The sequence below is a fragment of the Elaeis guineensis genome, chromosome 1 (assembly GCF_000442705.2).
Source record: "Elaeis guineensis isolate ETL-2024a chromosome 1, EG11, whole genome shotgun sequence".
In the NCBI taxonomy this organism is placed as follows: Eukaryota; Viridiplantae; Streptophyta; class Magnoliopsida; order Arecales; family Arecaceae; genus Elaeis; species Elaeis guineensis.
This window is the reverse complement of record NC_025993.2, coordinates 134,049,346-134,121,434: the sequence shown is the minus strand read 5'-3', so window position 1 is coordinate 134,121,434 and position 72,089 is coordinate 134,049,346. Positions and strand designations below refer to the sequence as shown.

At 37.8% G+C, this 72,089-nt stretch overlaps 2 protein-coding genes across 2 annotated transcripts; one reads left to right on the top strand and one right to left on the bottom strand.

Moving 5' to 3' along the window:
• Nucleotides 1-34,839: 34,839 nt before the first annotated feature.
• LOC105060397 (serine carboxypeptidase-like 45) lies at nucleotides 34,840-38,171 on the top strand. The gene is made up of 10 exons (XM_010944078.4): nucleotides 34,840-35,294; nucleotides 35,527-35,628; nucleotides 35,714-35,809; nucleotides 36,224-36,316; nucleotides 36,398-36,477; nucleotides 36,605-36,886; nucleotides 37,006-37,130; nucleotides 37,327-37,419; nucleotides 37,556-37,673; nucleotides 37,772-38,171. Exons 1-10 carry the CDS (start codon nucleotides 35,042-35,044, stop codon nucleotides 37,919-37,921), a joined length of 1,392 nt encoding a protein of 463 aa, XP_010942380.1. The 5' UTR covers nucleotides 34,840-35,041; the 3' UTR covers nucleotides 37,922-38,171.
• A 640-nt stretch (nucleotides 38,172-38,811) lies between these two features.
• LOC105060398 (ATP-dependent Clp protease ATP-binding subunit ClpA homolog CD4B, chloroplastic) lies at nucleotides 38,812-58,750 on the bottom strand. Its single transcript, XM_010944079.2, has 10 exons — nucleotides 58,596-58,750; nucleotides 56,568-57,186; nucleotides 52,627-52,742; nucleotides 52,361-52,483; nucleotides 52,088-52,273; nucleotides 51,587-51,802; nucleotides 51,103-51,320; nucleotides 40,745-40,820; nucleotides 40,581-40,670; nucleotides 38,812-40,356 (listed from the first exon to the last, which is right to left on the bottom strand). The coding sequence occupies exons 2-10, from the start codon at nucleotides 57,130-57,132 to the stop codon at nucleotides 39,184-39,186; spliced, it is 2,763 nt and encodes a 920-aa protein (XP_010942381.1). The 5' UTR covers nucleotides 57,133-57,186; nucleotides 58,596-58,750; the 3' UTR covers nucleotides 38,812-39,183.
• Between the last annotated feature and the right edge of the window lie 13,339 nt (nucleotides 58,751-72,089).

Sequence of the window (72,089 nt, the reverse complement as noted above, 5' to 3'; positions counted from 1 at the left end):
AACCTAAAAGATGGTGAAATTTCCTGCATTGATTACCTCTCAGAAATTGGGAATCTTTGAAATGCTTTAGGATGTCTTTTGTCAGCTAAAACTTTGGATAACTTGGTACAATAACGGTGACAAATTTCAGCCAATGAGTTTTTACTTTTTCTTAAAAAATTGCTGTAACGGCTCAATCTCAGTGGAACTTAGAAACAAAATTTGATAAAAAATCCTCCCATACTCATATATATATATATATATATATATATATATATATATATATATATATATAGAGAGAGAGAGAGAGAGAGAGAGAGGAGAGAGGTGGGGATGAATATCTGCCTGATGGATATCTATCAATTAGGGATGGCAATGGATCGGATATTAATTAAATCGATCGATATCCATACCCATCCTATTAGAAAAAAATTCATATCCATATTCGCTCCATATCCATTGTGGGTCAGATCAGGTCAGGCTCCAAGGATGGATTGTGTCGGATCAAATATTTTTGAAATCCCTTGTCTCTCATTTTGTCCTCTCCATTTTTCATTTCCACCACCGCCCCACCACTCCAACTGCCCTATCTCCAAATCCTACAAAATATCATGTTTCCACTAAGATCAAGCTATCAAAACCTCAAGGACCAACTCACACCACCATAACTCGCAAAAAGCCCATATGCTTGAGACAAAACCCCAACTAGAACCTAAGAAACCCCTATGATCTCTCTTAAGTATCCTCCTTCCCCATGAATCTATGAAACCCCTCCTTCCGCACAAATCTACGGAACCTAAGAAACCCCTCAATTGGTGTAAGAATTCATCTGGCATTGGGATGCTGGAGTTGACAGTAAGACGGGCCTTCCGGGGGCATGACCTGCACAAAAATCTTAACCAAAGATGGCTCCGATGAGGATCCTCTGACGTTCAAATCAAAATTTTTGTTAAAAAGAAGGAGGAGCGTGAAAGGTAGAATAATGGCGTACATTTTTGAAGGTCCTCTTTGAGTCTCTCTTATAGTGGAGAGATAGAGCTTCAGTTGGCAAATAGTTGGTGCGATCCCGCATGATCAGGATGTGATTCGTAGGGCACGAGATTGTCGCTCGAGATATTCAGGATGCGGTGATCGTAATTACCTTATCAGTCCAGTGACAGCTATTATTTGGTGGATGTTGTGTTTTGAATAAAATTGCCAACCGAGTGTTATCGAGACAAAGATTGGTCGACGACGATCAGGGGTCGGTTGCCTCAAAGCGCTATCAGATAGGGATGTACTATGCCAAGATCTGTCTATTAGCATGAGGCTAGTCAGCCAGATATGATCAGCCAAGGAGGATATGTCGGCAATAGCACACCGTCGAGTAATCATCGGTCATGATCTATTTGCTCAGAATATAAGGTGTCGATCAAACGATTGTAGAGGACTAACTCGGTGGGAGCCGTGACTGACCATGAGTCGATGATGGGTTCCAGTAGGTGGATCTGTTGAGCACAATCATCTTGAGCTCTGGATCTTTTCATGTAATCGGCCCATGCAAAATTCTCCCCAACACATGCCTCTCTACTCTCGAGTCCATCTTTAGTTGACGAAGGGAGTACATCTATCTTCCTCTGATCGAGCATATGAAAAGATCCTTCAATTGATGGGATGTACACGATTTTTGGGGCAAAAGGGAGATAGCACAACTTAAGTCATCATGATGGAATTAAATAGACATCGTTTCAACATCTATTTTTTGAATTATGGCATCGATTTGCATAACTGACTTCAATAGTTGATTGAATGGAGAGACACCACGTGTGCCACATCTTGCGACTTGCTAAAGAAGAAATGATTCGATATCCTAGCATTATCTTCACTTGGCTATAAATAGGAGAGATGCCTGTCCTTGATTTTTTCGATTGCTGTCAGGCTTTTTGACTCTTCCTTTCTCTTACACTTTACTGTAACCTCTCAGAACATGGGGCCTTCCTTCTTCCTCCGTGGTGCACTCTTCAGAGAGATTTTTGAAGGTCCCGATGACTGCTTCACTTCTTTTGTCTCCTTCATTCTCAGGTGGATTTTCTTTCTCACCCATCTATTTTTCTGTTCTTCCTTCCTTTCTTTGGATATCCTTTTAATCCTTTCGTTTGAGAATGGCCAAGCAGAGTGAGTCAAGTCCTAGTGGTTATAGCTCTGTGTTGAATCTAGATGATTTGAACCGAATATGTGTTTGGTATAGGATCCCTTCCGATTTTGATATTGAGCTTCCTAAGGCAAACGAACGTATAAATAATCCACCCTTCGGTTGGCTTGTCGTGTATGAAGAGTTACTTCAAGTGGGCTTAAGATTTCTCATTCATCCCTTCATCCTTGACATCTTTCATTTTTATGGTTTGTCCTTTTGTGCCTTTGCTCCGAACTCTTTTAGGTTTGTAGTAGGTTTTTTGGTTCTTTGTGTCATAGCTAGTGTCCGACCATCTGTTGATTTCTTTCTCTCTCTTTTCACCATCAAGAGGTTTTCTTACTCCAAGGATTGGTGGTATTTTTCTTCTCAGAGAGGGGTTTCTCCTCTGATCAAGAGCAGTCCCTCCTCCATTCATAGGTGGAAAGAGCAATTCTTGCTTGTGTCTAGTCCTACAGTGGAGGATTGGGATTTGCCGAGTTGAGGTCAGTCAGATGCTTCAGTGTTCAAGATCCAAATTTGGGGGCTAAGGAAGAGGGTCACTTTAGAACCCTCAGAGACTTCAAGGATCCTTCGACCGATGAGTTGGTGTCTGATGAGGTCCTCTTTAATACTGGACTCAGCCAGACCGACCCCAGAGGTGAGTACTGCAATTATCCATCTTATCATCCTTTTCTTTAAGATTGCTGACCAAGTTCGACTGCTTGTAGAGATAAGGCTTAAAAACATTGCCAAAATGAAGTGAAATCTTCTGAAGAAGAGGAAAGCCATCATGCCCGAAAGTGCCTCGAAGAAGTCAGTGACCCATCGAGGAAAGGCTACGGATAAGGGTGGCTCAACGGCCAAGGTCACAGTTGTCTAGCGACTCCTACTCCTCCAAGTCCAACTCTATTGGCTCCAACTCCAGTTTCTATGGTCATACCAACACCGGCATCTCCACCACCCATGGTTTCCTTGCTTGCTACTCTGACACCTCCTTATGAGATTCCATCCTCTTTCGCTCAGCTTCGTACTACTGCAGATCCAAGCAGCAAGACTCCTCCTTTCAGTGAAACGGATCTTGATGCCCACCTTAACTCTAAAGGATGTAACGTTTGATGACTAGAGAGTTATCAAAGAGTTAACTTAGAGATTGGTGCTCGCCGTAGAACTAAAAGGCATCGCTGACATGGGCTTCGACAACCTATAGTGGTACTCTGTGACTGTCGTGCATCAGATGCCATCCTTATCTCTTATTTCATCATTTAGCTTCTCCTCTCATCTTTCTATTGATTATAACTTTTCTGTAGGTACTCAATTTTTTGGTTGACAGCTTGAACCATGCATGCAAGGTGGAGATCTACAAAGCTTTGTGCTGAAAGGCCGAATCCAATGCCATAAAGGTACATGAAGGGAAAAATGGCTTTTTCCTTGTAGGATCTTCCAGATCTAATGAGATCTGGGCCGAAATATTTTAAAAAAAATTATCCTACAATATTTCAAACCTAAGATCTATTAGATCTAATTTCTATTATCTAATATTAAATCTAAAATTAAATCTAAAAATATGAGGAATAAAAAAATACCTCTAGGATAACTAGATTACCCTGTAGATGATCGCAGCAATGCCCGAAGTTCCAAAATAGCCACGCAGTCGCCTAGCCTCTACTGGTATCCACTCGAGTAAGATTTGGATCATCTTCTCCTCATGAATCTTTGCTCTAAAAATTAGATCTGGATCTGATCTAAAAGATCCTCAAAAGATCTTCTAAAGCTGGAGCAGCTTCTCGACAAATCTCTGCAGCCTTCTAATCAAAGAGCTACCACGCCTTGGACAAGCACCAAATGGACGCCCAACCTCTTGGACGTGAAGAGGGGAGGGAGAGGAGCAGAGGGGGCATGAAGAAGTGGAGGGGTTTCAGACTTTTGCTGGGTATTGAGCAGAGTCTCTAAACCCTAGGTGCAAATAGGGTTTAAATAGACCCTGCTGCGCCATGCAGTGCCACATCATTCGATCAAACAGAAAATTCCAATTAATTCTAAAAAAATTTTGATTGATGGAGTGATATCATCTGATCATATCAGATAAAAATCTCCATAATTCCTCCTACTGTTGGTGCCAACACTGGATAAGCACAGTGAGATTGGCATCCCACAGTCCAAGTTGATCAAGGGATCAAAGTTCTCATCTCATGAGACTCTATCCTTATCCACTTGGGGTGCACGCCATATCTGAATATGGCACCCACTTTGAGGCCCAATTTAGCAGGTGGACACTACACAAAAAATCTCCAATGACCTCTTGCCAAGTGGTCTTCAGTCCAAGGTCCATGGGTCAATGTTTGACCAATGTCCTAAAACAGAAATGGCAGGTGATAGGAATTAACAGGTATTGTCTTAAATTCATCTCATGAATTAAGATAAGTCCTTTCTGAGCTGGACTGGCTCTAGTCAGACTGAGAGAAACCTTCTCAAGGTTCTCTGGGTGAGCCAAATCACATTTGGCTCTATCGAGATAGAAAAGATTATACGAGGAGAAAATTAGGCTCAATCATGTGCTAGCATGATTTTCTTGAACCTAATTGAATCTAATCCAAATCAATCGAACTGGGCTAGCTCAATTGATAATATCCAGACCCTAATTCTTATTTGTGTGATCCATTTAGGTTCATTTCTGTATGGTAATGAGACATGTCGTGATCTCATCATCGACATCATCGAAACTCCTTTCGATGGACCAGAACTCTTCTGATTCAGACAATCAAAATAATCGATCATCAAGATCATTCTAATTGCTTCTCAAAATCTATTAGTGATACCTAACAGTATATGGTGGCAACCTATCAGAAATGAAGACGAACCTCTTAGTGCAGCTACCTGTGTGATTGAATTCTTCTATCATGAGTCCCGACTGAATTAGGGTTAAGGTGAACTCATCAAATCCAACATCAATCATATGAATCAATCGATCGATCCAAATTCGATGTAAAACCTTAATGAAAAATTCTTTTTCATTATTTCACTCTGCCATGGCCATGGGCTTAAGGACTCAATCTTTCGATCATCATAGGATTACTCTTCTTATCTACCGAGATTGATAGATCCCATCTTGGTGCAATCTGGTTCCTACAATGAATATGCTACAACCAACATACACCTCAGGGTTTCGAATGGCTAGGAGATCGAGTTATGGTGTAGTCAAACTATAACACACTCAAGGTGAACTGTCGATGTACCTCAGGTCAAAGAACTAGACACACAGCTGCAGCATCGAGCTAGTCATCGACGAGAAGGTAGACTTCCTTATGACTGCTCGAGGTGGTCACGCTCGGTACTCTCATTCTCAATGAATATCTATACTCTCACTCCGATGTCTCCACACCGTAGACTCAAGACACATCTATCCTAAGGAAGCGATCATATACCAACCTTCCAGATCGATCACTATCCTCGTGATTATCCTATGGTCAGGAGCTGTTTATGAGTTAGTTATGTAAATTCATGTCTTAAATTTTTAACTCTTGAAAATATGAATTAACATTCCTACTAACTCAAAGGATGTATCACAGACATAATGTACATAATGTGATAGTAGAATAACCCTTTTATTCATTTATAATCAAAATTATAAATTTGCTCTTATATTTGTACAGGAATGTGTCAGCCAATCTGGTATTTAGGACACACATCTAACAAACTCCTACTTGACCTAATGCCAATTGGCTACATATCCAAATCCCATCTTCTCAAGGTGGGCTTCGATCTTCTGCTGGCCTAATGGCTTTGTCAGTGGGTCTGCCATATTGTCTGTGGAGTCGACTCTCTTAACCTCGATATAACCTTTTTTAAGGTAATCACGGATCAGATGGAATTATCACTCGATATGCTTGGACTTCTGGTGAGACCTTGGCTCCTTAGCTAGAGCTATGGTGCCATTATTGTCGTAGTAAAGAGGGACGGCATCTAATGACATCACTCCAAGTTCTGCGGCAAACTTCTTGTACCAGAATACCTCCTTCGCAACTTTCGATACAGCAATATACTCTGCCTCCATGGTGAAATCAGCAATTACCGTCTGCTTGAAACTCTTCCAGCTAACTGCACTACCATTGTAAATGAACAAACTCTCAGATGTCGACTTTCGATCATCTATATCGGACATAAAGTCTGAGTCTATAAATTTCTAAACCTGGAGTTCTCCATTTCCAAAGACTATAAACATATCCTTAGTCCTTCTCAAGTACTTAAGGATACATTTCATAGAAGTCCAGTGCTCTTCGTCTGGATTCGACTGATATCTGCTTGTGACACTCACAGCATGGGCTATATCAGGTCGTGTACATAGCATGGCATACATGACGCTCTCTATTGCCAAAGCATAAGGGATCTTGCTCATGCATTCAATCTCCTCAGGTGTGCTAGGGCACATCTTCTTGGAGAGATGATGAATGCCATGTCTAAAAGGTACTAAACCTCTTTTGGAGTTTTTCATGCTAAATCTTTTTAGCACCTCCACTATGTACATCTTCTGTGAAAGTCCCAGCATCCTATTTAGTCTATCTCTATAGACCTTAATAGCCAGTATAAAGGATGCCTCTCCTAGATCTTTTATAGAAAACTCCTTAGACAACCATATTTTGACTGAGGTCAACATGAAAATATCATTCCCAACAGAAGGATATCATCTACGTACAGTACGAGGAAGACAACTACGCTCCCACTGACCTTCTTGAACACACATGGTTCCTCCTCGTTCTTGATGAAACCAAATATTTTGATCACATCATTGAAACGAGTATTCCAGCTCCGAGATGCTTGCTTAAGTCCATAAATGGACCTTTGCAGCTTGCAGATCTTGTGATCATCATTACTGGATGTGAAACCAAGCGGCTGTTCCATATAGATATCCATTTAATAATACCATTTTCACATCCATCTGCCATATTTCATAATCGAAATAAGCTGTAACAGCAAATAATGTGTGGATGGATTTTAGCATGGCTACGGACGAAAAGGTATCCTGATAGTTAATGACTTCGTGCTGACTATAACCTTTCGCTACGAGCTTAGCCTTGAATATCTCCATATTTCCATCTGCACCTATCTTTCTCTTGAAGATTCATTTACACCTAATAGGTACAATACCTTCAGGTAGATCTACCAAGGTCCAGACTTGGTTTGAGTGCATCGAGTCAATTTCTGATCTCATTACCTCTAACCATTTCTTGAAGTCGATATCTGATATTGCCTCGTCATAGGTCTTGGGGTCATCACCATGAGCCCCATTTCCCGTGAGAAATATTTTCTCTACTTCCTCTTGTATAGTATCTAAGTACCTTTCAGGAGGACGAAAAATTCTAGTCGATCTACGAGGTGGAAGAGGTTGTGTTAGGACTGGTTCTAATTGATTGAGTTCCTCAGGTTCTTTAGCTCGTTGCTCTTGGGAGACATTCTCCTTGAGCTTAATTATTCTTCCGATGCCACTATCTTGAATAAACTATTTTTCAAAAAAAAATAGCATATCGATTCACAATCACATTGTGATCTTTCGGAACATAAAAATAGTATCCTAATGACTCTTTAGGATATCCTATGAACCGAGCTCTAAAAGACCTAAACTCTAACTTATCCGTCTGCTATCTCTTGACATGAGCCGGACAATCCCAAATTCTGAGATGACTCAGACTTGGCTTCTTACCATGCCATATCTCATACGGTGTGGTAGGAACGATTTTAGAGGAAACCCTATTCAATACATATATTGCTGTCATGAGACAATATCCCCAAAGAAACTCAAAGAGGTCCGTGAAGCTCATCATGGAACGGACCATATCTAATAAGGTCCGATTCCTTCGTTCTGAAACTCCGTTGAGTTTTGGCATTCCAGGTGGAGTCCATTGAGAGACTATGCCATTGTCCTTAGTCTAGAAACTTTCGACTAAGGTATTCATCTCTTCGATCTGATCGAAGAACTTTAATGGGCTTTTCTATTTATTTTTCTACCTCATGTCTGAATTCTTTGAACTTTTCAAAGGCTTCAGACTTGTATTTCATTAGAAACACATATCCGTACCTATACATATCATCGGTGAAGGTAATGAAGTAGACATAGTTGCCTCTAGCCGGCACATCAAATGGGTCACATACATCTATATGTACTAGGGCAAGTAGGTCTGTGGCCCTTTCCCCATGTCCTGTAAAAGGGAGCTTGATCATTTTGCCTTGAAGGCATGATTCACAAACTGGATATGACTCAAAAGTCAACAGACTCAATAGCTCGAATTTCTCCAATTTGTTAACCCCATCTTCCGCTATATGACCTAGCCTTAGGTGCCACAGATACCTATCATTTAGACTATCTCTAGGCCTTTTAATTCCTATGGCATTCACATTTTGCTCGACATGAAATACAGATACATCAATATATAGCTGATAGAGACCATTAATAAGAAAATTATTTATAAATTTATTATTTTCATAAAATATGTTACAATGATTCTTATGAAAGCTAATCACATAGCCTTCATCTGCTAAACATGAAACAGAAATCAAATTTTTGCTTGCTGCAGGCACATAATAACAATCTCTAAGAACTAAATCTAATCCTAACGGTAATCGCAGAGGGTAGGTTCCCACGGTCACAGCAACAACTCTTGCTCCATTCCCGATGCGTAGGATCATATCCCCATCCCTCAGCCTCCTGCTTTCCTCAAGACCCTGCATAGAAGTGCACAAATGAGCACTAGAACTAGAGTCAAGTACCCAACTGGATGTAGAGAAAACTGTAAGATTAGATTCTATAATGAGCATTCCTCCAGAAGGACCATCCTTCTTGTTCTTCAGGGTGGTCAGGTACTGAGGATAGTTCCACTTCCAATGGCCGTCTGAATTGCAGTGAAAATATTTTTTTTTCAACAGCCTTCTTCTTCGATTCTGTCTTCTTCTTCTTCCCATCCACCTTCTGCTTCTTTGCAGACTTCTTCTTTCCAAAAGATTTTCTCTTGGAAGAAGTCCGCTCTACAGTAAGGACTAAGCCTTTTGAACCCTTCAAAGAAAGCTCAGTCGTAACCAACATGTTCATTAACTCAGCCAAGGTACACTGCATCTTATGCATATGAAAGTTCATGATGAACTGACCATATGCATCAGATAAGGACTGAAGGATCCATCAATCTGAAAATCTTTGTCTAAGATAACACCGAGCTTCTCAAGCTCCTCAATGTTCTTGATCATTGTCAAACAATGATCTTGGATTGACTGCACATCACACATTTTAGCCTTAAAAAGTCTTTGGCAGACTTGATACTTGGCTGCGCGACTTTGTTAACCAAACAACTCTTATAGGTGAGCCAATATTTGACGGGTAGTCATAATATTCTCATGCTGGCGCTGCAAGTCATCAGACATGGCACCCAATATGTAGTACCTGATTTTGTTATCGTCATCCGTTCACTTTTCCAAAGATGCTCTCTGTTTAGTACTCAGACGTGCTGGTATGGCAGGTGGGTCCTGGTCCAAGACATGAGTCAATTTTTTGAAACCCAGAATAATTTTATAGTTCCTCAACTAGTCCTTAAAATTGGATCCAGTCAATCTGTGGGTGTCTAGTATTTTAATCAGGGGGTTGGATGCAGATATGTTTCCTATAGAGAGTCAAGAGTTTCTAGTTAGATTTTGTAATCAGACTTAACCAATTTATTTAGGGATTTTATTTTTAAACAAATTAGGCTCCCACTATTTTCTCAGATCCCTACACTCCCTAGGTAGAGATGTGAAAATCTCCATGATTAGTGATTTCTAGTGGGTGGTGCGGTCTCACCGACTGGCTCACCACCTCACCTAACAGTTATTGATGATGGATCAACCGATAAGTGGACAACTCTTGTCCAATGATTCTCTAATAATGATGTACCCAAAACTTGATCTCTAATTCATGAAGCTCACCATGCCTGGAATATTGCTCCAATCCTTAGTTAAGTCAGACCCACCATTTGCACGAATTAGATTCCTGATTGGATCCCTCACCGTATCCAGAATATTAAGCACAACCCATCCTCTAATTCGTAGCTCCAATGCCTAATAGACATGGTTGCGTCTTTCCGATGCAACTGAGCCACTGTAACCAGCCGAGAACAATCAACCCCGGGAAGGACCCGCACATCCACAATGGTGGAAGACCTTAGACTTAATATTTTCTTAGGGAGATTTGATTTAGGTCTCATTAAACTTGACTTGACATAATCATAACAATTATGACTAACCTAGTGACATGGGTTAGCTCGAATTGTTAGCCACCTCAAATCAGAACTGGATCGACACATATATCCAGATAAGTGAGATCGGTGGGAGGGATATGCCATTAACTTGACAAGAACGCATTCGAGTCGAGTAGCTCCCAATTAAAAATCAGTCGATCGCATCTGTCCAACATACCTTAGACACCAAATTATCGAACCAGAACCAATTGAGTTAGCCTATAATCCAGGCTCTAACCACTGAGCCAAATTAGGTCTTAACTTGATCAAGTCACATATGAATGTGATTCAACCTTGATCTAGACTTAATCCTATTAGGCTGGTCAATTATTAGCTTTCATGACCCCACCTAACCAACTTATTGATCAACCGTTAGACCTAATTGAGCTACTCAAGCCCGAACCCAATTTTATGAAAATAACTTAGATCTGAAATTCTCAATTTTAGATCTAATTTAATTTCATAAGCTTAATTTATTAATTAAGTCTTGGGTTCATAAACAAAATATGTAAATAAATCCTAGGATTTCAGGATCTAAGATTTTGCAAAAAAGTAAATTTTGATTTCTGATTAAAGATGAACGCGCAGTACCCCTACACTCCATAAGAACACTCTATTGAATGGGAGGAGAGGGTCTTAAACCCTACTTTGTTCTTATGACCGGACGGTCATGAAGAACATCTTAATCAGAAATATTAATTTAACTACAAAACTAGTTAGATCTAAGTTACATATCACATATATAATTTCAGATCTAACTTATACATGCTTTGCATACATCTCATATATTAAAATCTGATCTAATTAGCATGCTTTCAAATCTGATACATCATATATAACATCTAAAAAATATAATTTAAATTAAACTATTCAATATAAAATCTATTCTAGACAGTTACTAGAACAATTCTACAACTAGTCTAGACATGCAACAGATCAATCTTATGAATTAATTAAATTTTATTTTTTTATTTTTTGATCTGAATATAATATTTATAATATCAAAAAAATAAAAAATAAATTAGATCTAATTTATATTTTAATCATATTAAAATATAAAACTATAAGACTATTCATAGATTAAACTAATTCTAGTCTAGTCATGCATCTCATACATGTTAGATCTACTTAGATTTAATTTTAAATTTTTTTAATTTTAGATTCTATCACATCTGATGTGATATCTAAAATCTATCAATATTAGATAAATAAAAATAAAAATTAGATCTAAATTAGATCTGAAATAGAGCCATCAACCTGGCTCTGATACCAGTTGAAGAAAAAAACAGCTTTTTCCTTGTAGGATCTTCCAGATCTAATGAGATCTGGAGCAGAATATTTTAAAAAAAATTATCCTACGATATTTTAGATCTAAGATCTATTAGATCTAATTCCTATTATCTGATATTAAATCTAAAATTAAATCTAAAAATATGAGAAATAGAGAAATACCTCTAGGGTAACTAAATTATCCTGTAGATGATCGCAGCAGTGCCCCAGGTACTAAAATAGCCATACAGTCGTCTGGCCTCTACCGATATCCACTCGAGTAGGATCTGGATTATCTTCTCATCGTGAATCTTTGCTCCAAAATCAGATCTGGATCTAATCTGAAAGATCTTCTGAAGCTGGAGCAGCAGCTTCTCGATAAATCTCTGTAGCCTTCTAATCAAAGAGCCACCACGCCTTGGACAAGCACCAGATGGATGCCTAACCTCTTGGACGTGAAGAGGGGAGGGAGAGGAGCAGAGGGGGCATAGAGAAGTAGAGGGGTTTCAGGCTTTTGCTGGGTATTGAGCAGAGTCTCTAAACCCTAGGCGTAGACAGGGTTTAAATAGACCCTGCTGCGCCATGCAGTGCCACATCATTCGACCAATCAAAAAATTTTAATTAATTCTGAAAAAATTTTGATTGATGGAGTGATGTCATCTGATCATATCAGATAAGAATCTCCACAATTCCTCCTACTGTTGGTGCCAACACTGGATAAGCACAGTGAGATTGGTGCCCCACAATCCAAGTTGATCAAGGGATCAGAGTCCTCATCTCATGGGACTCTATCCTTATCCACTTGGGGCACACGCCATATCTGAATATGGCACCTACTTTGAGACCCAATTTAGCAGGTGGACACTCCATAAAAAATCTCCAATGACCTCTTGCCAAGTGGCCTTCAGTCCAAGGTCCATGGGTCAATGTTTGATCAATGTCCTAAAATAGAAATGACTGGTGACAGAAATTAACAGGTATTGTCTTAAATTCATCTCATGAATTAAGATAAATTTTTTTTGAGCTGGACTGGCTCCAGTCAGATTGAGAAAAATCTTCTCAAGGTTCTCTGGGTGAGCCAAATCACATTTGGCTCAGTCGAGATAGAAAAGATTACACGAAGAGAAAGTTAAGCTCAATCGTGTGCTAGCACGATTTTCTTGAACCTAATTGGATCTAATCCAAATCAATCAAACTGGACTAGCTCAATTGATGATATCCAGACCCTAACTCTTGTTTGTGTGACCCAGTTAGGTTCATTTCTGTATGGTAATGAGACATGTCGTGATCTCATCATCGACATCATCGAAACTCCTTTCGATGGATCAGAACTTTTCTGATTCAGACAATCAAAATGATCGATCATCAAGATCATTCTAATTATTTTTTAAAATCCACCAGTGACACCTAGCAGTATATAGTGGCAACCCATCAGAAATGAAGATGAACCTCTCAATGCAGCTACCTGTGTGATTGAGTCTTCTATCATGAGTCCCGACTGAATTAGGGTTAAGGTGAACTCATCAAATCCAACATTAGTTATATGAATCAATCGATTGATCCAAGTCCGATGTGAAATCTTAATGAAAAATTTTTTTCATTATTTTACTCTGCCATAGCCATGGGCTTAAGGACTCAATCTTTCGATCATCATAGGACTACTCCTCTTATCTACCGAGGTTGATAGATCCCATCTTGGTGCAATCTGGTTCTTACAATGAATATGCTACAGCCAACATACACCTCAGAATTTTGAATGGCTAGGAGATCGAGTTATGGTGTAGTCAAACTATAACACACTCAAGATGAACTGTCGATGTACCTCAGGTCAAAGAACTAGACATACAGCTGCAGCATCGAGCTAGTCATCGACGAGAAGGTAGACTTCCTTATGACTGCTCGAGGTGGTCACGCTCAGTACTCTCATTCTCAACGAATATCTGTACTCTCACTCCGGTGTCTCCACACCGTAGACTCAAGACACATCTATCCTAAGAAAGCGATCGTACACCAACTTTCCAGATCGATCACCATCCTCGTGATGATCCTATGGTCAGGAGCTGTTTATGAGTTAGTTATGTAAATTCATGCCTTAAATTTTTAACTTTTAAAAATATGAATTAACATTTTCACTAACTCAAAGGATGTATCACAGACATAATGTACACAATGTGATAGTAGAATAACCCTTTTATTCATTTATAGTCAAAATTATAAATTTGTCCTTACATTTATATAGGAATGTGTCAGCCAATCTGGCATCTAGGGCACACATCTAACAGTACACGCGCATGCTGACGCGGCCAATGCAGAGGCCGACAAGTTATGGGAATCTCTCAATAAAGTTTCTGTCGAGCTCATGCAAAAAGGGGAGGAGCTTCAGGTGGCCAAAATAAAATTTGCCAAGGTCGAGCAGAAGGCCAAGAAGCGAGTTGCCGGGGCCAAAGAGGGGGCTAAGGATCAGATTGCCAAGGCAGGTGGGAGACTAAGAAGAAAGTCGCTGAGGCCCATCGATTGACCATGGAATCCTTCAAAGCCTCAGAAGAATTCAAATAGGAAATGGTCAAGGCGGCTGACAGCTATAAGGCATTGAAGGCATACCACGATGCCATGGTCGTATACGATCAAGACTCCTTCAATGAGGGACATGGGATCGGATTCGATGATTGTCGTCATCTGGTTGCCACCCGACTTCCCAAGGCAGATCTATCCTTCTTGGACTAGGATGAGGACGAGGATGATAAGGAGGCTATAGATGAGCCAGCTCCTCCCAATTCTGAGGCCATCGAGGAGCAAGCGAGGAGTAAGGAGGCAACAATTGAGGTTTCTCTGCCACCCGCTACTAGTCCCTCTGAAGCTGCTGGTCTTTTAGTAGTTGCACCCGACTCTTACCATCTTCAAGATGAGGTCAAAAAATAAAATCGATACTTCTTTTTCTTTTTTTTTATAAGGAAGCAGTTATTCATGAGATAACATTTCATCTTCCTAAATTCATGTTGCTTTTCTTTCGCTTGTCCAGTTATGTCCATGTGCTCTTGTAGAGTGCACCCCTTCAGTTCCTTTTACTGAGGCTTTATCGATGGCATCTGTAGCAAGAATCAGATCCTGTATAGGTGACCTTGAAAGGAATGTTAAAAAACTAAATAAGAAGGCTGTTTCCTGGAAGAAGGAACTATCGAAGATCAGAAAAGCCCTAGATAAGGTCACCTAGGGTGTCGTGACATATTCTACTAAGAAAGCTCAGCTGGCGGTTGAGTCTGCAAGACTATCCAAGCTCGTAGAGGATGCCACCTAGGGTGCCACTGTTAGGCAGTTGAACTTCTAACTCCGACTTCACTGGTCTCGAGACAGGATCTCAAAACTGGAATCGTTAGAGGCTGCTGTAAAAGAGGCAAGAAGACATTTCGCTGATCATGTGGCACAGCTCCAGAAAGATCTCCATGCCGCCTAAGACAAGATCTCTAAGCATGGAACACTTCGACAATGTGGTCGTCGAATATAGGCTGAGGGAAAGTTGGTAGATAGGCATGAGAATCTGAGGCTTGGTCAAACATGGATCGGGCGATCTCGCATCTCCAGATGACATGGTCCAGTGCATGGTTGATGCAGTCTATATGGTTGAATTCTAGACATATCGGAACTAGATTAAAATGGCCTTCCCAAGGCTCGACCTCTCTAACTTTTCTTCCGACGATGATGATAAATCTTCCACTCCCTAGGGCAGGTCTAGGGGGTTGAGATGCGTGAGCTCAGTCTCGATGGCAAGGAGATCTGTGTGAAGGTATCCGATGAAGCTTCAGAGACTGGGGCTCATCATAGTTAAATATAGCGTTCTTTGATGTCGTCTTCTTGAGATGACATTATTCTTGTAATCATAATAAGCTATGTAAACATAATAGCAAATGTTCAACTTGTGTCATCTTTTCCTTTGTTACGCGATGTCATTTGTCATTGTCGATCTTTGGTCAGAAGATCTTTTGTTTCGGACGAGGACTCCTCAGTACCTTTTTCATCAAATCTCCCACACATTAATTATAGATGGTCCTCCAATGTTTCATGATTTCTATCATACTCAAGTCAGATTTGACCAGAGTGCATGAAGTGAAGTGAAAATTCAGTGCAGGGGCAAAATGGTAATTTTAAAACTTTTTCAAAATTACTATTTTACAGTAAAATTATTAATTAATCTCATTAATTAATACCAATTAACCGTATACTAGGATCTAAATATGATACAACAGCATGTATTTAAATTTAAAATTCAAATTTAAAATAGTAAACTTTTTACTGTACTGTGTTCAGAACACATCACCTTTTGCGGATAGTCGATCACCGCAATCTGATCATCGTCGAGGGGTTCTGATCGTCACGTCGCAGCCACACAAGTGTCTGGCCTCTGCGGATCATCCACACGAAGCTCCCGTCTGATCGACTCCTCACGAATGCTAGTTCGTGATTTCACCCTTTTGATGACTGATGTTGATCGAACTCCTTCGATCGATGTGTGCCGACTCCTCGGATGCTCTGGATCATCTGCACGGTTGGTTGAGAGGCTGATGGATCTCTCTCTAAAATTTGGTGGACTCACGACAATCGTGGCACATCAATCTCACATCCCAAACCCTAGGTGGAAACCATAGGGTACACACCAAAAATCCTGCGCCCACTTCTCTCTCCTTTTTCTCTCCTCTCGATAAATTTTGAACACTTCAAAACTTTTTCAAAACCTCCCCACGCCCCTTATCTCTTTTTTCTTTTTTATTTTATAAAACATCGCAAGAGATGTTGAAAGCGTGTGAGTGGATAAGAAGAGGTGGTTGCTCACTTGAATTCAAATCAAATTTGAATTCAAGGGACAAACAATCTTATCCTCATCCATTTGTGCGAGAAAGAAGAGATGGCGTGGCTTTTTTTTTTTTTTTTTATGCGTGGAGACTTTCACGAGAAATCATTTCTCGTGTGGAATATGGGGCGCACAAAAGAGGATAAGCTGGCGCATGGTTATTTGGTTACCCATTCAAATTCAAAACCCCTTTAAATTTGGATGGGTAACAAACCAAGTTAATCCAAATAATTGACGCACAGAAACATGGGCGTGAGAGAGCTTTGCGTGGGAGAAAATTCATGAAAAAATTTCTTCTCGTGAATTCAAATGGGCGCAAGGAAGTTGGGTGGCGCAGGAAATTTAAAACAAGGTGGTTTGATTCAAATTGAGCCAACCTAATTAAAATAGGTTAAGCACAATTATACCAGATTAAACCCAACATAATTAGACTTAATTAGGCTTAATAAAATCCTAATCAAATCAGGAATTAACTAAGCCTAACCCCTGATCAAATCAGGGACTAAACCACCTTAGCGATTAGATCAACACTTAACCTAATCGGGTCAATCCAAACTGAATCCAATTTAATTGGACTTGATCTAAAAATAATTACTCAATCAAATTGATTTAATTAGTGATCAAATCACTAATTAAATCTCTCATAAATATTGAGTCCAAATCCGATGGGCAATTAGGCATCAGAGACCATCGATATGAAACCCTGATCAAAGAATTCAAATTTCAAATTCAAAATTTGAAATTCAAAATTTTGACCCCGGTACCCAAAATGTGTGGAACTCATGATCAGAGAATCCTAATTCTCAATCATAGAGTCTCAGACACATAAGACTCATAATCAGCCATCAGATCAAAAAGGAACCTCTAATGTGTGTGACCCCGTAGGTTCGAACCTAAGCCGGTAGCATAGGAACCAATTCTTGTACTAATCGAAGTGACCATCTAGCAATGGTACCCGATGACCGGATAGGTCGAATAGTCACAATCGCAACATTCAGAACCTACGTGAATATGGTTACCGTATAATTCATCCCTTTTGACCCCTGTGTTTAGGATGACTCAGGGTTAAACTGTCAACCCTGATGAGATCATCCGAATCGTGCTCAACTCAATTAGTCCTGTGACTCCTCACTATGACTACCCTGGTCAAGGTTTTGCTAAATTGAAATACGACTGTATACAGCTCCTAAACTGGAGTGGTTAATCCCATCTTGACACATGCACCGACAAGTCAAGTACTTGACTACATCCAGCAGCCTTCCGTCACTGAATTAGAAATTCAGGTAGTCCAGTGCCTAAGTGCAATGAGTTGCTTGCAAGTCACCGTGGCGGTCTCAGGTCGGAGAGACATTTATACCCATATCCCATCGGAGCAAATCTTGACAGCAGAAATAGCTCCAGAGTCGGTCACGTTCAGTGCAGATGTACCATTACATCTCACCTGTATGCCATACCAGTGTCTCCACACTCCTTGGTTATGAGGACAACCAACCCATATGGCACACAACGACCTATGCTCGATAAACGTTGTCATCCTTGGTAACAACGTATCATTTGATCGCGAACAGGTTTAAGGACTAAGCGACAAATCCTCCTTTGTCGAGTCTAAATAGTCCTAAAGACTTCACCACAACATAGGAGTTCATTAGAAGATAAAATATTTGTGATAAAAAAATATCAAAATAATTTTTATTTATTTATAATTCATGTACTAATACTAAAAGGAGCACAACCGTCAACAGGCTGACGATTGACTTTGGGACACTATTCCCAACATGAAGGTCATGGGGAATGATGGCTGCCACTTCTTCCAATGGAGCAATATTTGGTGAAGGATCTCAGGCTTGTGAGAATGTGCCACATGGTTGTATTCTAGTTCATGAAGCACCATTCGAATTAACTTTTTTTGAGTTGGGAAGATGCACTATTTATGGTTCGAAGGGTGGCTGCATTTGATTGGCAATTGGTGTGGGCCTTGGTCCCTATAAATAGAGGTTGATGGCTGGTAGGACTTTACCTTCCACCTTTCTTCCCATAGCTTCTGCAAGAACTCTCCTTTTCTCTTGTCATTATGATGCCGTCCAGAAAAGCTATCAAGGATCAAGTTAACGAGAGGAGGGCCACCGAGAGGGAGGCAAAGTGGCTTGGACAGTCCTCCTCTCATAGGGCGCCATCCACCTTGCAATCTTCACTGTCCTCTAGAGGTGAGGGTGCCCCATAGGCTGAGAGGATTCTCCACGTGATCTGGGAGTGCTGCATCAGGGACTACAAGGCCTTTGCGGCATTCGAGAAGGATGCCACCAATATCGCCGTCATTGCCTTTGTCCTCATGTTCGAGGACTGTAAGATCTGCCTGTGGTGGATGATGACACAGCTGGACCTCCACTACCTCCTCACCGAAAACAGTGATGAGGAGGTGGGGGCTTTTTCCTCAGATGAGGATTGAGCCACCCTTGCCTTGTCCTTCCCTTCTCTTCTTCATTTTTTTTTTGAGTGGTGCTTAAGGCACTGATAAGTGACATATTTTTATATTTATTGTAGATATTTTTGATAATTTATGGTGCTAATATTTTCTTAAAAACTTAATTTCATGAATAAATTAGATTTTCTTACAAAAATAAATAATTTTAAAAAAATATAAAATTAGAACATATTTATGAAAAATAGATATTGATTTAATTAAGCAATTTAAGCACCAAAATAATGAAAAGTTTTTGAAAAATTTAATACATATTTTTTTCTTATTTTTCAAGCAAAAATTAGAGTGAAAATCAAGCCAAAATATCCTAAAAAATATTAAAAATTATCTTCGATGCACGGTGGACCGGTCGCTCGATCCACAGAATCAAGAGTGTGGTCCACAGGTATGGTCCATAGTGGAAGGAAGGCTTTTTGTGCTAATCGATGATCCAGATCAAATCTGAAGCTCGATCCAACGGCTGTGGTGGTTCCTGACTTTATTAAGGAGAGATTTACGCGATCCAATGGCTGAAATTCTATCTGGAGCATGATCGGATGGTCAGAAATGCATCTGACTTTGATAAGGATTAAAATATTAGATTTTGGACTGATTTGGATGGTTCAAAGGTGATCCGACAGTCAGAAATTAATGTAAAGGGTATTATACGAATTCTAAGGATTTTAGGACTCCTTTTCTTACCAAAAAAATATAAAAAATTCACCTATAAATAGGGTGTCTAGAAATAAGTATAGGAAGGAGAAAAAATTAGAGAAAAAGCAAGAAAAAAATTTAAAAAAAATCAAAGAGCTTTAAGAATCAAATATTGAAAGATTATGAAGCTAGAAATCTTGATGTGTGGCTCAATTCCTTCAATCCAGTAATACGATGAAGCCTGTAAATAGATTTTTTTTATATATTTAATGTAATAAAATTATCTTTTTATTTTATATCTTTTTTTTTGAGGTATTGATCCAGCCTACACGACCTACACCCTCAATTGACATGCCGTGATCCCTGGATATGGTATGTGCTTTGGAGAGATAGATCGTAGTATATCAGATTAAACCTTAGATCTTGTAATTAAATTTAGATAGTATATACTCCAACAAGATGAGCTTAATTTACTGATACAGTCCGTATCCTTTAGAGGTAAGCTATACTAATATCTTAATCACAAAAATTAATATTGTAACATAAGAAAAAAAAAGATAAATCTAATTTACATGATGGATTCAAAATTTTTGAATTATTTCTCTAACTTATTTTCTTTCACAAATTAATTTATATTTATAATTTAATTCTTATTATTTTATTTCTTTTTAATCCTTCTACAATCAATTCTCTTTTATTTTTAAAAAAAAATAATCATCCTAAATCTTCATGAAAACGATCCCTACTCACCCTATCTATATAGTTTGAGTTGATTTTTATTCTTGACCGCCTATGACAGTGATCAAAATTTTGACATCATTATCGAAGATTTAGATATGATTATTTTTTAAAAAAAAAATTAATCTTATTCTTAATTTCTTTTTATTTACTTTCTAATTTACTTAGTTCCTTAGTCAAACTTATTTTTTTTTAAAAAAAATCTCTACATTGACACCTCATAATCTACTTAAAAAATTAGATACTTAATCATAAAATTTAAAAAATAAAATAAATTAATTTACTCTTGACTAACTACTAAATCTGATCATCTTTTCTTCTTGCATTACATAAGTCCATAAAATATCTTAAAGGCACAAACCCTAAACAAGATAAGGTGAAAATTTCATCACCCTTCCTTGGCCCACAAACCATCATCCTGCATATTATATTAACTTAAACTTTAACTTAAAATCAATTAGACGTTGGCCCCTAAGGACTCTCGAGCCCAATAGGATAAGGGATCCAAAGAGTTGGACCAAGTTAGGGTTAGTCAGTTTAACTGGTGTCTAGAAAAGTGATTCAGAGACTACGTCCTGAAAAAAGATGGTTATTTAATTGGTTCTGTTCGCTTACCTGAGTAACTCAGTTGGTGTCTAAGAAAAGCAATGGAGGGACCCCCACCAACCTTATACTTACCTGGTCAGTTGAGTGGCTAATCTTTTACTTGAAGTGCTCAAATGCAACCTTGACAGTTAGAAGCTGTCTACATCTAGGGTTACCCTTAGCTAGGATTGTCTGCATAACTAGATTACTAACCTACAACCATTAATCCTAATTAAAACACTCTTCTCTATCATCTCTCGATTTAGGACTCCTTAAGCTCTCATCTTTAGAATTCTTTTCTCATCTTTCTCTCTTTCCTCTTCTCTTTAAAAGAAATAAAAAAAAATTACAAAAATAACTAAAAATTCTCAAATTTTTTTTTAGACAAGGATATCTAATCGATTAGTGAGAATTGATTCAAACCCTATCCTAATCCAAGAAAATTCTGAGTCCGTAATGAGTGAAGTCAATCAACCTCAGGTCCTAAAAGATCTTTGCTATCCTGTTGGGTCAGCCTAACCATCTTGTATCAGACTTTCCCAAACTAATGCAACAACTTTTGAAATTAAATCTCAAATTATTAACATGCTTCCTAAATTCACTGGTAATGAAGATGCATATATGTTTATTAGAAAATTTGAGAAAATATGTGACACCATGAAAATACACCAAATGTAAGATGGTGCTATTAAACTTAGGCTGATTAATTTTGGTCTCAAAGACAGTGCTAAGAAATAGTTATATAGTCTGCCCAATCACTCGATCACAACTTGGGATGAATTTGTAAAAACTTTCTTGAGAAAATTTTTTCCACATCATAAAACAGTTAAGTTAAGAAATGAAATTAATCAATTTTATCAATTTGGGTGTGAGTCTTTCTGAAAGTGTTTTGATCGTTTCAAGAACCTTTTAACCCAATGCCCACACCATGGAATTGAGACTTGGAGACTATGCCAAACCTTTTATGAAGGACTAGACCCAAACTCTAGAACCATGCTAGAGTCAATGTGTCAGGGCCAATTTATGCATAAGGAAGCCAATGAAGCCTGGCAATTCTTAGAGGACCTAGCAGAAAAGAGCCTGCAGTGGGAAGCAACTAGAAAAACTACAAGAGGTGCTATGCATCAAGTATCCACATCCCTAGCTATAGAGGCCAAAATAGATACTATACTACATAGGTTAGAGGCCTTAGAACTCAAGAGACATACCCAAGTGAATCAAGTTTCAACATCTACTTGTAATGGATGTAATGCCACAGACCACATCATGAAAGCATGTCCCTTTTTGATGAACCCAACTGGGAATAAAGTAGCACAGGTTAATGCTGCCTACTACAAACCTACAAATGACTCTTATGCACCAACGTATAACCCAGGATGAAGGAATTATCCTAACTTTTCTTGGTCACAAGGGTCAAATCCCAATAGATCTGTCCTTAATCAATCCAATCAAAGGCCCACCCAACCATCAAATTATTCACAAGGCTTCAACAATGATCAAAGGCTTAATGTACTAGATAAAGGATTAGAGATTTTAATAAAAATCACTTTTGATAGTATAAAATTTAATGACCAAAAGTATAATTCACTAGAGAAAAGCCTTGACAAAAAACACAAACAATTTCATGCAAACAACGGGCCAACTTGTAAATTTAAACACCCAAGCCATTGCCCGTCTAGAAATGCAATTAAGTCAGTTGGCTACCACCATCAATGAAAGGGAAAAAAAAATGGCCAAGCCAACCTGAACTTAACCCAAGAGCTCAAATTGGTCAACAATCTCAAACTGAAGGTCGATTCAATCATGTAAATGCAATTCACACCTTAAAGTCTGGGAGACAAGTAGACATCAGGTAGGTATAACTGAGAACCAAGAAGACCAACCGACTGAACCACAGACTGATCAAACCAAGTTTGATGAGCCTGAATCAACAGAAGTTGATGAGTCATCCAAGCCAATTGCAGAACCCATCACTAGGTTCAAGCAAGTTGAGACATCAACCATCAATCCTATAGCTCCTTTTTCAAATAAACTTAGGTCCAACAGATACTCAGCCCACATGGATCAAATCTTAGAGATATTCAAACAAGTGAAAGTAAATATTCCTCTGTTAGATATGATCCAACAAGTTCTCACTTATGCTAAGTTCCTCAAAGACCTATGCACAAAGAAGAAGACCACTAATATTTCCAAGAAAGCCTTCTTGGCAGCTAGTGTGAGCTCATATCTTTCAAGCCACATGTCAGTCAAGTACAAAGATTCAGGATCTCCTACAATCTCATGTGTCATTGAGAAAACCATCATTGATAGGGCCTTGTTAGACCTAGGGGCTAGTGTGAATATCTTACCTTATTCGGCCTATGAAAAATTGGAGATAGGAGAATTAAAACCTATAGAAATTACATTGTAATTGACAGACCGATCAGTGAAAATCCCCAAGGGAGTTATGGAGGATGTGCTAATCAAGGTCAGTGATTTCATTTATCCTGTGGATTTTGTGATTGTAGAAACTAAACCAGTGTCAAATCCAAAAGGTCACATCCCAGTCATCTTAGGTAGATCATTTTTAGCAACCACCAATGCCTTGATCAACTATTGCAATGGACTCATGAAGCTCTCATTTGGAAACATATCCATTGATCTTAATATTTTTAGTCTTGAAAACAAAAAGTATCAATTAGTCAATGTAAACCTGATCCAAGATGAGATTTATGAGCCCATTGATTTAGAGAAAGAAGATTTTGACTGTAATCTCTGGTCAGACTTAGAATTTAAAATTACTTATGAACTGTCCACATCCTATGACTAGAGGGTTCATCCACAATGGCTACCACCTATCGAACCATTTGTTAGACTGGCTGAACCAAAACCCAAACCATCGATTGAGGAAACACCGAAACTAGAACTCAAAATACTCCCTGAGCATATCAAATATGCGTATCTAGGTCTATCTGAAACTCTGCCTATAATCATAGCATCAGATCTAGATCCAACCCAGGAGGAGAAACTTTTAGCTATCCTTAGAGAGAATAAAGAAGCTATTGCATGGACCATAGCTTATATTAAGGGGATTAGCCCTTCAATTGTCCATCATTGAATTCACTTAGGGGAGGAAGCCAAGCCAATTAGAGACCCCCAAAGGAGACTTAATCTAGTTATGAAAGAGGTAGTGAAGAAAGAGATTCTCAAGTTATTAGACAATGAAATTATCTATCCTATTTCAGATAGTTCATGGGTTAGTCCAATCCAAGTGGTCCCTAAAAGGTCTGGGATTACAGTGATCCAAAATGAAACCCATGAACTTGTGCCGACTAGAGTTCAAACTGGATGGAGAGTCTGTATTGAGTATAAAAAATTGAATGCAGCCACAAGAAAAGACCACTTTTCATTGCCTTTTATTGACCAGATGTTGGAGAGATTAGCTGGATACGAGTTTTATTATTTTTTGGATAATACTCTGGCTACAATCAAATTTCTATAGCACCAGAGGATCAAGAGAAGATCACATTTACCTATCCATTTGGAATCTTTGCCTATAGAAGGAGCCCTTTGGCTTATGTAATGCCCTATCTACTTTTCAAAGATGCATAGTCAGTATCTTTTCTGACATGATCGAGAGATTTCTAGAAATCTTTATGGATGACTTTTCTATCTTTGGCTCCACCTTCGAGTGCCTACATCACTTAAGGCTAGTCTTAGAAAGGTGTAAGGAGAAACACTTAGTGCTTAATTGAAAAAAATATCAATTCATGGTCAAAGAAGGCATAGTGCTTGGCCATGTTATCTCAAAGAAAGGTATTGAAGTAGACAAAGTCAAAGTAGATTTGATTGTAAATCTTTCACCACCTAGATCAATCAAAAAAATCAGCTCATTTTTAGGACATGCTGGTTTCTATAGGAGGTTTATCAAGAATTTTAGCAAGATAACCCAGCCACTGACTAATCTTTTAGCTAAAGATGTCAAATTTGATTTCACTCCTGAGTGCCATAAATCATTTGAATGTCTTAAAAAGGTACTGACATCTGTGATAGGATCGTGATGCTGTCATTAGGACATCGTGATTATCAATCAAATTTTGACTTCAATAAAAATTAAAAATACATAGTAGGTAGTGAGTCGAGTCGAATCCACAGAGAAGATAGAATTTTGATTTGAAATCTTTGATTTTATAAAAAAAATAAAATTTTGAAGAAAGCAATTTAAGTCGAAAAATAAAAATTAAAAGTATGAAAAATAAATCGGATACTAAGATCTACTAACTAGATCCTAGTATCTACTTGTAATAAAAATAAATAATAAAAATTTAAAAAATATAAAATAAATTGGATACTAAGACCTACTAATTAGATCCTAGCATCTACTTGTGAAAAATAAAAGACAATAATTTAAAGTACAAGAAAATAAATTTTGCATTGATTAAAATTGAAATTCAAGTACAGAGAATTTAAAAATAATAATAAAATAAAAATAAAAATAAACTATAATAAAGATCTAAAGTTGATCAGTCCAGCCTCATCGAAAAGATGGTTGATGATCTCTCCACCTTCTGTCATACTCCGTAGAGCGAACCGATTTTTTTCCTTCTTTTTCTTGGGTCCCTAAAGCTATTTTATTTTTTTTATTTTTTTCTTATTTTTTATTAATTTTTTTTATTCTAAAAACTTATTCCCAGATCTCCTATTTATAGATAAATTTTTCATAATTTTTTGATAGAAAAAAGAGTCCTAAAACTCTTAAAAATTATATTAATCTCTTTAGAATATTTCTGACCATCGGATCAGCTTCGAACCGCCCAGATCTGATCAAAATCCATAGTTTTAATCCTTATCAAAGTCGAATCAAACCACAGCCATTCGATCATACCTAAGATTGGTTCTGGGCCGTCAGATCATATAATTCAAATCTTTAACACGGTCGGGAGCATCCTCAGCCATCCGATCGCATGATGGATCACTTTTGGACCGTCAGATCGTACAAAAACCCCTCTCTCGTTGTGAGCCATGCCTGTGGACCGTGTGAAGTTTTCTGTGGATGACGCTCTGACTTTGTGGATCGAGCGATCGGTCCACCGTGCATCGAAGGTAATATTTTTTATTTTTTAGGATATTTTGACTCAATTTTTGCTCTGATTTTTTGTCTGAAAAATAAGAAAAAATATGTATTAAATTTTTTAAAAATTCTTTATCATTTTGGTGCTTAAATTATTCAATTAAATTAACATCTATTTTTTATAAATATGCTCTAATTTTATTTTTTTCAAAATTATTTATTTTTGTAAAAAAATTTAATTTATTTCTTAAAATTAAATTTTTAAGAAGATGTTAGCACCATAAATTATCAAAAATATCTTCAATAAATATAAAAATATACCACTTATCATACCTCTCAACTTGAACTTTGCTCATCTTTGAGTAAAGAAAGAATTTAGAATCAAGTACCGTTTAACTTAAAATCTTAAATTTTATCAAATAATTTTCAAAAGGGCCACTGATGTTTAGTAGAGTGTAAATGAGGTATGTCATTGGGGTATTAATACTAGTCAATATGAGAGTTAAACTAAGAATACTAAATTTTTTTAAACTTTTCCAAATTATCGTTACCTTTATCTCTAAATTATTAACCTTCATATGGACAAATATATTGTTACTTCCATCTTTCATTTATTAATATTTTTTTTAAATATTGTACTGTTATTGAGTGTTTTAACTCCTTAAGCTTTCTGTTTGATCCATGTAGCGAGTTTTCAGCCAATGACTCCCAAACCAGATGGCTTTAGGGCACTGGGTATAAAATATCCCTTGAACCTACTTGCTCGAATCAAACAGGCTACGAGTTAAAACTAGCTTTACAACAAAGCTTCTTTGCCCTGCATACCTTTTGATGCGAAACTCAATACTTGCTTAGGCAAAGAGGCTCGGTTACTCAGTATGAAGTACTTGAAAACTTTTTTTTTTGGCTATATGAAGAAACGTATAGTTACTTTACAAAAGCCCATAAGAAGTTAACTCTTCTTTGATGCTGGTAGAAAAATTTAGAAATGCTCAAAGAAAACTGTTTAAGTTCTAAACTTAATTCTTTATTAAGTTTTTTTTAATACTTGATCCTTCAATATCTCATAAACTTTCTGATCTGTACATCAATTTTCTTTTCAAAAATACTTGGTTTAACTTGATTCTTAAGTATAATCAGATACTTAAATACTAAATACTAATTTACTTGAGGACTTTAAAAATTTAAAAATTTTTATTATTCTTCCTCCCCCCAACTTAATTGATATTGTCCTTAATGGAGTAGGAAAAATGAAGGGTGCATGCAAAGAGAAAGAAAAAGAGAGATATCACCTGATCCATAAGTCTTTTCAAAATTGATTCTCCCCCCAACTTAGCCAAGATTATTTTCAGATCCCTACAAAAGATACTAAGTAAGACTCGATTAATCTAAAAAAATATAAAAGAAAGTAAAAGCTAAAAATCAAAACTGAAAAATTGGGTTGCTTCTCAGGAAGTGCTAAGTTTACCATCTTCAGCCAGACCATACTGATTCTCTCACCTATCCCGTATCAAATATTGGATTGATAAATTTAAGTGGTTTTGGATTACCAATCTTAAGAAGATGATCTATAATAAATTTTAGTATTTTATTATCAATCTTCAAAAAATATTTCATAATTTTATTTTTTATCAATTTTATCTTTTCAATATTAAGAAGATAATTCATAAATCCATTGACAAATCCTTGTTTGCTAAGAATTTCTCTTATTTGCTCTTCTAAAATGCTCATGAATTGAGTTTTTGGGTTAGGAGTTGAGTTTAAAGAAATAGGCACTGGAAGGGTATCTTTTGATTTTAAACATGTGTTTTCAAGTGTGATCAAAGATAATTTTAATTCTGAAGGAGATGATAATTCTAAAATAGAAGAACTGGCTTCTAAGGCTGAAGAAAATGAGACTCTTGATGGATATATCTTGAGTAACTCATCCACTCTCTTCTTTTCTTCACTTAGATCAGCATCAGTACTAAGCTCAAGTTCTTCTATTGGGTTAGCTTCAGTACTAACCTCTTCTTTCAAATTCATATTTTGGCTAGCATCAGTACTAGCCTCACTTACCTGATCTTGGTATGGGTCCTTAAGAATCCTATCACTTTTAATCTCAAAGATTACTTTATCATTTTCAAATTGAGGATTCTTAGGTGGGACATTGGATTGATGACTAGATCCAGGTGATTGGTACATGGGTGGGTCGTTTTCAAAATTCGATATTGGTTCGTTTGACAATTGATCTAGTTCTCTCCTCATAGAAGATTCAGCTAATTGACTTATTTGTTCTTCTAGCCTGGTGAGGGATTGCTGTTGGGTCATAATCATTTGTTGAAGTTGACTAAACCTATCATCGACTAGAGGAGTTTGTTGAGGAGGTGGGTATAACGACTGATTGTAATAGGATGGCTGAGTAGGCTAACTAGGTTGATCTCTATTGTGGGCATAATTCTGGTATGGAGGCCTACTCTGAAAGTTTTGCACAGAAAAAAGTTGGGTCTGAGCCTGAGTCTGTTGGGATCTCCAAGAAAAATTAGGGTGGTTCTTTCAATCTTGGTTATATGTATTTAAGAATGGGTCATTGAAAGGATTAGAGTAACCTTGAGTAGCTTGAACTTTTCTTGGATGAAAGATGGAAACTGTGCAGTCGTGGGACATTCACTCACATGATCGGCTGGACTAGCACAGATAGAATAAATCTCTTGATAATTGGGAGATGGTATGTATTGCACAAGAAATTGTAGATCTCAGGCTAGGCATTTATCTATAAGAAGGTCGACTTTATCTAATTTTTGGACTAACAGGTTCAAATCGACCTTAGGACTAGAATCTGAATAAAATGAAGGAAACATTGATGGATTATAGATGGAAGGAATAAAATATTTCTTCATCTGCCTAGGTGGTTCTCAGAATTTCAAGCTATTTAATTATTAAGTATAACATGGATCAGTCATTCAATTTCAGGATTAAGTTCAACTAGGTCAGAAAAAATTATACCGTGTATGTATTAGTCCAAACCCTAATATGTGTGTTGTTAAAATTTTTTTTTTTAAGAAGAAGGAGGAGAAAAAGAAGAGAAAAGAAAGAAAGAAAAAAGTTCTAAAGGTGAGATCCTTAAGGAAAGTCTTAGACCTAAAGACGTAAGATGGAAAAAATTAGTTCTGGTTAAGTGTTAATTGCAATCAAGTTAGCAAATAATTAAATCTAGATACCTATAGATTTCTTAGACCTAACAGTTCGATGTAGAGTGGCTTAGTTTAGATACAAATTAGGTTTGTTCGCACTTCCTTCAACGAGCCAGGTAAAAGGTGAGGTCGTGGGGGTCCTTCCGTTGCTTACCTTAAACATCAATTGATTGGTCAGATAAGCTAACGAAATCAATTAAATAACCACGAGTCCACTTAGGCAGAGCCTTTGTAACCTCTAGCCTTAGACACCAGTTTCAGGGGTGAGTCCAAACTTACTTTATATTTGACTTGACCATAATATTCAAACTGAACTCAATTGATCCTTGGGGTCAACGTCTACTTGATTTTAGTTAGGTTTGGGTTAATGCGAGATGCTGGTTGGTTATTTTTGGGCTAAGGAAGGGTGATGAGATCTCCACTTTATCTTGTTATGGGTGTTGTCCTTAAATTGATTTGAGATGAATATGCACAACTAATTTCAAACAAGGAGTTCTATGTAACTAAATTAGATGCATGAAATTAATCAAACTTGAAAGCTTACCTTATCTCCAGCGATCACCAAAAGTAAATCTAAGATGATGAATGTTTCTAAACAATTAAATTTCTACTCCTGTTATGCAATTTTTATTAGGTTTATGTAGGTGAATTTTTGGTTAATTTGAAAAAAAAATAGTAATTAATACTAAAACAAATAGTTTGGATTAGGGTTAGGATTGATCTCACCGAGCAAAATTTGAAGCTTTCTATCTTTTTTTTTTTGAATTTTTGAATTTTTTTCTATACAAGGATAAAAAAAATAAAAAAGTTAGTAAGTTAAATCTATAAGAAATCAAAAAAATTAAATATTAAAATTATTACCTTCTCCGACAACGGCTCCAAAAATTGATAGGATCGCGATGCTGTCATTAAGATACCGTGATTATCAATCAAATTTTGACTTCAATAAAAATTAAAAATACATAGAAGGTAGTGAGTCGGGTTGAATCCACAGAGAAGGCAGAATTTTGATTTGAAATCTTTGATTTTATAAAAAAAAATAAAATTTTGAAGAAAGTAATTTAAGTCAGAAAATAAAAATTAAAAGTATGAAAAATAAATCGAGTACTAAGATCTACTAACTAGATCCTAGCATCTACTTATAATAAAAATAAATAATAAGAATTTAAAAAGTATAAAATAAATTAACTACTAGGATCAACTAACTAGATCCTAGCATCTACTTGCAAAAAATAAAAGATAAAAATTTAAAATACAAGAAAATAAATTTTACATTGATTAGAATTAAAATTTAAGTATAAAAAATTTAAAAATAATAATAAAATAAAATAAAAATAAACTATAATAAAGATCTAAAGTTGATCAGTCCCGTCTCATTGGGAAGATGGTTAATGATCTCTCCACCTTTCGTCGTACTTTGTAGAGCGAACCAATTTTTCTCCTTCTTTTCTTTGGATCCTTAAAGTTATTTTATTTTTTTTCTATTTTTTTTATTTTTTACTGATTTTTTCTACTCTAAAAACTTATTCCCGAACTTCCTATTTATAGATAATTTTTTTATAATTTTTTGGTAAGAAAAGGAGTCCTTAAGTGGATTATTTTTAAGTTAATTTGAAAAGAAAGTTAGAAATCTTTCTTTCTCTTCTTTTTTTTCTGTAAGAAAAATAAAAAAAAGTTAGTAAGTTGTATTCATAAAAAATTAAAGAAATCAAAAACCTTAGCATTCGTATCTTCTCCGATAATAGCATCAAAAATTTGACATCTCACAATGTTATTGTTAGGACACCATGATTATCAGATTAATTTTAATTTTTTTAAAAAATATTAAAAATATATAAAAAATAATAAGTTGGATCGATTCTACAGAGAAAGCAGTGCTGATTTCAAATCTTTGATTTTATTAAAAAAAATTAAAAAAATAATTTAAGTCAGAAATAAAAATTTAAAAGTATGAAAAATAAATTTGGTACTAAGATTTACTATCTACATCTTAGCTTCTACTTGCAATAAAAAAGAATAAAAATTTAAAGTGCATAAAAATAACTTAATACTAAGATCTACTATCTAGATCTTAGCATCTACTTGCAATAAAAATAAATAACAGAGATTTAAAGAGTATGAAAATATTTTTTATATTAATTTAAAAATAAAATTTAATTATCAAAAATTTAAAAAATAAGTAAATAAAATAAACTGTAACAAAGATTTGAAGTTGATTGGCGTAGTTTCATCAGAAAGATAGTTGATGAACTCTTCTTCCTTCAAACTCCTCAGAGTATGCTGGGCTTCCTCTTCTTCTTCTTCTTTGAATCTAATCTTCAAGATGATATAGGTATGGAGATAGTGCAGGAACAGAGCTTTGTTCTAAGCACCTCTTTCTTATAAGTCAATCCACAATCCTAAGTTATGCTTGCTACCTTCCCTTGTGCCTCTCCTTCTCTTGGATGATTTTTCCATTCTCCATAGTCTCCTCATATCATATCTCCTTACTACCCACAGTTTCCTCATGTAACAAGACTTTTAGACATGTTAAAGCTCTCAAATTTGCATCCCAAATGCGTCCCAGGCGAAACAAGCTTCCTGTCCATCGAATTTTGATTAAACAGCCCAGATCATGCCTCAAACAATCCTAAATCAGGTCGAAATCAATGCTGGCCACTGGATCAAGCTTCAGATCTACCCTGGATCAGCGGATGGTGCACAAAAGAAATCTTCTATTTAGTTCTCCCACCAGCAACGAACACAGACCGTCCGATCTCACCCCTGGATGCTTTCTGACCGTTAGATTGTGCAACGAAGTGGGCGACCACTGCTAGATATGGGATCGCACATTCTTAACCATTCATTAGATGTGCAGACTCCCTCTCAGTCGTCGATCAGCGCACAAAGCCAGGGCCACCCCATGCACTGTGATGTGGACCGTGCATGGACTGCGCCTCACTTCTGTGGACCAACTGGCCAGTCCACGGTACATCGGTTGCTTTAAAACTAATTTTTGGATTGATTTTTGACTGATTTTTGGGCTGATTTTTGGATTTCTTGGTTTGTTCTCCGTTTCCAACATTTCTTGCTATGTATGTACGAAATTGAGGTTGGATTTGGGCTTAATTGGGTCTTCATTTGGGATCCATTTTGAATTCAATTTGCTTCCAATTTGAGTCTTTTTAACCTGCGAATCGGACTCTTTGTATTGATGATCATCTTTTCTATAAAAGATAAATAGAAGCATCAATTTCTAAAGAATAAAAATCAATTAATATATATTTTAATACTTTTTATTAATATATTTTTAGAACTTATCACACTCCAACGCTAAAGTCAGAACTTTCGTTCAATAGCAGAAGGAGCGTGAGAAACAGAATAATGGCGTATCCTTTTGGGGGTCCTCTTTAAGTCTCTTTTATAATGAAGAGTTAGAGCTTCAGTTGGTAAATAGTTAGCGCAATCTTGCATGATCAGGACGTGATTCATGGGGTACGAGATTGTCACTCGAGATATTCGAGATGCGGTGATCGTAGTTACCTTATCAGTTCAGTGACAGTTGTTGCTTGACGGATGTTGTGTTTAGAATAAAAATGCCAATCGAGTATTGTCGAGACAATGATTGATCGGTGATGACCAGAGGTCAGTTGCCTTAAAGCGCTACCGAATAGGGACATACCGGGCCGAGATATGTCTATTGGCGCGAGGCTAGTCGGCTAGATATGATCGGCTAAGGAGGATACGTCGGCAATAGCGCACCATTGAGCAATTGTCGGCCATGACCTGTCTGCTCAGGATGTGAGGCATCGATCAGACAATTGCAGAGGACTAACTCGATGGGAGCCATGACTGATCATGAGTCGGCGATGGGTTCCAGTAGGTGAATCTATTGAGCACAGTCATCTTTAGCTCTAGGGCTTTTTATGTAATCAGCCCGTGCAAAATTTTTCCCAACACCCTCCTTCTCCACAAATTTGCAGAAAAGAAAATGAAATGAAAAGAAATAAAAAAGAAATAAAAAAAAATATATCAATCTATATGGGGAAAGGTCTTACTCTTCAATTTGTTTTGCATATTTCTTTTTTTTCGTTGATTTTTTCTATGCTTTGCCCCATCAGCGTTATCATTCCTCTCGACCGCCAATATCCTCCTCATCCACCATCAAGCCCCCATCGGACTGTCGCTAGGGGTGGAGGGGGGAGTGAGGACCCACTGGCCACTGGGCTACCGCAGCACCGCTTTGGCGTTGGGGTGACCGAGTATGGGTGAGAGAGGGGGGGAAGAGTTTTGGGTTCTGTGTAAACCATAAATGAGAGAGAGAGAGAGAGAGAGAGAGAGAGAGAGATGGTTGGAGGGGTTTTGGGTTTTATATAAACTGTACACGAGATAGATTAAGAGATATTTTAAAATTTTATTTAAATATTATCGAAATGAATTTGGGGCAAGACATACCATTATCCGTACTTCAGATATTTTTTTTGAAACTCATACCCGCCCCACCTCTCAATAGGGTTAGATATCCATTGGGTTGGAAAACATTGCCACTCCTACTATCAATATCCCCAACTTATGTCACCTTAAAGTGTTGTTGGTTCAAATATCTGCACATGCATGTTTACTAAGAAATGGTAATTGCTATATTATCAAGTAATCTTCTACATATTTCCCATAAGCCGGAAAAAATTGCAATAGGAAAATATTTATGCAAATTATAATATCTGGGAGAGTTTGTACGTAAAAATTTCAAAATTAAATCAGAAGATTGTTGTTCTTGGGAAACACCATAGCTCCTCCTCTCCTTTTTTTTTTTTTTTTTTTTTCTTTTTTTTGATACAAAAAAAAAAAAAAAAAGGAAGAGGAGGAGCTATGGTGTTCCCCCAGAACAACAATCTTCTAATTTAACGCATAGCTCCTCGTCTCCATTGAGGCATAGCATGATAGTGGCATCCTCTTTCGGATCACCTTTTGGAGACTTTCATAAGAAAAGGGGTATCTTTCTTGGAAGATATCGTCAGTAATAACTGCAAGTTCTTGTTTCAGAAAGGGAATGGGTGCATATGCCCATGTTTCTAATAGAAACACTCCTTTTTTTTGTCTCTTTTTACATCGTTACCTATAGAGAAGAACAAAGGAGAGTGCATGTATTAAAACATAAAATACTATACCTATGAATCTCTTTGGAAATTGGATAATAACGGATTTCTTGATATTTGGATGATCATATAGCTCCCCTTAGAATCAGCTGTACACCTAATTAATTATTAGCTCTAAATTTTAGGGTGTTAGACAAGATCCATCAGAGAAACAGCCTCTTGCCTTTGGTCAGGTTCTTACAAGAAAACAACAGATCAATCATTTCTTTTTTTTTTCAAAAATTTTTCTTTTTTTTTTTTGTTTTAAAAACCCCACTGCCTCTTGCCTGCGGTCTACGATGGTGCACGCTCCACCAATTCTGAGGAGAAAAAAAAGAAACTGCTTACTTTCCAACCAGACAACGTTTTTTTCCCTCGTAAACAATCATAGGTCACTAAAGTTTTATATATATATATATATATGTTAAAGGGTGTCTCTATTTTATAACTATGGGGCCATCAGATCAGATACAACAAAATTATAGTACTGTGACTGCTCCTGTCCCACTCCCTTTAGGATACCCTTATTTTTTCAGTTTTATATACCATCCACATTATTGCTCAGCATAAGGGAGAAGCACAAATGAACAAGCCTCAGTCTCTCATTCAGCCAAGGGCTTATTCAAAAACCAAAATGGGTAGAGTACCAAAAATAAATGCACAAGAAAAGCTTTAAAAAAACATTAGAATTCTTGCTATTTAATGCCTCCCTTGGTCTCCACTTAGCACCAATCTCCTCTCCCTCTGTGTGTGTGTGTGCGTGGCTCTGAAAACATGCAGACACTAGCATGGAAGGCCATAGTAATGGCTGCAACTCTCCTCCAGCTATGCTCCTCCAAGGAGTTAGAATCCAATCTCTCCCTCCAAGATAAGATCAGCAAGCTCCCTGGCCAACCCCAGGTCGACTTCCAGCAGTTCTCAGGCTATGTCACAATAGATGACAGGAAGCAGAGGGCTCTGTTCTACTACTTTGCTGAAGCTGAGCTAGATCCACCTACAAAGCCTCTGGTCCTCTGGTTGAATGGAGGTAATGCTAACTTCAAATGTCAGTGGTAGAATGTGCAAAGGGAAGAAGAAAATTTCCTCTTGGTTTCAGAATGTGACTGAGATCACAGCAAAAGACAAAGGGAGGAAAGTTCAAAGTTCCCTCTTTTCAACCACGAAAGTTTTTTTTTTTTTTTTTTCACATCTTTTTTTGGTGCAGAGTTCAAAGTTCCTCCTTTTCACCTACTAATTCTTTTTTTCCCACATCTTTAAAGGCCCTGGTTGCTCTTCTGTTGGGGTTGGGGCATTCTCTGAGAATGGGCCTTTTAGGCCAAGTGAACAGGTGCTTGTGAGGAATGAGTATAGCTGGAACGAAGGTGTCAAACTGTAACATCATGGTCCCTCTTGTTTGTTATTCAAAGATTGGTGAGGGAAGGAATGAACTTTTACTGTGATTTGCAGAGGCCAATATGTTGTATTTGGAGACACCAGCTGGAGTTGGCTTCTCTTATGCCAATGACACCTCCTGCTATGAAGGTGTGAATGATAAGATGACAGGTAAGTTTGCTTTTACTCATCCATGACCCTTATCATTTATTTAAATGTATGTCTCTACTTGTGTAGATCTGAACAAAATGATCAAGAGCCCCATGGAGACCTGATTTCTCTCCCTTCTGTTGGGAGTTGATTATATTGAGCTTCTCCATGTTGTCCATAGAAATGAACAAACTCTATGTTACTCATCTTTTTCTTTGGCTTTAAAGTAATTTAAACCTCTTTCTGTAGCCTAATGAAAAAGAGGATGGATGGCTCTGCCCATCATATACTCGCAAAAAAGAATTTATTCAATTTAGCATTCATTTCACAGATCTCTGCAACAGAGTTGTAAAATGGTCTTTTACTTTTAGAGTGACTTAAAAAGTTGAAGAACATGGGAGCCTCTGAAACTATGGCTTGTTTTGGTTCCTGAAGCTAGGGATAATCTAGTGTTCTTGCTGCGCTGGTTCACTAAGTTCCCACAGTACAAGGACAGGGACCTCTACATCACAGGAGAAAGCTATGCTGGTAGAATACCATTGCTCTTTGCTCTCTCCCTTGTGATGGCGTTGATAAATTTTCATAATTTCATATGTTATTCTCCATCAGGTCATTATGTTCCTCAGCTTGCAGATCTCATGGTTAAATTCAACAAGAAGAAAAAGATCTTCAATCTCAAAGGAATTGCTGTAAGTAATAGAAGAAATTATAGATCTTGGGCAATTCATCCATTTGTTTCAAAAACATAATTGAATGACCTACGTCACTTGTATGCTGAAAACCAAGACAATTTTCCTTTTCTCACTGTAATGGCAGCTGGGCAATCCAGTTCTTGAGTTCTCCACTGACTTCAATTCAAGAGCAGAATTCTTCTGGTCCCATGGATTGATATCAGACTCAACATACAAAATCTTCACATTGGCTTGTAACTACTCTCGATATGTAAGTGAGTACTACAGAGGCTCATTGAGCTCAGTTTGTGCCCGAGTGATGGGCCAAGTGACCAAAGAAACGAGTAGATTTGTTGACAAATATGATGTCACACTGGACGTCTGCATATCATCAGTTCTATCACAATCCAAGGTTCTAAGTCCTCAAGTAAGTTCGAAACCACTTGCACTGCTAAAATCAACGCCAAGTCATGATTTTTTGTCCTCCGCGCTTGTTGTTTATCTTCATAACCTTGCCCTCAAACTGGTTTTGTAAATTTGGTGCAGCAAGTGACTGAGAATATTGATGTTTGTGTCGAGGATGAAACAGTGAACTATCTCAACCGGAAAGATGTTCAAGATGCTCTTCATGCACGCCTCACTGGGGTGCCAAAATGGACAGTTTGCAGCAGGTAATAATGGCTAATCTTTCACCATCCAAAGAACTCTATGTCGATGAGCTATCTTAATCTAGAATATAGTTGAGTTAAACTACATTACTAGCTGACCATGTCATGACATCTGTGCGAAGACAAGCGATTCATTAGCTTGTTCGATTTATGACCATATGGATTAATGGTTCTTATGATGCTTTTGGTGTATTTTCAGTGTTCTTGAGTACGAACTGCTTAACTTGGAAGTACCCACAATTTCAGTTGTGGGCTCACTTGTCAGGTCTGGAATCCCGATATTGGTTTACAGGTAACTAATAAAATGCTCAAATTCATAAAGGGTGAAATGGATTATGAGCTACAATCCCTTCCTTTTTCCTTTTTTTTTCTCGAAGTTTTAGCTTCAAGGAGGCAGAAATCTTACATTATGTTTTCTTCAATTATAGTGGAGATCAGGATTCTGTCATTCCTTTGACTGGGAGTAGAACACTTGTGCAAAGATTGGCAAAGGAACTAAAACTGAACACAACAGTTCCTTACAGAGTTTGGTTTGTGGGAAAACAGGTATATACAAACTCCATTTGTTCTCGAATCAGATTCCTAAGATTATATCTGTTTCCTCTAAATGCATCATATTCTGAAATTTTGGACGCCAACAACAGGTTGGTGGGTGGACTCAGGTCTACGGGGACATCCTAACCTTTGCAACCATCAGAGGAGCTTCTCATGAAGCTCCATTCTCGCAGCCTGAGAGGTCTCTTGTACTGTTCAGAGCTTTTCTGCAAGGCAGACCACTACCAGAGACATTCTGACCTACTCCCTCAGCAGGTTTTCTTTCAGTAGTCTAAATGAGTGTTTGTGTGTATGCGAGATTAGCATTCGTTCCTTGTTTGTCAAATGTGTTGAACCTGGGAGGTGGGGAGATTGTATAAAGAACACACACAATGTGTGATTTTGTTTAGCTAGCAACTTCCAATGCAGAGCCGTTTTGTCTTGACGAGAAACGGATGGTCTATTCATGGCTACTGGCAGATTCAAAATTATCCCCTTGAACCTGATTCGTGATGAAGAGATCAAGTGGTGAACAATGACAAGTTTCATCATTAACATATTTCTTTTGAGGTCTTCCTAGTTAGTTAGGTCATTCTTCTTGCGTTAGAGGTTAGAAAATCATGAATGTTGCAGGGGATAAAACGTAGCATATCAAACTCATTAAACTCATTTTTAAGTTAATGCACGTTTGCGATCAAAAAATATATCCCACATTGAGATAATTTTTGAATCAATGCCTCATAACAAAAGAGGAACATCACCTTGGAAACTAAAGTCGGAAAATAGAATCAACTCTCATGACGTACCTTGCAGCTTCCGTTATGCTTTATAAGTGCAGCAGACCTTTAACATACCGTCGCACCTTGTCAGCAAAATAAATCAATAAATAAATAATGATGAAATAAATGCACATCTGTGATGGGAATTGTGTCTGCTCTTCATGCTCCTCTATAATTATACTAAGCATTGTGTTTGGCACCTTACTTATCCTGTGAAGCGATCCAAGCCCTAAACACCATAATAAGGGAAGAATGATTGATTGATTATGTGATTAAGAAAAAGGTAGCACACCCAAAACACCGCAAGTCTAGGCATCTCCTCCTGGAAGATTAACTGATCAATGACAAATTTCCCAGCGGTGAATAAAATGTAAGGCAATAGACCCACATCTAGGTCTCACCATGGATTACAAGCTAGGTTGCATAAAATCCAGCCAGTTTGTACACAGAAACTGAAAAGCGGGAAAATAATATCACAGAAAGTACACAATTTTGATAAAGAACAGAAATAGCTCACTTTGAGTCTGTGTAAGTCAAACTAATTCTCTCTTCTTGGTGCACTAACCTCACACTTTAATTACTCCGACTATGTTCATGGGGCTGTATGCTGTAAGCTGTTGCAAACTTAAAACCAGCAAATAAGATGATTGGACTGCTGCTGCTGGATCATCGTAGCCTCTACCTAGATGAAGTACATTAACATGAAATGCTCAACGATTAAATGGTACGTCGATTATTACACTTTATACAGGAATAGCTGGGGACTCTGGTACACCAGTTGCACCATTAAGGACTGTAACGTTCCCATCAGAGTCGACGTCCACAATGGCAGAGTCTCCCTCTTTGATCTCTCCAGCAAGCATCTTCTCTGCCAAGCTGTCTTCCAAGAGCCTCATTATGGCCCTCCTCAAGGGCCTTGCTCCATAGCTTGGGCTATAACCTTCCTCCACCACCCTGTCTCTAAATCTCTCTGTAACTTGAAGTTCTATGTTCTTAGCCTTCAGCCTCTCAAACACCTCTTTCAGCATTATATCAGCAATTTCCTTTACTTCAAGCTTTGTCAACTGCCGGAACACGATCATTTCATCCAACCTATTCAAGAATTCGGGCCTGAAATACTGCTTCAATTCCTCCGTAACCAGGCTCTTGATTCGGTTATAGCTGCTGTCCTTCTCATCGTAGTCAAGATCAAATCCTATCCTACGCCCTCCCTTCTCGATCACGCTGCTTCCGACATTGGACGTCATAATCAGCAGGGTGTTCTTGAAATCCACAGTTCGTCCCTTACTGTCTGTTAACCTCCCATCCTCTAAAATTTGAAGCATCATGTTGAAGACATCAGGGTGAGCCTTCTCTATCTCATCAAAGAGGACAACAGTATAGGGGCGACGGCGAACTGCTTCAGTTAGCTGCCCACCCTCGGTGTACCCGACATAACCAGGAGGTGAGCCAATGAGTTTAGAGACTGTGTGTCTTTCCATGAACTCACTCATGTCTAATCTGATCATGGCTTCCTCAGAGCCAAAGTAGTAAGCAGCCAGTGCCTTTGCCAGCTCTGATTTTCCAACACCAGTTGGCCCAGAAAATATGAAGCTGGCAATTGGCCGGTTGGGATTCTTGAGACCAACACGGGCTCGGCGGATGGCACGACTTATGGCTTTGACAGCCTCGTCCTGGCCAATAACACGCTTGTGGAGAGTCTCTTCCATCTTAAGGAGGCGATCTGACTCATCACTCGAGACTTTCTCAACTGGGATTCCGGTCCATGAAGACACAATGTGTTGTATGTCTGCTTCTGTCACAATTGGGCCTGCATCACCTGCCTCACTCTCTGCTTTGCTTCTCTCTTTACCCTTGTCAATCAGAGCTGATATCTGCGCCTTCAGTTCCATCTCCCGATCACGAAGCTCCCCAGCCTGTCAAAATTATATTTTAGTGCAAGAAGACTAATATATGTTTGATGGGATGAGGCTGGCTGATTAAGGTGAAACAACTACATAAATCTAACTAAGATGAGCAGTCCGCTCAAACAAATATTGTTTGAAAAGCAACCTCCATCTCTCAAGTTCATTTATAACTGCCAAAATGTTTGATGTGAATAATTAAAAAATCAATAGTTAATCAGAATTGATAGCCATACCTTCTCAAAATCTTGGCTACGGACAGCCTCATTTTTCTCCTTGGTGATCTGCCTGAGCTCTTTGTCAAGTTCTCGGGCCTCCTCAGGAAGCTGGCCAAAACAGGTTTTCTTAACACGGCAAGCAGATAAACTTCTTGTTTGAATGGGAAAAGAGAGAACCATACCTGTGCATGGCGTAGCCTCACACGAGAACCAGCTTCATCAATCAAGTCAATTGCTTTATCAGGAAGGAAGCGGTCACTGAAGGAACACAAAAATGTATAAGAAGAAATCCAATAGGATGCAAGGGAGGAAAAATATGAATGGACTGTCAAAAATGTACTGTGCCAGATATCTGATTTTAGCTTAGACAAACCCTTATGAAGGAATAGTTGCAGATCCTTGTGTACAATAGAAGAAAAGCTCCTCCAGAGTAGTTAGTTATTAGTCCAACATGCATGAAAGTATCCAATGTGATAAAAAGGCGATCCTTAACAGTAGAATGAACCTCTAGGGCAAAAGTCTGTCCTGTAAAACTTTGTTTGGTAGCACAAAGAGAGAATTACTAAGAGAGGCAGAAGTAGAGCAAGCATTCTAAGTAGCTTTTGCCTCACGTTTCATATTCACCTTTCACTTTCTACAGAGGTCAGCTAAATTAAATTTGCAGTTTCATTTGCAAGGAAAGCTCATAGAATACTTATATTTAGGCAACCATGTAACAGTCATGGGCTTTTTACCATCAAAACCTTCCTCAATTATGCTCTTATAGATTGTAAGGGAAGCACAGGGCACATATCATACAATCATGCAACTGCTGGAACATAAAGTTTGCGAGTGGAAATGCAAAAGATATCATTCATCATCCCATTCTAAATCCTATAAGAAAAAAGCACCGGTAACCCAGATTTTACTTTTATTATTTGGAAACAAAAAAAAAAAATTTGAGGAACATTATGCCCTCTTAACACCATATTTCAAGTAAAAAAGACAAGAAAGTGACTTTAAATAATGAAAATTTGGCATTTCAGTAATGTTATTGAAACTTCTACAGTTTTATGCTAGAACCTTCTCACTCTATACCACAATCCTTGGGAAATGAGGAAACTCTATATCATGGTTTCCCATACCTGTACCGGCGGCTGTTTCGGCCAGCCAGCAGTATGGTACAGTACAGTTCCATACCATACCGAATTGAGGCAAACCGACGAAGGAACCCGAAGCCGAACCAGGAGAAAAAAAAGAGTAAAAGAGAGAAATAGAGAGAGAGAGGGACGAAGAAAGAAAAAGAGAGAAGGAAAGGAGCTGATGGGGCCGCTGGACGGCCTCCGACTGGCCGCCGTGGCCACCAGAGGGCGCAGTCCATGCACGCAGCGCCGCAAGCGTGAAACAGGGGCGACGCCCTGTTTCACGAAATTTTTTTAAACATCGGATTTTAAGTGAAGCCAGCCGGTTTTTTAAAAAAAAAAATCTTGAAGTCGACAACTGGGTTGTGGACTTCATAAGTTTAAAACCAAAAAAAAATGAAAATAGACCGCCGCCTGTTTCGAAAAAGATCCGCGGCTCCACCCGCTCGACCGCCCTTAGGCCATCGACGTCGGCACGCCGGCCATCGGAGACCTCACGACGGAGGCGCTGTCCGTCTGGTATGTCGCCCCCCCTCACCAAGGCTCCGCCCGCTCGATCGCCCTCAGGCCATCGGCGTCGGCTCGCCGGCCATCGGAGACCTCACGACGAAAGCGCTGTCCGTCCGGTACGTCGCCCCCCCTCGCCGAGCGCTCTCTCTCTCTCTTTCTCGCTCTTTCAAGTGCCTTATCGGACGATAACGGGGCTCGGAAGTCCCCCGACAGCCGCAGCGGGCCACCGCCGGCCTCCGACGACTCCCGCCTCCCTCCCTCTCCTTTCTCTCTCTTTCTCATTTTCCCTCTCTTTTCCTCCCGGTACCGCCGGTATACCATTTGAACCAGCCGAACCATGCCGGTTCCCCGTCAGTCCGATACGGTATGGAGTGTACCAACCGATTTGGCATGATACAGAAAACCCTACTTTATATCCATTATAGCCAGAGGATTTTTAAATGCTAATTTCACACAGAATATGCTTCCTAAAGACAATTTGCTTTTCCAAACAAGAACATCTTGTTCAACTAAGAAATTGAGCCCTTAATTTAAAGAGTTCTAACCCAATAGTCTCTCTAAACACCATCCAATTTGATTTAAATATTTATTCCAAATATTTAAGGATGCAACATAATTTATAACCTAAAGTTTAAGACTTCTCTAGCACTAACAATAACATCCAGTTTTTTTTGTCCTCGAACTTTTAATGCTTGAAGTTGTTAGTGCATATCTTAGAGTTAGCAATCATAATTTCTCGACTTCCAGCTACTTGCAAGAATGAACTCCATGGTACCAAGTTTGCAAGGATAATTCTTAAATTAAGATTTCTTTTTAAATGATCATAACTTTGCCTTAGCACCAAAGATAAAGGCGACTCAGTGCATAAGGATCATTCATCATGCCATTGTGGGATTTGTGAAGGATCAAATGTACACAGCCTTACCCCCCACGTGTGGAGAGGTGGTTTTCATATTTCAAACTTGTGACCTCTAGGTCACAAATAGCAACCTTACTATTGCACAAAGGCTCACCCTCCTACCTGAGCACCAAGATGTGACTCACAATTAGAGAATCCATGATAAGATAGGAAGGATGGCAGGATGTATAGTACGAAAAGGAAAAGCAACTCTTGGGACCCTATAAGATGCCTAGGGCTGAGCAAATAATCGAAATGCGAAGAAAGCCATCCAATCCAACCCAATAAACATCGGTTTCGATCGGTTGAAAGACATAAATCGGGTGGAATCGGATTGAGGCTTGTAAAAAATCGGTTATTTACAGTCGGATTCGGTTCCTACACTTTTAACCCATATAAAACCGATCCCAACCGATGCAGTATTAAACAAACTCACTTTCATTTTGTGATGGCGTCGTTTAGACTTCAATACTTCATTCTAAAAAAATACCACATCACCCATTTGAATTCATGAAAATATTAATGTTGAATTATTGATGGAAGCACATCAATTTGAGACAATTTTAAAGTGAAAGCTTTCAGATGTAGTTGCTTTTAGATGAGTAAGTCTTTTCTTTTTCTGTTTTATTTTGTACAGATTCAAAAATAAGCCCAAAATTTATAATTTATAAGATTTAGGCCTTTTTTACATTAAATTGACAAAATAAATAAATAAGTTTAAGTGGGCCAACATTGGACTTAAAATTAACATTGGGTCAATATTGAAGCCCAAACCGACAACCCATCCGAATTCGCTACAAACCGTTCACTTCGGTTTCAAACGGTTTATACATGATAAATGGTCGGCAGTGAGTTGAATTTTCTTCAAATCCGATTGGGTTCAACCAAATGAAATTTTTCTCTCAACCCGACCGAACCCAACCCGTGCTCAACCCTAAGATGCCATTGCGAGTACTTAGAAATACAAGGAAAACATAAATGAGTATAGGGTAGAAAATAGTTTATACAAAGAAAATCTTGTGTTTTATGAAAGGAGACTTGGAAAAGACGCTCATTTTTTTTCACTTTCTACATAAACAAAGCTAAATAGGAAAGTTTCCTTTACACCACCCTCTTCCTCTCTCTTCATTTAATTTCTCCAAATAAAGCTTTCCTTTGTCTCAGATTTCTCCATGAAAACACATTGTTAATCAGGCACAGAAACCTTGGGTCCTTATGTTATGGACAAAGGAAAAGAAGTTGATAGAAAAATCATAAGAATGGTATATTTCTAAAATTCTGTTTGATCATTGTAAACACTAATATATCAAAATAGTCATGCAAAATCTAATTGTCAAGTAATTAATATTAAAGGAGATAAGTTCAACACACAATTCTGATGATGATGGTATACTCGATGGTAGTTCAAGTTGGGTGCAAACAGATCATGTTGAGTTGTCTCAACTCCAGTGTGGTTGGGTAAAGGTGGGTAGCATAGGGCTACATTTTCTTATATAAGCAATTGATTTGGATCATGTGGGTCAGTCAGCTTGGGTCAACCAGGTTGGTTGGTTGGTTGGTTGGTTGGTTTATTACACAGATTAGGCAGCATAGATTAAGCCATCATTCTTACCTCCTAACAGTCAAGGAATGCTGCTAGGATGTTTTATCCCCAGCTACGCAAACACGTGCATCAAGCATATATTTCCTAAAAAATTAATGGGCATCATGAAAGTCCCCTTCATTAACACATCTCTCCTTCCCTCATGCTGCCCCCTCCCCCCACCTCCAGCCCCTCTCTCTTTTCTCCCCCTCTCTAGATTGCTCCCAATGCTCATCCTAGCTTGCAAAACCCAACTTTGCATGATACTAACATTAGTTGAATTCAGGTCCTCTATCTTATGGAGAAAAGAAAAGGAGTTGATAAATAAATTACAAAAGTGATATACATCTAAGAATCTTTTTAATCATCATTAACATAAATATATCAAAAAAAAGTCATGCAAAATCTAATTATCAAGTAATTAAAATTGAATAAGATAAGTTCAATACACATCATTCTGATCATAATGGTTGATGGTTGTTCAAGTTGAGTGGTATTAAATCAGATCGAGTTGTCTCAACTCTAGTATGGTTGGACCAAGGTAGGTAACAGAGGGTCAGATTTTCTTATATAAGCAATTGCTTTGGATCATGTGGCTCAGTTAACTTGGATCAATCAGGTTGGTGGGTTGGTTGGTTTCAATAATTGCACAGATCAGGCAGCATAGATTGGGCCATCATTCTTAACTTCTAACAGTCAAGAAGTCCTGTTAGGATGCTTTATCCCTGACAAAGTAAATATCTGTCCATCAGTCATATTTTCTTAAAAAATTAATGAGCATCGTGAAAGTCGCCTTTGTTCATACATCTCTCCTTCCCTCTTGCCAAACCCCCTCCCCCAACTCCACCCCCTTCTTTTTGTTTTCTCTCTCTTCTTTTCTAGATTGCTCCCAATGCTCATCCAAACGACCAAACATGGCTTGCATAACCCACTTTGGATGATTCTAACATGGGTTAAATTCAGGTTGAACAGCTTGAATAAGCAAGGCCATATCAAGTCAAGTCAGGTTCCGTGGCAATGGATTGGCTATCTTTGTATTAGGTTGAAACTCGCCACCGGCTTGGTGTTCATACACAATTGATGGATGGCATGGATGTGCCAAACAACGTATCATCTAAAGCAACCCCACCTCACCTCAGTAGCATAGTTGCCATAACTTCGTCTTATAAAGGGCTTGGTATATGATAAAGATCTTTCAAAAATTGAAATCAAGTAAAAAATAATGTAAACTAATTTCTCTTTCCAGAAAGCATCAAATCTACATACCTGCATGCTGGGCTTGGTGGTCTTTACACAACATTGGTTAACAGTGTAATATAAGGAATCTATAAACAAATCCTCTAGCAATAACTTTCTAATAACTATCCTAGTTTCATTTCTTATAATTCTGAAAATTAAGAAACAAGACTGAAAGTTTCAAAAACCTTTCTTTTGCATCACTATTGACCCTCCAGCCCCAACTAGGGGTGACAAAAATGACCCACACCCACCACTTACCAGACCTGATCAAACCAATTCAACCCATTGATTTCCTTGGACAAGTCTTAGCAAATCTGACTAGTGGGTGGGTCAAGTCAAATTTGCATCATAGAATTTTGACCCAAGAGGTCAAAATCCTTCCAAGATATAAATATATAAATATATCAAATTTTTTTAAATCCTAATCTCATTTTGCAATTTTCCTTTCTTCTCATACCACTCCAATCTCACTGAGATTACCTCCCATCAAGTTCCCCAGTTCTCGTCCCTCCTCTCCTCTCTCTTCCCCAGTTCCCCTCCCCTTCCCAGAAAAAATAATAATAATAAATCAATAATACTAATAAAGTAGCACCACCAGCCCTCCCCCTGCCGGGGCTGTCCACTGCCTAATTTCCATCTCCCATCCCACCATGGACTACCAGGGAGGGGCCATTACCTCATCTCCTCCATCTTTACCTGATTCAGTCTCCTCTTCCCCCTGTCCAGGACAGGATCAGTTTGACCTGTTTAACCTGAGAACATGTTCAATTGATTGAGGAGAATTGCCCTGCTCACAGGTCAGGTTGGGTTTGATTTAAGCTGACTGGGTCGACCCAATCTGAACCATTTTCAACCTTAAAGCCCCAATATACTTCAAAATTCCCTCACAAATGCTAAACATAAAAGAGTTGACTCATCTATGTCACTCATCAACCAAATCTCTGCCATTACTTAATCCATCATATTGGAAGGTTCACATATTTCTTCATTGCCACGTCTCCCCAACTCCTTTGGGACATAATTGTAGAAGTAACCCAATCTTGATTGTGGAAAACATTTGTTTTGAAGAAATTGTAAACAAGAAATAGGAATTAAAAGCCAGAAAGGTTCTGAGCATCTCAAATTAGGAAAACAGGCATATAAAACACCCAAAGAACTGGGAAACCACAGAAAGACTATCATCAAACTACGAAATAACTGTTTGAAATGGTTTCCAGATGTTTCCTGTAGAAACATTTTCAAGGTTGAAAACATTTCCTAATAGGTACATGTGTGTTTTCTTTAACATTTCTTGCTTGTATCACCCATGAGGGAAACAAATCAAAGTCCATTTGTCAAATGTGTTTGCTAAGAAACATCAAATTTTATTCAAGTACATTTTTCCACAATTTTTATTAAAGGATGATTTGCAGTGTCGGCTACACATTTCAATTTTGGGGAATTTTGGTGTTGATACTTGTACCCCTGGCACTGACAGAATGTGGCACAACAATCCATGGCACATCAGGAATGATCTGCTTACATCAACTAGAATTGTCAGCACCTCACAATTTTTTTGGGAACTATCTTATCAAAAGAACACTATTGCTATCAATGATACTTGAAGTTTCAACTATATGACCACCACCAAGGAATTCAAAGTCCACTAACCCACAATCTTTTTGACATTTAAGGAAAAAAACCACCTTGCAATGGTCAACCCACTTCTTTCTTTTTTAGGAATCCCACCACCTATTTTCGAGTTTCCCCACACCTTTCTTTTTGTAAGAGGACAAATAACTGCGACTAGATCCTTCAACCTTACATCCACTTTGGCGATCAATTCCTACAAATATGACATTAATTATTTCTACCATTATAGACAAATTTACATGCACAGATATTATCTTCAATGTACTAAAGAATGTGACTTGCATGGTCCAAACAAAGTCAAAGCATCAACAAGGATCATAGCATCATTGAAAAAACAAAATGAGAAACACAAGGCTAGAATAATTAATAATTAGCAAAGCAGACACACTAATTATTTTTTTTTAAGCCTTTATTCAAACAAAAAGAAAGAAAAAGAAAGAAGGAAAGGAAAAAAAGGAAAGAAGATGAGAAAGAAAGAAAGGAAGGCAAGAAGACAAGAAAGAACGAAAGAATAGAAAGAAGGGAGAGAGACAGAATATCTACTAGAATGCATGACCGGAACGGAGTGGGACAACAAGACATCCCATTCCATAAAGAAACCGGGACACCCTGTCCCACAGAATTTAAAACCTCACTCCTACATTCCAGATCATACCTTTGAAGATATATAGATACGCAAACATTCGAACAAAAAGGCATGTAAATATATTGAATATGCACAAATAAAGAGAGAAATTGAATAGGTATCAGTAAAACTCTCATAATTATAGACTTGGGCCAAAATGGATGGTGGATTATATAAATTAAGGATCGTCATCATGTATCACCAGTTCTCCATCTTAACACCTATATCGACCAAAATCTATCAACCCCAACAACCTTCAAACCATCATGTTATTTAATATGCCCATTTAGTATGGCTTATGCACAGGAACGAAACCATTTTTCTTCTGGTTTTTGCATTCCATATATCACAAACCATGATAATAGAGTAGATTCTCAATTTGCACGAGTCACTTGTATTTTGGACCAACAGCAGCCCAAACTATAGGATAATGGTAGGTCTAATTATACCTAATCTGCTCTAGACAAAGGCAAATCATGAATTGACAAATCCCAGCACAGCAAGTCACCATATAGTTCCATACAACCAAGAGATATTTTCTTACTTGCTTCTCTAAACATTCTTTCCATAAACCATCCATAACGTTTCCCTCAGAATTTTAGTTCTCATTTATTCTTCCATGCTAAGCTTATATATGGTTTATAAAAATATTAGGAACTGTCATGAGTCCAAACTTAGGACAAATAGGTACTAATGTTCTCAAGGTAAAAATGTAAGACTAAGGATCCAAATTCTTAACAAGGAATGATATAGGCCTCATAATTGTCCCATAAAATTGATAAAAATAATTTAAAAACACATGAGAATAAAATCCAAGATGTAGGAGCTAAGAATTCAATTGATTACAACCATTTAGGAAAAATCACACTCAACATTCCAAACATTAACAAACTTTAATTGTTAAGATGCAAGGAATTATCTTACCATACCTAAGTTTGGTATTTGACTAACACAAATTATCATGAAGAATAAACAAATAAATAAATAAATAAATAAATAAATTATAAATAAATCCATCTATCTTCTTTAGCAAATTATGAAATTAATCAACATTTATTGGCATATCATAAGGCACCAGACAAGGTGCAAAGTATATGCCTTGCATGAACCTTTGTAATGATAAATAAATATGCTACCTGGATCAAGGTATCCTGAGCCGGTACTGTCGATCGTATCGGCCAACCGACCACACGATTTCGTACCATACCGAACTGAGGCGAACCGACGAAGGCAAGCGGACCCGAACTGGAAGAAGAAAAAAAAGAAAGAGAGAGAAATAGAGAAAGAGGAAGAAAAAGAGGGAGGAGAAGGAGCCGGCAAGGCCGCCGAACAGTCGGAGGCGGGGCCGCCGAACGGCCTCCAGCTGGCTGCCATGGCCGTCGGAGGGCGCAGTCCATGCGCACGGCGCCACGGGCGTGAAACAGAGACGACACCCCTGTTTCGTGAAATTTTTTTAAAAAAAATCTAGTTTTAAGTGAAGCCGGTAAATAGTTTACCAGCTTCTCAATTTTTGACTTTTTTTAAAAAAAAATCCCTGAAGTCAGCAACTGGGTTGCCAACTTCATCAGTTTAAAATCAAAAAAAAAACGAAAATAAACGACGGCTTGTTTCGAAAAAGAAGGGGCGGAGCCGCGGAGAGGCTCCGTTCGCTCGACCGCCCTCAAGCCGTCGACGTCGGCTCGCCGACCACCGAGGGCCTCACGACGGAGGCACCGTCCGCCCGATAGGTCCCCCCGAGTGCTCTCTCTCTTTCTCGCTCTCTTGAAAGCCCTATCAGGCAATACGGGGCTCAGAAGCCCTTCGACGGCCTCTGGCGGCTCCCGCATCCCTCCCTCTCCTCCTCTCTCTCTCTCTCTTTCTCACTCTCTCTTTTTTCCTTCCGTACCGCCGGTGTACCAAATTTACCAGCCGAATCGTGTCGGTTCCCCAACGGTCCGATACGATATGGGGTATACCAGCCAGTTCGACACGGTATGGAAAACCCTGACCTGGATGCTTCAATTTTCAGGTTTGTGTTTGTGTCAACAATTTTGGACACCTAGACATGATGCTATAAAGCCGGACACACTGAAGCATCCTGTTTATGTCAGCTACAAGTGCCCAATACTTGGAAATTTCTTCCATGTGTCATGCAGGAGACTTTTCATTTCTAGTGTAGGAAACTTAAAATAAAAAGTCATTAACCACAAATTTAATACAAAGTTATAACAATTTATTAACAGAAATATCTTAAAACAACAATTGACGTTAAGTTTACCAAAGGAATAACAATTTAAGCATCAACTACAACACATCCAAGCATGGTTTGCCATACCACCCTATACTGTCCATTATGGAGCATGCATTCTATACCAGTATGGTGTCTCGTACCATACCAACACTTGGTAAGTAGTCTCTACCATACTGAACTGCATACCAACACTGTAACAAAATGATACCAGTATAGGGTTCGGTACCAATACCTTGAGATTATGTTTATTTGTTATATACATGCATACATACATACATACAAACATACATACATGCATGCATACATGTATGTATGGACCAGATGCATGCATGCATGCATGCATACCTGATTTTTGGATGCTGCCATGTCTAACACTTAGCAGCATTTGGACACTTGGTACCTGTGCCAAGTGTCCCAGTAACACTGCAATAAAGCCACACCCATGAGCCACAGGGAGCCCCGCATTGAGGTGTGAGGCAGCAAGAGCCTTAAGCAAGTGCTTTTATACAATATTAGGTACGGTTAATCAGTGGAAAGAAAAGAGACTTATCTAACCCACCAATACCACATACAGTTCACCAAAGAATGGTAACAGCACATAAAAAAACAACAGCATTGTATGAGGAACATATGCCCTGATTCTACTTATCAAAAGAAAAGGACTAACAAACAGAACCTTATGTTTGAAGATTGATTAACAAACCTAATGTATTGATGTGACAATTGAGCAGCAGACACTAAAGCCTCATCTGTGTAACGAAGTTTGTGGTGAATCTCATAGCGTTCACGAAGCCCTTTCAGAATCTGAATTGTTTCATCAACTGTCGGCTCTGGTACTTTTACTGGCTGAAATCGTCTTTCCAGAGCAGGATCCTTCTCAATGTGCTTCCTGTATTCATCGAGTGTTGTGGCTCCAATACACTGAACAAAATGAACAAGCGCTTGGCTTACTATGGCCAGTTACTAGCATCTGAAACTCCTTTTATAAGACGTAAAGTAGAAACTAATAAGAAAAAGTTAGCTTCACAAAGAAAAATGGAGGCTCAATGGTTTTCCAGCATTAAAGCAACCAAGAACAGTACTCCAAATTCTCAATAAGAAATAACCCTTAATAAAAGGGTAATGACAATAATCAACTGCGAGCAAAAGGTAAAGGAGGAAAAAAGTGACATGAAATCTTCTAATACCTGTAGTTCACCTCTTGCAAGAGCTGGTTTTAAGATATTAGCAGCATCTATTGCACCCTCTGCTGCGCCTGCTCCAATTAATGTGTGTACCTCATCAATAAAGAGTATTATCTCATCACTTTGCTTTATTTCCTCCATCAGCTTTTTTAATCTTTCTTCAAATTCTCCACGATATTTTGTACCAGCAACAAGGAGTCCCATATCAAGGGTAATGACCTAGATTTTTCAGAGAGAGAGAGAGAGAGAGTTGAGTCACAAAATAGCATTGTCAAATGTCAAGTTTTATGATTGTGATCCAAAGATGGGTAATCAGATGCAATCAAAAAATCAGAAAGATGCCCAATATTGTCAAATAGTGCACCCAGAAAAGGGAAGCAAGGACAAATGCATGATTAACTATATCAGACAAATGGAACAAATGTAATTCCCAAAATTACTAAAGAAACCAAAGGACCAAAACCAGTATATGACAACTAGTGGAACAGCATAATCGGAACAAACCTTCTTTCCCTCAATAGTTTCTGGAACATCCCCATTTGCTATGCGTTGAGCAAGTCCTTCTGCAATGGCCGTCTTTCCAACACCAGGCTCTCCAATCAGGCAGGGATTGTTCTTCGTCCGCCTTCCCAGAATTTGAGTAACACGTTCTATTTGCTCCTGCCGGCCAACAACTGGATCTAGTTTTCCCTATAACATCATAACATGTTCAGGTCTTAATGTTTCAATAACAAGTTCTCATACGCATTGTATAGGAATCAAAACATGAGAAATTACCTCCTCCGCTAACTTTGTCAAATTTGTTCCGTACTCCTCAAGTGTGGGCATCTTATTGCCACTACTTCCTCCTCCAACCCCAGCACCAACGGCTTCTGTGCTTTCACCAACCATCCTAATGACCTACTTAAAAAGCAGAAGATTATAGTCCAAAAAATTGTTAAAAGTGCAGAAGAAAATATATGTATGTATGTATGTATGTATGCACATATATATGTATACATACATATATGTACATCTATATCAACTTCTGAATTAGAACATGCCTGTGTACGGATATTGCTTGGATCAGCTCCAAGACTCTCAAGCACACGAGCAGCTACACCCTCACCTTCCCGCAGCAGCCCAAGAAGCAAGTGCTCAGATCCTATATAGTTATGACCTAAAGAATGAACAAGTTTGTACTTAGGAACTTTTACTTAATAGATAAATAAACAAACAAATATATGCATGCATGTGGGTGTAATATGAGGATATATTTGGTCCCCCCTTCAGATCCCCACTCTGTTATACCTGCTCATTGATTTGAGATTCATAAATCTCAAATTTAAATAGAAGTTGAGATAGAAACCAAAGTAGATCGCTGATTTGGTAAGATTCCATAAATCCCATACCTCGGATAGAGTTTTAGACAAAACAATGGATATCTTTTCTTATTTGGTTTTGGGAGAGAACGGGGGGAGGGGAAAGTAAAATCAACACATGTGATATCATTTTCTTTCTCAATTTCATCGCATAATAAAGACTCATAAATAGAAAGAAAAATATTTACTTCTGTGGCCATCCAGGTTAATAAAGAAATTTAGGTTGTTTGCTATTGTAATATGGAAACTATATTGTTTTAGGTAACGATTTGTGCACAAGAGATGAAACTTTCATTTTTGCTTTTTCAGAAAGAAAAGGACAAAAATATATATGTGTGTACAAATATTTGTTTGTGTATACATAAAACTTGTAAACCTATAGCCATATTTCTTGTTCTCTCTATATGTTTTATTCTTATCCATCCCATTTAGGACTTTATGTTGCCGACCATCTTTAGATCCAGAAACATTGATATACAACATTAAGGGCCTGTTCATTTTTATTTTCAAAAACAAAACTATGGAAACCAAGACAAAAAAATATGTTTAGTACTAATGTTTTTATTTCTATTTTTTTTAAAGTCATATTGTTATTTCTAGAAAAAATAAAAGTAAGAAATCCTTACTTTCAATATTTTCAAAAGCGAGAAACAGATGTTTTTACCAATACCACCTCCACCACAATCACCACCACCGCTACCACTACCGCTATTGTTGCCGCCATTGTCACCGCTAGCATCCCCAACTCCACCACATCACTGGCGCCTCTAACACCACTACCATTGCTATCACTATCACTAGTTCACTACCATCACCACCATCACCACATCGCTACCATAGCTATTGCCCCATCACATTCTTGGTACCCTCACCACCACCACAACCTTTCTACCACCACACCACCACTGCCATCGCCACTGCGACTACTGCTGTTGTTGCTGCCACCACAACCTTTCTACCACCACACCACCACTGCCATCATCGCCACCTTGGCTATACCGCCATCATACCTACCACCAACACCATCACAACCTCCACCACCTCCAGTGCAACTATCATCTCCATCTCCATCAATATATTTATTTTTAAAAATAATTGACTATGCCCAACATGTTTATATTTTAAAAAGTAGAAAAAATAGCAGCAAATTTTTAACTTTCTATTTCTATTAATAGAAAGAATGAAAGTCATGACAAATGGCACCTAGGTATTTTCGTTTACTACAAGTTGTTAGAAATTTGTTGCAAATGTATATGAATAAGATCTTTGAAATAATCCATGTTTTTTTCATTTACTTTTAAAAGCAATTTTGGTGATTCTTTATGTTCTTAGACCTCTCTATAAGAGACATTGTAAACTTGTAGCTCATAATTTTTTTGTCATTGCTGTTTGTCATGCTAATTTGACCCTAAATAATTGTGATAAGACCTGATAATTATGATTATGGTGTTTGTCATGTCACCCAATTTGGACATTGGGTGTTATTTGCTCTAGCACTCTTTATTCTTTTAATCATCTAAAATGACTTAGGGATGGGAATTTCCACCTTTTAGCTTAAAAGAGAAACTCATAATGGTGGAAGGCAAAACAATAAAAAATAGTCTTTAATCTACTTAGCTTCCCTTTCATTTTCATTTTGTGTTTCCCCTATTGAGAGGATCTACTTCATTTGCTAGCGAATGAAATGTAGTAGAATCATTCAGTTCCCTTGCTTCTCATAATTTTTTTACAAAAATCAAGTTATAGGTATTGACAATTTGTGATGTGTGATACCAACTAGATTAATTGCTATTGCTCCTTCAAAAACATTTCAAACACGACATTAATATATGTACAAAGTGAATAAAAAAAACTGTGAACTTTAATAATTTCGTTACTTCTATAACATCTCCCTAATGTGGATGGAAAAGACAACCAAAATCCCTTGAGATACCACAAAACATCCTTAAAAAATGATAGTAGAATTTTATAGATCCATGAGGATCAAGACTCCTAATACAACAAAAGGCTAATGACCAAAGCTCTCTATCAAAAAATGCATAAGCTAATTGCTCAGGTCATATTCTCCTTGCACAGCATGTCAAGAGATTTAAACACTTCACAAATAATGAATATATGAACAATTGCACAACCTTTTAAATCACCATAATAAGTTGACAAAACAATGTGTTATTCATCTACATAAATCTTTAAGATCACCAATTCTCTGTGCTAAATGCTTGAAGTATCCATAGTTCCATACTATATGCACTTTCGTTGCATACATAACATTGTTTACATGTGCATAATATGTTATGTGAGGATAATTTTAATAATTCCATGATGCACTAGCTTTAGACATCATCAAAAAATTATGATACTAACTTGCTTTTGCTAGACACTCTATGGTACAGAAGTATAAACTACATAAAAATAAAATTTAGAAGTAGCAGGATGAAGGATCACCAAATTGCCCCAAACTGTTCAAGGATCACCAAACCATGCCGAGCCCAGCGGGTCAGGACATACAGAATTGAGCAGTTTGGAACATACTCAACCAAACCAAACAGTTACCAGGATGGTCCGACCAATCAATCCACTTCCCCATTTTTTATATGAGAAGTAAAATCCCCTTTTCACTCTGCACTCTCAACTATTCTCTCATGATCCCCCTATTCTCCTCTCCCTCTCCCCCTCACTCTCAATTCAAGCTCTCTCCCCTGGCCCTCTTCTGGATGCTGTACCACTGCCAAACCACCTATTATCATGCCAAAGCCGATGCAACAATGACCGCAGCTAGGAATAGGGTTTCAAATCGATGTAAGAATGCCAGATCCTTCTCTGGATCAGCACCTCCATCAAGCCACATGAGTCCCCCCCTCTCTCTCCCTCCCTTTGGTTCTACTATGCATCAAGCCAGGTCAGCGTCTCCACCAGGCTGAGTGAGCCCCCCCCCCTCTCTCTCTCTCTCTCTCTCCCCCTGTCCTCTCCCTCTCTCTGGTTTTGGTAATGCATCGGAGTGGCACCTGCATTAAGCTAAGTGAGCCCCCTCTCTCTGTCTACGTTCCCTCTCCCTCTCCCTCCCTCTGATTCCAAGACGCAATGGATCAGTACTATCCATACCAGTACCATAGCAAACCATTCGCTAGCCAATATGATCTCCAACACTGGTTCAGCGAACCTTTAAGATAATAACCAACAAAACAAGTAGATAAAGGGCATAACAGCAAACTGCAAGAAATGTCAAATAACAGCAGACCAAATATTAGAATCGAGGATGTTTGACACAACGATATTTACATTCCACAACACTAATATGATGGAAGCATGACTTGATAGGTTATGCATGAATTGGAAGCTTTTATCTGGTGAACAAGTACCAACTTGGTGCTGATACATATGGCACACAGACAAACTCCATAAGTGGACTTTATAAAGCAACAGGATAATATCTAGTAAGAACAAATAGACAGAAGGACAACAGCAAATGGCAAGAAATGTCAAGCAATGGCAAACTAAAAATTAGAATAAAAAATCCTTGACAACATGACATTAGCATTTATACCATACTGCGATTCAACAAAAGCAAGACTTATAAACTTATTTATGGATTGAAAACTTTTATCTAGAGAACAAGTTAGTACCGAGCTGGCGAGCTTCCTCAAGCGACAGTTCCAAAACTCGCTTGGCACGTGGTGTAAATGGTATTTCAACAGCAACAAAACCACTGCCCCTTCCAATGATCTTTTCAACTTCCACACGGGCATCTTTAAGATTTATACCCATTGATTTTAAAACTTTTGCAGCAATACCAGTCCCTTCACCAATAAGACCCAACAATATTTGTTCTGTCCCAACAAAATTGTGGCCTAGCCGCCTTGCTTCTTCTTGTGCAAGCATGATTACTTTGATTGCCTTCTCTGTGAAGCGTTCAAACATGGCTACAGGGACTCCTCGACAAGCCTTGCCCTGTGGAGCAGAGATATAAGCTGATACCAAAGAATGAAAATCCTGTCTAGACCTGGACAGCAAATCCAAATTATTTGCCCCCCGCAAGCCTGCAAAAGCTTGCAATCTCAGTGCGTGCGATCTCAAGTTGCACATCATTTTGGCAGCCTTTCTAGTCTTCCCAGAGCCTTTCAGCTGTTCACAGGTTCTGCTCACAACTTGAACAGGAAGAATAGCTGACTGGACCAAAGCACCAGCCATATCTTCTGCCTAATGAGAAACAGCTATATGGAATGTATATATATATACATAAACCTGCAGGAAAAAGCAATTGACAATACCCATTAGCTTATTTTCCCATACATTACTATCTTGGACATGTTTCTTTGAGTGACTCCAAATGATTAATTACTTAATCACATAAAACCTACAAGAGTGGAAGAGCATTTGACTATAGAATAAAATGTATAGGAAGTCAAATAGAGCGACCAAAGATACATGAGAAAGTCAATGGTCTTGATTGTGAAATAGCTAACAATGTGTTTGACTAATGCTACATCAAATTCAACCCACCCAGCTTATACTCCACAACCATTCAAGGAAAGTGGTTAAAGCAACTGAACTATGGAATGAACTGCATTTGCCACAAGAAGAATTGGGTGATAAGGATATTAATAGGGGCAAATAGATGCATCTTAAGTGAATTATTTTTCTTCATATCGGCATTTGAAAAAACTAAGGAATATCCATACATGCAACAAGGATGACAACCAAAATAGTGGAACATACAGGCAAATACTAAAAGAAGCTCAATTGCTGATGAATTCACATTCCTACCAACAGATAGTTACTTTCTTTGCAAGTAGAAATCAACAACAGAAGCAGAAAAAAGAAGCCTTAATCTAAATCTGAATTCACTGATCAAGAACTTAATCTCTCTAATTTTTTAATATTAATAAATTCACGCAAATAAGTTCATAAATGCACAACCGTAGTAACCTATATAAAACAATCAGGAACCAGATCACAGGCTGCTAACAATTTTAACAGTATATAATGATCAAGAAATTTAACTACAAATCAGCAAACGAACCCGCCCACCCCCCCCCCCCCCCCAACAAAAAAAAAAAAAAAGCAGAAGCTGTTCCGAATTCATAACTCAAACAAATCTAATCTTTCAAAGTCTTTCTATATGCAAAGAATCGAACCGGGAAGTTTCACGAGTTCACGGTCACATTTAGCTGTAGAATGGAAACGGAAACAGAATCATTAAGAAGTTTATGGAAAAATCAACAACAAATTAGCAAAGCGAAGTATCCATTCCAAATTCCCAGCTCAAAAAACCCTAACTTTTCAAACTTTTCAAGAAAATATACAAACAATAAAAAAGTTTCACGATTTCACATTCACAATAGCTGCTCCGCAACAAAAATGGAAACCGAACCTCGAATTCCCACACCCATCAACCAAGCATATAAGAAAGCCAATAGAGTATGAGCAAAACCCCTAAAAAAATGGAAAATTATCAAGCAGAACGTGACAATTCGAAGCACAGGGAAAATCCGCCTAAACTAAACCAAATCGCATCCCAAGAAACCAAAAAATTTCGAATCCTTCCCCGTGAACTGATCCAAGCTCAGAAATTTCGTTATTTACAGACAGAATCGTGCGGCAAAAGCAGTAGGGTTAACCCTAGAAGAGGAGAGAAGGGCGAAATCACGTACCTCGGAGTTGCAGCTAGGGCAAGAGGCGGAGCTTGCTTTTTCTCTCTTATTATTACGATGGTGTCGGGCGAAAGGATATAGGAGCCACGTGGACGACGTTGAGCCGCGCTGGGGGTTGTCTCCTTCACGACGCCGTCCCGATTCCACACCACGCCGCAAACGCTATTGCCGGATTGTTACAAAAAAAAACCGCACTTGCCGGATCGGACCAGCGAACCGGGTCCAACCAGACCGGCTTCTACCGCTCTGATTAAGTAAATTACTTCTTGCTTCTTGCATAATTGTGTTCAAAGGTCCTTGGTTTATCTTCCTAACTTGGATCCGAAGAAATCGGGTGAACCGACCCCAGGGCTAAGGCAAGGTAATAAATATTTATCTTTGTTTTCTCTGGGTTGAAAATGAAAATAATTGTGCATTCTATACTTCACTGTAACATCTTTGCCATGTGTGTGTTCTTTGTCATGCAAATTCCATTGGCAGATAATTCTTCCAAAGTAGATCTGATCATGATCTGAACCTTGGGCCTAAACGATACCCATATAGTCGGACTTCAAGATAAATCTATTTAAAATTTAATATTTTCTGTGGCTCAAGTTCAACTTGTGATCAGCTTTGTAGCCAAAGACCTTTGTAAGCCACCTAAACACCACAGCAAAAGAGTCTTTCGTGATTTTAAGTTGCCAACTCTTTCAAAACATTGCGAAATTTTTGAGCACATTAGAATATGGTGACGTTTTCCAAAAATATTGAAAAGTAATGATGCTTAATTATAAATTATGCTTGTCTGCAAGCTAGCTAGAAAGTTAATTGGCAATACATCTTTGCACCACCTATTAAGAAATCTTCGATACTTTTTATATCAAGTGTCGAGAATACTTTTCACTTGATGATGCTTTTGAATATCGTTGAAAAGTGTCACTGAGTGAAAAATGGGTGCCTAATAATTTTTGCTCTCATACCCTTTCTCAAACTCTCCTCTAGACATTGTTTCATAGTCTCTCTGACCCTCCCTCCCTCACACCCTCCACCCCCAACCAATCGGCTCCACCCTTTCTCAAAGTCCTCTCCCTCATCCTCTTCCCCTTGGTTAGCTCCTCCTCCTTTTCTCTTTTTCTCAAAGTAATTCTACAACCAACTTGTCTTCCTCATCTCCTCCTACCCTTTCTTCACTCGGATTTCTATTGGAAGGTAGAGGCCGTTGGTTCGAGAATCAAATTTCAATTTTCTTCTAAGCAAAGCATGTTCCCACCCCCCACCCGCCACCTACCCCCAAATTCTTGGAGTTTGGATTGATTTTAGATGTATTGCATGGTTTTGACTAATCTGCCAACATTTGAAATCCTTGCCTTATTTTTGTTAGTTTTGCTTGGCCAAATTAATTGCTAGGGTTTTACTTATTAAGCATTGGTGAAATTTTACTTATTAGGATTTTAATTTTGTCTACCCAAATTGAAATGCCCTTTCCACAAATTGGATAATAAAGTATTTTCTTCTATGTTTAGTTTAATTAATTCTAAATGAGACTATGATTGTTGTGTTTCATCCTTTGTGCTGTGATGGAAAGAAACTTATCAGTTGCAATGTTTGGTGCTATTGTCATTGGCTCCTGGTTTGGACTATGATCAATTTGAGAATTGAGACAAATATCAGTCTTCAAGGCAAGGATCTTAATCGGTATCTACAAACAAGCCTACTTGTCGAAGGCTGTCTGGTAGGGAGCCCTCCGACGATCAAGTCAGCCGAGAACTAGGAATAAAGAAAGGAAGATGACTAAAATAATGAACTCTGTGGGATGCTTAAGAGACTTACCTAAAAGATCCTCCTTCTTCCCTTTTTGTAGGTGGAGGGCTGATGACTATTTTAGGGGAATGATAGTTGGCCATTCTATAACCGTATACGTAGGGTCAATATGTAATACTTATTTTGTTATTCTAATAATAGCATGATGATCTTGTTGATATCTTTTTTATGAGATTTTAAGGATTCTTTATGCGAGGTATCCATCGGCGATCCCAAGATGGTATAGTTTTGCATAATGTTAGCCCTTGCAATAATTGGTTCTATCATCATTTAAGGTCAATCTCATACCATTTGCCCCCCACTCCCGAGCCCAACGCTAGCTTTACCTCAGGTGAAGTTAGTTAAGCCTTCTCCTTGACTGAGGGTCATTAATCAGATTTGGCAACCTTTTTTGGTGGTTATAGTTAATGAGCTAGTTGGATTTTTCAGATATCATGATTTTGAGTGCGGCAAGTGTACTGCTCCAACCCCAAAACTCCTTGCTTTATTGACAGACGACATGTGTAAGCAAGAAGCACTGTTAAGTTGATAATGATGGGCTAATCAGCCTCATTAAAAGTGTCAATCTATGGGTTTGGAACTTATTCTATATTTTTCTACTGCATGTAGGGATTGCAGGCATTTGAACAAAATATCGCTTAGTTCTGACCCTTGCAAGCATATACACACCACCTAATCTCTCTTTACCTCCTATCATCACCTAGAAGGAAAACTCTACTATTCAGGTGATTCCTGCCAAGCACTTAGAATTTTTCAATAATATTCATTGTGTCCTCTATGATTTCTCTTTCTTTTTCGGTGGACTTCTTAGAAATCTTTCATCGTTCTTTTCCAACCCTAGATTGGGTATCTCTGATATTTTCTTCTTTTTCGATCCCTTTTTTTATCCTTTTCTTTTGTATTGTTTCTCCTTCTTGTCCTTTGCCAAAAAAATATCCGAGACTATCATTTCCACTGGGAGCCACTCCTTGACCATATCTCAGGGGGTGAGGATCTGTCATAGGTACCTTCCTTCTTTCTCTGATTATTCAGAGGTTGGGTCCGATTCCCTTACTAAACCAAAATGGATTGCATCAGCCCTTTCTCATAATGACCTGGAGGTTATTCACCTCTAGTATTAAATTCCTGATGAGTTCCATCTGAAGCTTCCTAATCCTGAGGTTCAGATGTCGAATTTACCCTTCGATTGGCTAGATCTCTATGAAGAGATGATGAAAGCTGGATTGAGGCTCCCACTTTATCCCTTTGTTGTGCAAATCTTTAGGCATTATAGTATTATTCTAACCATCCTAATCCCAAGCATCTAGAGGTTTATCATTACTTTCCTATCATTTTATCTTCTTTGCGAAGTTTGTCCTACCATCATCCTCTTTCGTGCTTTTTTTACTATAAAGCAGTACCCACGGGAGAAGGATTAGTAGTGTGTGTCTCCGAAGAAGAATCACATTCTAATCTGGAGAGCACTTTCTTCCACTACATATGGAAGGAGCAGTTCCTTTTCATCTCTGTTGAGCAGTCATGGGGGTTCAATACTTCATGGGAGCAGTCTCATAAGGCCATGAACTAAGCCTCTGGATTGTTCGATGATAATAGCTGCTCGTTAAAAGCTCTGTCTGGTTGCAAGATTTTTTCTCTATAGGAGTTGCTATTCGAGTAGATATTGGTCATCAACGTCGGCCTAAGTCGCATCAACCCCATGCTACAATAATTTGTCATCATTTTTTTTGTAGCCCTTGATTTACAACATCTCTCTAATCATGCTTTCATTTGCCTTGCAGTCATGCAGATGAATGTTCAACTCCTTTGCAAGCACAATAAAAAAGGAGAAAGATTGCAATGGTGGGAGAGCCTTCATCGAGGGCCCAAATCAAATCTTCGGATGGTCGTCCAAAGCTAAGCTCGATGAAGGGGTCAAGCTGCAACCCCAAGACTTCCAGAAGGGACTGTTGTGGTCTTGGAGGTGAACCCATTTTGTCCCTCCAATCTCTTCATCCTGAGGCCCAAGTTTCTTCAGGGCCCCTTCCTCCATCTTCCACTTCTCTTCCTCTATTCGAGGTGGAGGCAAGGCCTAAGGCCTCCAATATTGGCCCTTCTATCCCACTTTCATCTGGGCTTTACATCCCGATATGAGGTGTGAAGCTGAATGACAAAAGATTTTATAGCTGTCAAATTGCTCAAGACTTACTGCATGGGTGATCCTCCTTACTGAATGAGAGGCTTATTGGGCGATCGACACCCCCACCTGCATGTGCGAAGCATTTGATTATCTCCTTTTAGTGAGAGTTTGCCACAATGTTTCTTATTCACATTGCTAGATCCTTTGGTCTAATTGTTGCCCTGTTTTTAGTTTATCCACCACACTAACTTCTACAATGATGCCATCAAGAGGTTCTAGGGACACTTAACCGATATAGAGAAGAAGGCTGGTGAGATAGAGGCAAAGTTCTTCGAGGAGAGGTTGATCAAGATGGTAGAACAATCTAAAAGTGTCAAGGATAAGCTCCAGCTCTATCTCATTGAGCATGAGAAGAGAGAAAAGATTCTGGAAAGGAAGGTGGCCAAGCTGGAGGGCCACCTGGCTTTAGAGAGTGAGGTCCTAAGGTTGGAGGTTGCCGATCTCAAGGATAAACTTCTAGAGGTCGAGAAGAGGACCTTGAGGAATAACTAGCCTCAGATCATAGTCAATAAGATCTAGCCAACTATGATTTTGAGGTTTACAGGTAAGGTCTCAAAAACTACTAAACCAAGATTTAGAGATTTTTTCCTAATATCGACTTCAACGTCCTCAATTAGGACATAGCTTCTAACATTGCCAACCTTCCCACCATGTCCGAGGAGCTAGCTGAGGGGGTACATCCGTCAGTTATGGCTAGTGCTTCCCAAGGGCCTGGTGAACCTGTTGTAGAGGACTCTGCAAATGATGTAGTTTTTTCCATCAATCTCTAAGCTCTTTAAGGATCTTTATATTTTTCCTTATGTCTCTCTCTTTCTCTCTCTCTCTCTTTGAGGTTATGGATCCTTGTTTTGCCTTCAGCTTCGACTAAATTTTTATATAGAAAATCATGAAATGAAACATCTTCTTTACCTCTTTCTCTTGCATTTCTCTATGTCCCTCATGTATTCTATTCTCTGAGCCAAACGGTCAAGATTTAGCTTCATCTTACTTGTTGGATAAGATGGACTTGAGATGGTGTTGTTAAGATCCATGGTGGTGTCTTGCATCCAGCATCCTTAACTCTACTCACTTCAGAGTTGGCTTGGAGATACACGCTCTAGGACTACACGCGCAAGATCCGCAATCCCAGCTAACTATGAATAGTCGAAGTTCAGGCTTCATTCTTATCCTTCCCTAGTAGCTTAGAAGTGTCGTCCCTTAGGTTGGGTCTATGTGGTTTTGGGTTTTCCCTTATGTTGAGCAATCGAGGATTAAGCTTTAGCTCCATCCTCTTTTGAGTGAGCTTAGATGTACTGTCCCTAGGGTCGGGCCGCCCTAGTCTGTGATCTTTTTTTGTGTCAAGTAGCTAAAGTTTGAGCTTCGACTTTATCTGCTTTCAAGTGAGCTTGGATGTATTGGCCTCGAGGTTAGGCCTCCCTAGCCTTAGGGGTTTTTTATATCAAGCAGCTAAAGTGGGATTTTGACTTTGTCCTCTTCCGAGTGAGCTCAGATGTATTGACCCTGAGGTCGGGCCTCCCTAGCCTAGGATCTTTCTTTATGTTGAGCAGCTGAAGTGGAGATTCGGTTCTAGCTACTTCTAAGTGAGCTCAAGTGTATTGATCTTGAGGTGGCTCCTCCCTAGTCTTGGATCTTTTTGCACGTCGAGCGGCCAAAGTGAAACTTTGGCTGCACCTGCTTCTGAGTGAGCTCAGATGTATTAACCCTAAGGTCAGGCTTCTATGGCCTTTGGTCCCAAATGCATCGAGCGACTAGTTGTCTATAGCTCATTTTTTCCATACGAGTGAGACTTTCATTACGGGCATAAGAATTAATGGCAAAAATAGAAATGAAAAAATGCTCTTATTAAATTTTGATTCATTTAGTACAAAGGATTTTACTAATAATAAACTTGCATATTTTTTGAGTTCCAACTTCTCTGAATTGGGGTGCCATCTAGATGGTAAAGTTGGTAGGTTCTTTGATACACAACCTCTTCCACTTGGTAAGATCCTTCCTAGTTTGGTAAGAACTTTCCTTGCTCTCAAGCTTGTGATATCTCTGTTCTCTTGAGTACCAAGTTGTCGGGGTGAAATATCTTTCCTTTGATATAGGAATTATAATAGCATGCTATTCTCCATTGATAAGTTACCATCTAAATCCGAGCTCATTCTCATGCTTCTTCTAAAAGGTCCAGGTTGGTACATAAGTGCTTCGGATTATTCCATTCATCATAACTTTTTTCCACGAGGGGATAGATCGATCTCTATACATATGATAGCTTCTATCCTAAATTTGAGGTTGGATAACATCTCTTTAGTATAAGTCCACTGAGTGGGTCTGTAGGCTCACAGCATATTATACAACTTGTCTACCCATGAACCTTTAGCCCGATCTAGTGTTGCCTTTAACCCTAACAAAACGGTCATGTTCATTACTTCAGCTTCTCTGCTGACCCACAAATGGGCTATCAATGTGAGGCAATTCGTGATACCAAGCTCGCCATAGAACTCCTTAAACTGGATATTATCAAATGATCATCCATTGTTTGGAATGATAACTCACGACAAGCAGAAGCAGTAGATGATTGACTTCCAAACAAAATCTTGAACTTCTACTTTGATTATTCGAGCCAATGACTCCAACTCGATCTATTTTGTGAAATAATCAATGGCCACGAGAAAAAATTTTTTTGTCTGGTCACTTGAAAAAATTGTCCAAGGATGTCCATCCCCACTGAACAAAGGACCACACGTTGATCGGAGTTAGTAATATAGAGGGTTGCTGCTGGACTCTAGCGTGCCGTTGATATTGATGACACCTCTGAATGAGGTCTATAGCATCGTGCTATAGAGTTGACTAATAGTATCCCTGTCGAAGAATTTTGTATACTAATGATCTACCCCTCAAATGATGGCCGCAAATTCCTTCATGTATCTCTCCTAGCATATAATCGGCCTCTGAAGTTTATAGGCACCTTAGCGACGACATGAAGAAAGATCTTTGGTAGAGCTTATCTCATATAGAAGAAAATGAGGGGTCTACTGTAACAACTTTCTCACTTTATTTCGATCTGATGATAGCTTTCTATGGTGCTATCTAGCTGGGTTCATATTCTACTTGCATGATTAGTGTAGGCTCTTCGATGCTTGGTATGGATTTCAAAATATGAAGTTTTCTCTAAGCCTGATATTTCTGAGGTGGTGAGCTTTGAAAGCATGTCCACCCTGGTATTCTCCTTCCTCGGAATCTATTCAATACCAAAGCATGATAGTCTAACCATGACTTCCTTTACTTTTTATAGATGACCATACTGGGCTCGCATACCTCATATTCCCCTCGCACCTATCTAACCATGAGCTATGAATCACTGTAGGCCCTTAACTGTTGGACTTCAAGCTCTTTTGCAATCCTAATACTAGTAACGAGGGCTTCATACACTGTCTTATTGTTAGAGGCTTGAAATTTGAATCTTAGTACATACTCCATGATTAATTTTCTGACTGGGTAAGGACCAGGTTGACTCTACATCCAACTGAGTTAGAAGGCCCATCAATATACAATACTCATCTGCCTTCAAAATTTCCTCCTTTTTGTCCATCTTCATCTCCCTCTTCTTTGGGGATAGTGCATTTGAGGATGAAATTAGTAAGCACCTATACTTTGAATATTGGGCAAAGTTTATACTTGATATCAATTTTTTTGAACTCTAGCACTCACTTTGTGAGTTGGCCTGAGGTGTCCATCCTACAAAGGACTGACTTTATGGGTTGATTTGTCAGCATTACTATTGGATAGGCTTGAAAATGGAGGCACAACTTCCTTACGAAGTTATCAAGGCATAAACCATCTTTTCTAATCGAGGGTATCCCGTCTCGATATCTTGAAGAACTTTACTTGTGTAATAGATGGGCTTCTACAGCTTGCTTTCTTCAAGAATCAAAATTGAACTTATTGCATTAGAAGAGACAGCTAGGTATAGACATAATACCTCTTCTGGTTTCGATTTGCTAAGGAGGGGGGGGGAGAACTTAGATACTCTAATTTATCAAATGCAGTTTGGTACTCTTCGGTCCATTGAAACTTCTTGACATGCTTCAAGGCTTTGAAAAATGGGAGGCATCTTTTGCCGATCTTGACTCGAACTGACTGAGGATGGCTATTCGTTCAGTCAATCATTACACTTCGTTGCCCATCTTCGATGGGCTTATCTCTTGCAAGGCTCAAATTTTCTTAGATTGACTTCCATTCCTCATTGTGAAACCATGAAGCAAAGAAATTTATCAGATATCACTCCAAATATACACTTATCAGAGTTTAACTTCATTTGATATTTTTGAAGGATAGTGAAGATCTTTGTGAGGTCGGTTATGTGATCTTCAGCCTTCTAAATTTTAACAAGCATATTGTTGATGTACACTTCCATGTTTCTTACAACTTGATCATGAAAAAGCTTGTTTACCAACTTTTCGTAAGTGGCCCCTATATTCTTTAAAATGAACAGCATGATCCTATAGCAAAAAAAAATATTATTAGACATAAAAGCAGTCTTCTCCTTGTCCTCGAGCATCATTCTGATTTGGTTGTAAACTGAGAAGGCATCGATGAATATGAGAAGACAATGATCAAAGATAATATCAATGAGTTGATTAGTCCAAGATAGGAGGAAGCTATCCTTAGGACAAGCTTTGTTGAAATCAATGAAGTTGATGCAGGCTCACCACTTCCCATTCGTTTCCTTTACCAGCATCATGTTAGACAACCACTCTGGATAGCTAACTTCTCAAAACAAATTTGCTTCTAGAAGTTTGCTCAATTCATCTTTAATAATCTTCTGGTACTTAAGGGTGAAGTTTCTTTCCTTTTTGTCAAATTAGCTGATATTCTGGATTTGTATTTAGTTGATGCACTATCACTTCAGGGTCTATCCCTCGCATATCATGGCTGACCATGCAAAAATTTCAGCATTCTCTTGAAGGAATGAAAAAAGCCATGCTCAAATTTCTCCTCCCAATTGTGAGCCGATGTGAATAACTTTGGTCGAGTTATCATCTCTTAATTCGATTGCGAATAGCTCTTCAATTAGTCCTCCTGTTGTTCTTCTAGCTCTTTTCATATATCTAACCCTTTGATGGGTAAGGTTTGTATTTACCCTTTCTTTGGAAAGTTACCACATAGTATTTCTGAGCCAAGATATGGTCTCCTCATACTTCTGTTATTCTGTTCCTTGCTGGGACCCTCATCAACAGGTATAAGTCAACATGGTGACTCAACAAGCATTCAGTCCCTATTGAAGAGGCTCTTGCCTGGCTGTGACCGACAGGGTTATGATCAGTTCTTCAAAAACTGAGTTCCTATTGAAGCCAAGGAGAGGGGAATCTAATTTCTATAATTGATTAGGAGAGATATCATTTTTCGAACAGCATCATAAAATAAAATATCAGTCGAGCTTTCATTGTTTACTAGAATGCGGCGTACATAAAAATTATTAAAAATATAAAGATTCAATAGAGATCAATAAAGATCAAATTTTATGATATTCAATAAAAATTCAAATGGTACATATATGATGTTCAATTAATAAAGTGATTTAGTCTATTTATCAGATCAATTCAGACTCAAATGATAGGATTGGAAATTTTTCATGAAGTTCATAAATCAAGTGGAGAGAGAAAGTCAGAGAAAAGAGAAAGTAACGAGATACAACAAGATTGATCAAGAGCACTATCAAGCATCTCGATCTATCTGAGTAAGACAATTTTATCAAATCATGATTGAACTAGTGTATATATGGTTCAATAGAAATTATGAAAAACAAATCTAGTAAAATCTAGTCTGGCTGGGTTGGGTGCCGGCATGCTGTACGGCAATCACAGATTGGGACCTCTTCACTTTGGTCATTCAAATACATCATCAATCTTCTCAAGGATCTAAACCCTAAAAGAAAGAAATAAACTAGAGAAAAAACTTTTAGAAAGAATGTGGAGAAGAAAGTTGAGGAAGAAAGTAGAGAGAGAAAATGAGAGAGGAGGGACGGGAGAGAGAGAAAATCTTCTTTTCTTTCCTCTTTTTTTTCTTTTTTTCTCTTTCTTTCTTTTCTTTTCTTTTATTTCTTTTATCTTTTTTCCTCTTCTTCTTCCTCACATTTGAGTGGTGAAATAGGAGATCTTTTAACTCCCCTACTGACTCCAAGGGAGTCTTATCGAGATAGGTGGCTAGCGGTGCGGCCCACGGTGGCGTAGCCATGGGACCCAGATCTGGTGGCCGACAATGACTGATGGCACTGGAAATCCCACAACATGGATGGTCAAAAAAAGGTTATTTTGAGATCCAATTTTTTCAAACAAAATTAGCAATTAAACCATAGAAATCTCAGTCTATAATTCAAAAGGGATTGAGCAAAGGGTTTTTTAAGGGATTTATCTTACTCTTAACAGTGTCTTGGGCCACGAGTTCACCGACACAAGGATGCCTAATCAGAAACACGAAAAGAAGAAAATAGAAAAAAAAAATAGGGAGAGGGAGAGGAAGAGGGATTGTAGCAATGGGAGGCCATGGAAGGGAGGGGTCATCATTTATAGAGATGAGGTTTAGGGTTTCCGACTCTGATTGAATCTTTTTTAGGATAGGAAGAAGACTCTCATCAAGAGTCTTCTTCCTCCTATTTCTCTCTATTTTTTTTCTTTTCTTAACGTGCTTTGCAATTCATGCCCCCTTATTTGGCTACTATTTGCAATTGGGCTGAGTCAATTTGAATTTAGGATATCACACTTTATATTACTGAGATCAATAATTATGCCTTTATCATTATCTCCAAATGTAACAACTCAATCTTTGACTTTAAGAGAGATAAATTAAGATTTATCTTCCATCATGCGTCTTAAGTATCTGCTGTCTAGATACTATTTTCTTTTCATCTCAAGGGATGCCCACACCTACAAAATATAGATCAAGTTTTTTTAGGTACCCAAGCTTTTTTGGGTCTTTTTGAGGTTAGTTGGCATGGTTTCTTTTGAAAATCAAAATTACTTCACTTTAATATTTTTAAATTTAATTACATTGCAATCAATAGGCTTATGACCTACTTTATTATATTTGAAATCTGTAATAGCATGCCTTTTAAATGTAGATTTTATAAATATATTTTTTAAAAATTTTTATTCAATTGAAGTATTAAAATCAAGGCCAGCTTTAAAAAAATAATTTTTTATTTTTTCAAGAGCATTTATAAATTTTGAGAGCTAAGAATAAATTTATCAACAATAGATTTTAATTTTTTAACTTTTTTATATAAATTTTTATTTTTTTCAATCAATTCATTATATTTTTTCAAAAAATTTTTCTTTTCTTTTTAAATTTTTTTTTCTTTAGTCAAGAAATGATTTAATTTTTTAACTTCTTTATTTTTAAGAGATAAACTTTTAAAATCATTAAGCAACTCATATAAAGCATCGTGAAGCTCTTCAAAAGTAAAATCATTAGAGTTATCAGTATTTACCTCATCCTCATATACTGTAAGGTAAAAGTTAGCTTTTTATTTTTTTGATTTCTCTTCCTCTTCTGAGCTTGAGTCTTCATTATTACTCCCAAGAGCTATTATTGCTTTCTTTCTAAATTTTCTAAAGCTCTTTTCGAGTAAAAGACAGTCGACTCTAAAATGCCTAGATTTCTTACATTTATAGCATACCACTAGTTGCTCTTTTTCTTTTCTTTACTTCCATCTCCTTTACAAAGATCTTTCTTTTAGGGATCATATCTTTTTTTTTCTCATGAATCTTTTAAATCTTCTTGTAATCATGGCCGTTTCATCATTATCGGATTTTTCTAACGTATCACTTTCATCATCATCATTGGTTATAGACTTCAATGTAATTGTTCTTCTTTTGTTTGCCTTTTCTTCCATATTTTGATTTATGCTCAACTCATGAGTCATGAGTGAGCCAATAAGCTCTTTTAAAGACAACTTATCAATATCTTTAGTTTCTTAGATCGTAGTCACTTTGACTTTTCAATTCTTCGATAATTACCTAAGGATTTTACTAATAAGGTCACTAGTAGTGTAGTCTTTGCTAAGATTTTTTAAATTATTTATAATATCAGTAAATTTAGCAAACATATCAGTAATACTTTCGTCAGACTCTATTTTAAATAATTCATATTTATGTATAAATATGTTAATTTTTGATTTTTTAACCTAATTTATATCCTTATGGATAACTTCTAACCTATCCTAAATTTTTTTTGCAGACATATATGTAAATATTTAATTAAATTTATTTGTATCTAAAGTATAATATAAAATATTTATTATTTTTATATTTAATTGAGCTAATCTTTTGTTTAAATCATCCAATCTTTTTTAGATTTGGAAGAAGATATACCATCAATCATAACAGTGAGTATGTGAGAGCCATTAACTATGTCATTTCATGTGTCATAATCTTATGCTTGAATGAAGATTTTTATTCAAGCCTTTCAGTATGTGTAATTTATACCATTAAAAAGTAAAGATCTATTAGTTAATTGAGCTTCAACTAAGGATGTATCAATTGAAGTTGCTATTGATCTTTAACTTTTGATGATTAGATCAATTGGACTGAGTACCCACTCTGATACTACTTATTTTTTCTAAGGTGGTAACTCAAGATGGGGTGAATTGGTTTCAAAAAAAAAATTATTTTAAGAATTTGTGTTCAACAATAAAATTAAATGTATTTGTAAAGACTTACTAGAAAATAAATATGCAGTAGAAGAGTAAATATAAATACAAATACACAATCACAAATATAAAAGATTTATAATAGTTCGATGCTTCTACGTCTACTCTCCAAGTCAATCCATTTGAAAATTTTAACTATAATCGCATAAGATTATAGTTTGATCATTTTTATGGATTCACAATCTAATCCAATTGATTTTCTCTAGCTCACTAAGTAAAATCTTACAATTAATTATTTTTCCAAGCTCACAATCAATCCAATTGATTTTCACTAGCTGACCAACCAAAATCTTATAATATTTAATTTTTGACTTGAACCAACACTTAAAAATTTTAGTTTCCTCCTAAGAAACTTGTCATAATATTTAATAAAAATATATAAAAATTTAAAGTATAAATAATAAACTTTTTAAATTTTTGAAGAAGTCAAAGTGACTGGCTCTTAAATTACATTTCTTTCTTGAATACTTAAAAGAGGATTGATGGAGACTTGAATGATCTTGCTTGATAATTGTTGGCTCAATTTAGTGCACACTTCCTCTTTATTGAGTTGAGTACATATTAAAAGATCAGAATTGAAAGCTCTTGAAAAGTCCTTCCTCTCTCTTTTTTTGTTCCACTCAATAGCTTGAATATTATCTACAATAAAATTCAACACCCTCTAATACTTCATTCTTTAATTTGAATTCTTCATTTTTATGATCTCAAAAATATCTAAAACTAATGTTCTAACTGTTGGAAGCTCGAAAATAGCCATTATAAATAAAATATGATTGTTTGAAATAATTTAAAAAATTAATCACTATTCCGTCAGAAATCTGTG

What these genes read in the sequence shown, in the direction of transcription:
- LOC105060398 (XM_010944079.2), bottom strand. Translation starts at nt 57,132, where the DNA reads ATGGCTGGTGCTTTGGTCCAGTCAGCTATTCTTCCTGTTCAAGTTGTG. An exon ending in CAAGCAATATCCGTACACAG is followed by an intron (nt 52,484 to 52,626) that starts GCATGTTCTAAT and finishes CTTTTTAAGTAG; the next exon opens with GTCATTAGGATGGTTGGTGA. An exon ending in TTGCAAGAGGTGAACTACAG is followed by an intron (nt 51,321 to 51,586) that starts GTATTAGAAGAT and finishes CATTTTGTTCAG; the next exon opens with TGTATTGGAGCCACAACACT.
- LOC105060397 (XM_010944078.4), top strand. Translation starts at nt 35,042, where the DNA reads ATGCAGACACTAGCATGGAAGGCCATAGTAATGGCTGCAACTCTCCTC. An exon ending in GGTCCTCTGGTTGAATGGAG is followed by an intron (nt 35,295 to 35,526) that starts GTAATGCTAACT and finishes ACATCTTTAAAG; the next exon opens with GCCCTGGTTGCTCTTCTGTT. An exon ending in TGTGAATGATAAGATGACAG is followed by an intron (nt 35,810 to 36,223) that starts GTAAGTTTGCTT and finishes TGGTTCCTGAAG; the next exon opens with CTAGGGATAATCTAGTGTTC.